Source organism: Carassius gibelio, chromosome B3 (assembly GCF_023724105.1).
Source record: "Carassius gibelio isolate Cgi1373 ecotype wild population from Czech Republic chromosome B3, carGib1.2-hapl.c, whole genome shotgun sequence".
Taxonomy (NCBI): domain Eukaryota; kingdom Metazoa; phylum Chordata; class Actinopteri; order Cypriniformes; family Cyprinidae; genus Carassius; species Carassius gibelio.
Genome location: NC_068398.1, coordinates 47429308 through 47501396, shown reverse-complemented (window position 1 = coordinate 47501396; position 72089 = coordinate 47429308). Strand labels below are relative to the sequence as shown.

Below are 72089 nucleotides of genomic sequence, written 5' to 3'. Positions count from 1 at the left end.
AGCATCTGCTTTTTGTTAGCACCACAGGCGAAGCATCCCTAAGTCCAACCTAAAAGAAGTGCAAGATGCAGAATAAAAATATTTTTAAGGTTTTGCATGAGCAGCCGTATGCTGTAACCAACAAAAATTAGCTGTTTAACAGTGTTCGTCATGATTTATTGCACGAGAAAACAAATATGTTTTAGGTGCTTAATGGAAACGGTGTCATTTTGCAATAGTTTTTTGCCGACGTTTATAAAACATAGAAAAAGTTTTGCACAAATCTGCAATGGAAACACATCTTCTCTTCTCTTTTCTGTTTTTTGCTGAAAGAGTTGCTGGTGCTTTGATCTTTTTTTTTTATCCTTCTGTAGGATAACATGGATTTATTATTGTAGTGTTATTTTTTTTGAATTTCTTGAAAATGATAATACCCCCATGGATTACATGCTTTGCTGGAAAGAAATGTGCACACAAACCACCAGCAAATAATCCACTTTACACAACCTGACAGAGAGCATTTGACCAGAATTAAAAACGGACAGATGTTCTGTCTGTCCTGATTTCTTACACTTACAGATGAGCTGTGCTCCCTTCTCTGCTCTACTTCACCTGCACAGCAGTAGATTTCATTGTACGGGTGTTATGCTGTTTATAACAAGGGTTGGGTTGGGTTAAGAAGGTTTATTACTGTCTTATATACAGCAGTGTGGTGTGTACTGCTTGTCTCTTCACCTCAGCTGACTTGGGATCTCACGTACTCTCTTCAAATGCACCTGGAGAAAATATTAAAATATATAATCCGTCAAAAGTCAAAAACATCACACTGAAAAGCCTAAAAACACACTAATTCTATTTTTATCAATGAACCCCAATTTCCGACATTTATGTCTACATAGACTATTGAAACCACATAACCCATGAAAGTTGAGTGATTGACTTTACATTAGTCTATCAGCTGATCCATACATCACATGAAAAACACCATGTAAAAATCAACTGCAAATCATTATAATTCACTAATTTGATCTCTATATACAATTTTTGGATGTGTTTTATGATATCAGTACTAATCATATCAGTGTGTTTGCAGTGTTGCCCATCCACATGCTCGTTGCTCATGTATCTAGATTTCTGATTTCCCCACCTCTGTATGTCTCAATAATGTCTGAGCTGCAGTCTTGCATCTATCCCTGTTTAACTTCATTTGAAGTTCTACACATTCTACACATGCCATTTCTCTTTTCACTGTCCTGAGCCAGGGGGTGGACCTTACAATAGCATTACAAATAATCTGGATGATCCTCTTAAACAGGCAAGAACTTTTTCTTTCAGTGCTTTGAACAGCTTAAACATCGCATAAGTTTAATGGGTGAATTCGTTAAGGAAAGTATTAAAGACATTAAAATTTACAATTTCACCAATTTCTTTTGTCATCCGATTTTCTTTCTTCTAATATTGTTTACCCCTATGAATTACCCCTGAGATTTTACAATGAATATTCTAATAATGAGGTATATTTGTAAGTGCACGGTTCTCTGACGTTGACTATGGTCACATGACATGCAAGTTAACTTTTTTTTCACACATTTTTTTCAGTGTTGTATTTTGATTATAGTTATGTGTATTATAGTATGTTGTTACCACATTTCAACAAGTTGCTCCTCCATCACCAAAGTCCAACGGATCAATGCTGCAGGTTTCACAGTCACCAATTTAAAACGTCCGTCACTTCTGTCTTCTAATAGACTTGTTTCTTATTGGCTCTTTTGAAAGTACTGTAATCATCATAAAAGTCTTAAAAATATCAAACATGTTGAGAGGCATCCAGCTGCAGCCCCACAGACTCACTTCTTGCTAGATACCAGTGGATGGACAGCAGACGTCATTTCCGTATCGTCATTCACTTTTCAAATGGACGCCATTTCCGTATCGTCATTCACTTTTCAAATTGACGCCATTTCCATATCGTCATTCACTTTTCAAATTGACGCCATTTCCGTATCGTCATTCACTTTTCAAATTGACGCCATTTCCGTATCGTCATTCACTTTTCAAATTGACGCCATTTCCGTATCGTCATTCACTTTTCAAATTGACGCCATTTCCGTATCGTCATTCACTTTTCAAATTGACGTAATTTCCATATCGTCATTCACTTTTCAATTTTGACGCGCCATGCAGATGTCTGCGGTAAGAAAAAATAATAAACTATCGATGATTTATAGGTCATGTCAGAATTCAAATGCACAAACTAGCTAGTTGAAAAAAAATCATCTTGTTTTTAAGGTACTGTGTCGTGTTTTTAAAAGGTATTAGTGAACTCTGGTGTGCCTCAATTCTAGAGCTAACGTTAGGTTGCTACAATAGATTTTCCAATTAAATCGTTCTTTGAGTGGCATGATTTAATATTGTAAATACATTTTTTTTTTCACTTGGATGTGTGAAGATTGTACCCAGTTAATGAGATCTCATAGAACAGTCTTGGTAGAGAATAGTCTAAAATGTTAGGTTGTCTATGCACACGACAGTTTGCTAGCTAGCTATGTTTTTTTGTTTTTTGTTGAAGTAGTACTTTTCCCTATGCAGTAGTAAATGCCTGATGTTTAATATGTTTATGATGATGATTAAAGCGCTTTGGTGGCCATGGGTCTGTTTACAGTATGTGGTTTTATTAACAAAGTTCGGGAGAAGCACGATCAGATAATCATCCAATTTGGTACAGGTGCATCTCGTTTAGCTAATCATCTTATAGCACGCACGCGTATATATATCCAGTCTTCCTACCTCCTGTCCCACGACAGTTTTTCGGCATAGACCGTCTGTCAGCATTCGGTTCGCTCTGTCAGCATTCGGTTCGCGCTGTCCGTCTTCTTATCACAGGCCCAATCTTCCTTCCGACGAAGATATCTATCCGCCGAACACCAACAAGCGTCATCGGTCAGCTGCTCTTCTCGCCAAGCCACACGTTGTGGCCAAAAGCTCGTGCAAATCCTTGAGCTCGCCTCACTCGGCAACACGATTTTCTCGCCAGGACCGGGCTCCATTATAATGCTGGATCGCAGCCGTGCTCCAGTTCTCCCCGCAGTAAACCTCTCTCGCTTTTTCAGCCGTGTCGCAGTTCGATGCTGCCTCCACTAGCGGCGAAGACCGTGCGTTGTTGTAGTGGCATGTCGTTCGTGAAAGAATGGTTTTTTCGAATGAATCTTCTAGGCGAACGAATCGTTCTCGGTTTACACTCATTCATGAAGAATTTTTCAGAGTTGTCATCCACAATGAGCGAGTTTCATATGAGTCTCAGAGATCGAGAGCTCTCATTCGTGAACGAAAGGACTAAACCGGTAACGTTATACATGTCGAGTTGATTAAACGGATACATGTCGTTCGTAAACGCAAGGAACTCTTATCAATTTTGTTAAGATGAGAGTAAACCGGGTCAGTTAGCCATTTAGCATGTCAATCTTGCAAAATGCAAAGCGCAGTTATAGGTACTGTGCACATATTGATTACATATTTAGCATACAAAAGATAAATTCCACGTTTAATCCCCGATTTATGAACGTGAATATATAGATCAATATATGCACCGTCTGACCAAACAATTAAAATGCTAATCATGCAAGAAAACCTCGTGATTTGCTCATCTGAACAATTTAAATAGACGTTATATATAGAATGCGCTTATGAAGACGCCAAAATTTGTTAAACGGCGTTATGACTTAACTCTGTCCGATGACGATGCCACTTTTTAACCACGAAGCAAAGGCTTTTTGCAGAGTTGTCATCCACACCGAAATGTCTAAAGACATTACATTTGCTCATACCTGTCAAGTTTTGGATTTGAAAATAAGGGAAATTTTCCGGCACCCACCGCGAGTAGTCCCACCACCCCAACAAAGCTCCAGTATCCCTTACATTTTAAGACAGGTGTTATAGCACAAACTGGTATATATGAAGAGCATTTATTTAAAGGCTTATTTGCATATTTTCTGTTAATTTAACATTGCTTGTCTTTACATTTACATTTTATTTTCATTCCACACATTCTTTTCATTTCGTAGGCTACTGCTTTTCTTTTACAGCTTTTCTTTTCATACCTTTTCTTTTACTCTTTTAGTGAGTTGTTGTACAAATTTGTTGAAGACTTTGCATTCTTTAAAAAAGTAAATTCGCTGTCCCATTTATCACGATATTTACACATGGGTTTTGTTTTTTTGGCAGGTGTGCTTTCACTCTCTATCGTAGCATCCATCATCCGTCTGTTTTTTCTTTTGTTGTTGTTTTCCCCGCGTTATAACTCATGTCATCTGACCTCACACACCCCTCGGGACAGGCTACTACAGGTGCCAGTTATCGCGAGACTAGTGACAGAGCTCAGATTGGGAATGGGTTTTTTATTATTATTTGATTAATAACGAAGGTTAAAATTAAAAAATTAAAATACGGGAGATTTACGGGAAAATACTAATACGGGAGGACGGCGGGAAAGAAGGGTAAAATACGTGACTTTCCCGGCCAAAACGGGATACTTGACAGGTATGCATTTGCTTTACTGTGCATGTTTAAACCTCACTGAGATGATACAGACATAAGTTTCATGCAATTATTCCGGCAGGATCAATTATTTAGGGACATATTTCACCATTTACTGGCATGATTATTCAGAATTTTTCACGCTACTGCCTCGTGTTTGGCTGCAGAACAACAAGTGTGAGTAAATTTTCTATCGTCTTTTTAGGACTGTTATATGAAAAGCATGCAAAGTAAATGTCTTTAGAAACGGCTTGAATTTGAATTACTGCAATTAACGTTACTGCTATAGACATGTCTATTGGTACAATGGTTTATAAAACTAAACATGCTACATTGTTTCAAAGCCTCTATTTTCACAGTCCATACTACAACAGGAAAACAGCATCCCAAATTTATCTGCTCCGGAGGCTGTTTAAAAGGGCCCGAAGGCCAAAACAAGAGGAAAAGATGCTTTTCCAACAGGACTGTATTAATTCAGACAAGGTTTGAGCAATTGTCAAATCAGCCAACAACTACAGCAGCCAAAGCAAGCATGAAGCTACTTTTACTTGCAACACGGGCCTGCACATCTCAGTATTTCCATCCTGTTACTTCTGCTAGCAGTGCAGGCTACACAGGTTCTTCAAGACATCACACACCCCAGCCCCTTCCCACGACCCACAGCTACAGCAGCTGAAGCAAACGTGAGGCCGCCTCCATTCGTAAACGCGCCCTCAACTCTTCCGCTCCCTCATGCTACTAACCATTTTTCTGTTCAGTGGCCTCCAGCTCCAGATTTGCCAGAAGGCAGAGGGTACCAAGACCTATTATTGGTCAGGCCGATTATTTTATTTATTTATATATCTATCTCGAACCCTCTTCAGCCAACCCCTCTAACGCCAGCTCATCCCCTTTCACTAAAACTCCTAATCTACCATAGCTAACTCTCCTAACATGCCCTATCTATCTGTAATGGTCAATCCTCACTTCAGCCATCCTTCCGCAGGAGCTTTCTCTGTATCTCCCCACCGCCGCTGCATTGTCCGCTCCCGCAGGAGCCTTCTCTATATCTCCCCACCGCCGCAGTATTGTCCGCTCCTGCAGGAGCCTTTTCTGTTTTTTCCTCACTGCCGCAGCAGTCTCCGCTTCCGCAGGAGCCTCTACCTATATTTCACCACTGCCGCAGCAGTGTCTTCTCCCGCAGGAGCCTCTACCTATATTTCACCACTGCCATAGCAGTGTCTGCTCCCGCAGGAGCCCTTTCCATCCTTCCCTACTGCCGCAATTCTCGCTGCCGCAAGAGCCTAAAAAATAAATAAATAAATAAATAAATAAATAAAAATATATATTTTATGTCCATTCTCCAATTCAACCTCATCAGGCTCGCTTTTGTCTAACTCCGGAACGCCCAATCTAAATTCACGATGGACCCTCATTTCATCAACGACTCTGGTTTAAAAAAAAAAAAAAAAAAAAAAAAAAAAAAAAAAAATTAATCGAGTAACAAAATGTGTTGTTGCTTAATTATACTGATGTGCGCATGCACAGTAAATCTGATGGGTAGGATAAAATGTCAGGACCCCGGACCTTTATTTAGTCGGGTTGACGTACCTTTTCAGTTCTGTGTATGTGATGTGACGCTAGTTTTACTTAAAGTCAAATGCTCATGAACTGACTGTCAGAGCAGTTCTGGAGATGTTGTTCATGTGTTCAAGTCCTCATTTAGCGAGACAGCAGACGCAGAAATTACCGTGAGAGTAATGCGCGCTTCAGTGTGTGTGTGAAAAAGGAAGTCGCGCTCCTGCTCCATTCATTAACAGAGACACACAGAACATGCAGGATTTACATTTAAACACTGTTCCGTCTTAATATTTAGAGATATTAATTCGTGAATCGGATGTAAGTGCAATTACCTATTTTGATTAATTCATTCAAAAAAAAAAAAAAAAAAAAAAAAATTCATTGCGAAAGAACCCGACGTGAGATTTAGAATAAATTAAAAGAGGCTTCGAAGCAGAGGAATTTGCCTACATCATTTTTGTAATCGCGTTACTCGAGGAATCGTTTCAGCCCTAATCTTAAGCAGCTCAAAAGGGGCCTCTCACATAATCCGATAGATGCCCTCGGTTGTTGTTCATCAGACATTTAAAAAAAAAAAAAAAAAAAAAAAAAAAATTTATATATTCCTCCTTAAATCATGTTGTGTACTTGAATAATAGAAGCCTCTCAGTTATCGTTTCTTCGGCCAAAGTAAGGGCCCTCCAGCCATCGTTACAATCTCCTTGCCTATTTCAGCATCGGACAGGGCTCTCCCTTCCGGTGCAGCTGGGCAGTGGCTCCCTTCGGTCGCAGTGTGAGCCTTTCATCTGTCATTGAGTTGCGCTGCGCGCTCAGCGGCAGATGGGGGTATCCCTCCCGGTGCAGCAGAGCCACAGGCCCCCTTCGGTCGTTGTGACAGCCCTCCATCCGATGCATCAAATTAAGCCGCTTATACAGTCGCAAGGGGGACTCTCCCTTCCGGTGCAGCAGAGCCGCAGCTCCCTTCGGACGCAGCGAGAGTCCCTCCATCAGTCGCGTTTTCTTGCCTACTCCGTATCGGACGGGGCTCCCCTACCGGTGCAGCAGACCCACGGCTCCCTTCGGTCGCAGGGTGAACCCCCCGTCTGAGTTATGTTGCATGCTCAAGGGCGGACCGGGATCTCCCTCCCGGGGGAACACAGCCGCTGGCTCCCTTCGGTCGCAGCAGGAGCCCTCCATCCGATGCATCAAACCGTTCCTCGAATCTTCTTGCCTATTCTGCATCTGATGGGGCTCTCCCTTCTGGTGCAGCAGACCCACGGCTCCCTTCGGTCGCAGGGTGAACCCCCCGTCTGAGTTATGTTGCATGCTCAAGGGCGGATAGGGTTCTCCCTCCCGGGGGAATAGAGCTGCTGGCTCCCTTCGGTCGCAGTGAGAGCCCTCCATCAGACGCATCAAGCCATGCCTCGCATCGCAAGGGGGACTCGCCTTTCCGGTGCAGCAGAGCCGCAGCTCCCTCCGGACGCAGCAAAAGTCCCTCCAACAGTCGTATTCTAGTTAGCGTCAATCAGGGCTCTCCCCTCCGGGGCAGCACTCCTGCTGCAGAGTTGCGAACCCCCTACGGAGGCTGGGAGAACCCTCAGAGGCAAAAAACCGTGCCTCCATAAACCCGCAATGGGGGACTCCCCCTTCCGGTGCAGCAGAGCCGCAGCTCCCTTCGGATGCAGCGGGAGTCCCTCCAACAGTCGCGTCTCTTTGCCTTCTCAGCATCGGACTAGGGCTCCTCTTCCGGTGCAGCAGACCCACAGCTCCCTTCGGTCGCAGTGTGAACCCCCCATCTGAGTTATGTTGCATGCTCCACGATGGCTAGGGATCTCCCTCCCGATGGGGTACAGCCGCTGGCTCCCTTCGGTTGCATTAGGAGCCCTTCATCCGACGCGCCAAACCGCGGCTCGAATCTCATTGCCTATTTAGCATCTGACGGGGCTCTCCCTTCTGGTGCAGCAGACCCACGGCTCCCTTCGGTCGCAGTGTGAACCCCCCGTCCGAGTTATGTTGCATACTCTATGGCGGCCAGGGATCTCCCTCCCGATGGGATACAGTCGCTGGCTCCCTTCAGTCGCAGTGAGAGCCCTCCATCAGATGCAACAAACCGCGCCTCGTACTCAGCCGCAAGAGGGACTCTCCCTTCCGGTGCAGCAGAGCCGCAGCTCCCTTCGGAGGCAGCAAGAGTCCCTCATTTCTTGATATCTGGCATTGTGCTCCTCCCATAAGCGGCATGGAGGGCTCGCTGGTAAGACGTTGCGAGCCGCAGCTCTCGTCGAACACTGCACGGGCTCTCCCGGTCGCTCTGCATTTTCTTCCCAACACGCATATTTTGGGGGGCAACTAAATTTTATCTCTCTGGCTGCTGTCCTATGGCTTTAAGCTTCTTTTGGGGAGTTATTTGGGTTCGGGCTATGCTCCGGGCCCGGACCCCTCCCCCAGGACAGCACGCCAAAATATGCCTACTATTTGCCTTCAGATTAGATGTAAGGGTGAACTCGTGAAATGTGGTTTTATTAACAAAGTTCGGGAGAAGCACGATCAGATAATCATCCAATTTGGTACAGGTGCATCTCGTTTAGCTAATCATCTTATAGCACGCACGCGTATATATATCCAGTCTTCCTACCTCCTGTCCCACGACAGTTTTTCGGCAACCCTCCTCCACCCCAACTCCTCACCTCTAATCTATTTATCCCAAATTGGGATAGGGGGAGTTATTTGGGTTCGGGCTATGCTCCGGGCCCGGACCCCTCCCCCAGGACAGCACGCCAAAATATGCCTACTATTTGCCTTCAGATTAGATGTAAGGGTGAACTCGTGAACCATCTAACACACACAACTTTTCACCTACATTTGTTCAATTCCTTTTTTTTTTGGAAAGTTATTAATTGGATTTTTGTAAACTCTTATGATTTATAAGGTAGTACCGGTATTTCATATGTGTCACTATACTTATTACGTAAACAATCTATTAATACTATCCTCTTCTTTTAGGCAAATCACATTAGTGTGCGTAAAGGGATGGAGCTACCACCAATACAAAAATGCACAGAGTGCTGCAGCCGGTATCACTGCCCGCTGTGCAATTCAAACAATGTAGGGTACTGTGGAAACGGAAGACGTGGAGACCTGCGAGGGTTTTATACAGACCCTGAATTTCCTGAGCATTGCCCAGACTGCCAGTTTTAGGGGGCAGGAATAAGGTGTGGTGTGCACAGTGTGCAATAGTTTATTTGGAACCGTTCATGTTTTATTTTCTTTTGAAATAGGGACTTCCCCCACAACCTTACGGGCCTGACTGTGGCATCTTCATTCTGATCGTCAGATTTGACACATTTTACTAATTAGATTGTGTAATTTCCAATAAATCTTGCAAAACCATGAAGTGTTAATTTGATCTGGATTGTTTGGTAAATTGTCTGATCATGTGAATCTACGTATATTTTAAAAACAGAAGTGGTTACATTTACAAAAAAACAAAAAAAGATTTGAATATCCAAATGGGCAAGGCAAAAAACTGTGGTCCATTAACATGTACAAGTCTGTTGTATTGACAAAACGTTATAGTCCATTGATCTAGGCTGAATTTAAGTCACAAATATGATATGATCTGAACAATATATATTTTCAAGGTGGTTGTTGTGAATGCAGTTTGCATGAATTATTGATGTTATAATATTAAGTATATTATTGAGAACCGTTTTATATAAAGAGATATGATAAAGATAATATTTCAATTTGCACACTTATTAGTTGCACACAATTAAGCCTGCAAAGAATGCTGTCTATCCACTGGTGAAAACAGAAAATAAATATGCTGTCTATCCATAGGAGAAAATATAAAATAAATAAATGTCAATCCAGAGGTGAGAACTAAATATGCTTTCTATCCAGAGGTGAAAATATAAAATAAATGTCTATCCATAGGTGAAAATATGAAATAAATATACTGTCCATCCAGAGGTGAGAACTAAATATATGTATATCCAGAAGTGAAAATATAAAATAAATATCTCAATCCAGAGGTGAAAACAGGAAATAAAATTGCTGTCCATCCAGCGGTGAAAATGGAAATTAGCGGCGAAACAGAAATGACAGAGAAAATGGAAATGACGTAGGCTGTCTATCCACTGGTGTCCAGCCAGTGGTGTCTAGCCGGAGCTGAGTCTGCGGGGCTGCAGCTGGATGCTATTGAACATGCTTGATATGATTGGGGCACCCAGGGAGGTGCAAGATTCGATCTTTCAATGCCTCACATCACCAGATAATCCGTGGCGAACATTGAAATCGATGGAGGTCCATGACAAGATTTCTCAGATTCTCAGAATGGGAAAATTGCACATAAATTGGTCTAAAAGGCTAGTGTGAGACTGGTATAATGGAGCAGATCTGCTAGAGATTTCACATGCATGTTGGTCAAGAAAACATTAGAGAATATATTATTTTAACAATTACTATAAATAACGCTTTCACACTGATGCAGCGTTTTCTCAAAGTCCCTTTTAAACTAGGGCTGGGTATCATTTGAATTTGATCAATTCCGATTCTGCTTATCGATTCCCAGTTCTGATTCCAATGGGATTAAAGAATGACGTCAAACATTTATCCCATGTCTCTCTTTTTTTTTTTTTTACTTTTTGGACTTTTTAAGAGCTGTTTGTGTGCAAAATAGAGTTGCATGATTTTTTTTTTCCTAATGGAAGTTATTTCATGATTCTGAAGAAAAAACATTAGACAACCAAACAAAATCACATTCAATTTATGATTGAATGCTTCAATGATTCACTCAAGATGTATGTGTTTCATTACTGGATGAATCAGCATTTTTTTTTTATTTTTACTATTGGATTACTCAAAGACCAATACATTTTAACAGCCCCTTTTCGCCACCTACTGGCATAACAGTGTCCAAACTATAAACTTTTATCCCAGTACTTCTATGATTTGAATATCTGTAACACAGAAATAATCATACTTTGTGGCTGAAAAGACTGTGAAGCTGTTTCATTCATACACATGATAGCTTTTCTCTTCAGGTCAGTGGCAGCGTGAACGCACTGATGTGATCATACGCTGCACGGACGAACCAACTGATCAACAAATTTAATCTCATATTATGATGACTTTAATCTCAAAATGGTTTTATTATTGCGTGGCCCTAATCCTCTTCCGTAGTTATCAGTCAAGCAGTCATCCTGCATCTTTGTTTATTGTCAACAGCTGCTAAATAAATACAAGTTTGGACTAACTATAAGACACATTCTGAGTAATTGGAAAATGTTTTGTTTGTATTTCTTGTCTCCTTTTGTCGCTAGTTACCACACTCAATGTTTTTTTTTTTTCAACACAATCTAATAATTTTTTAAATAACGGCCTCTACCAAATGGTTGATATGTCACTTTAAGGTAAAAGTACTGGAACTCATACACATACTATGAAGAACATATTATCAGAAAATATGAACTATAATACTAATTTATTTTAAAACAATTAAAATAGTTTTGTATACTAAATCTTTTCTTATTTATTGAAGTATGCCATAAAATATGGAACACAGGAAATTATATGTTTTCTTATTTTTAACAATAAACAAAAATAAATAACTAACAGTAACAAAACCAAAGGCATTACATTCTTTCTGCATTCAAAAACGTAATAAAATAATAATAATAAAATAGCAAAAGATAGTAATTTAATTGTATTTTAAGCTTTTCTTTCTTTTTGCAGATAAATGAATATTTCTTTGTAAACCAGCAATGCTGTGTAGTGTAAGCCTTGAGCAAGGGGCATCCTCTCAGAAATTGATCAGAAGTTTATATTTCTCAGCAAAATCGAGAATCGCGTTAGTTCAGTCAGGCCATGTTAGTCACGCTTGCATCAGCTGACAGTCAGCTGTTCCTGACGTGTACCAATCCAGTCTTGACACCTATCACCTGCGGTCTATTTAAATTCCCATTATTCAGTGTCTCTCCATCGCATTGCTGCTTGCAATTAACTCCCTCCTCCAACCCCAACTCCACCAACTGAACCTGTAATCCGATCTAGGCAAGATTTAAATGTGACTAGTGTTTTAGCACATCTGATCTCTTCTGGAAGCTGATTCCAACTGCGGGCAGCATAGTAACTAAATGAGGACTCCCCTTGTTTTGTGTGAACCCTTGGTATTTCTAACTGACTTGATCCTAGTGATCTGAGTGCTCTGTTAGGTTTATATTCAGTGAACATATCTGCAATATATTTCGGTCCTAGGTCATTTAGTGACTTATATACGAGAAATATACTTTAAAATCAATCCTAAATGTAACTGGAAGCCAGTGTAAGGACCTGAGGACTGGTGTGATATGCTCAGATTTTCTGGTTCTAGTCAGAATCCTGGCAGCAGCGTTCTGGATGAGCTGCAGCTGTCTAATGGTCTTTTTGGGAAGGCCGGTGAGGAGCCCATTACAATAGTCCACCCTGCTGGTGATAAAGGCATGGACAAGTCCCTCCAAGTCTTGGATGGAAACAAAACATCTAATTCTTGCAATGTTTTTTAAATGATAGTATGCTGATTTAGTTACTGCTTTGACATGACTACTGAAACTAAGGTCTGTCTCCAGAATCACACCAAGATTCCTGACTTGATTTTTAGTTGTTTGACCCCTAGAGTCAAGGTATGCATTCACCTTGAACTCTTCATCTTGGTTTCCAAATGCAATGACTTCTGTTTTTTTCCTTGTTTAACTGAAGAAAGTTCTGGCACATCCAACTATTAATTTCATCAATGCATTGGCAGAGGAAGTCGATGGGGCTGTAGTCATTTGGAGATAAGGCTAGGTAAATCTGGGTATCATCAGCCTAGCTGTGATAGGCAATTTGGTTCTTTCTCATTATTTGACTTAGTGGAAGCATATACAGGCTAAACAAGAGCGGTGCAAGAATTGAGCCTTGTGGGACTCCGCATGTCATGGACGTCCACTTAGACTTATGCTCTCCTATACTCACATAATAGCCTCTCCCTTCTAAGTATGATCTGAACCATTTGAGTACCATCACAGAAAGCCTGACCCAGTTTTCCAGTCTCTGTAGAAGTATGTTATGATCAACAGTGTCAAACGCAGCACTGAGTTCTAGCAATACCAGCACCGATATTTTGCCAGAGTCACAATTTAAGCGAATATCATTTATTATCTTAATGAGTGCTGTCTCTGTGCTGTGATGCGGCCGAAAACCAGATTGAAAATTGTCCAGGTATCCATTTGAGTTTAAGTATTTGTTCAGCTGATTAAAAACTGCCTTTTCTATAATTTAGCCTATAAAAGGAAGATTAGAAATTAGTCTAAAATTGCTCAAAATTGTGTTATCAAGATTGCTCTTTTTCAGGAGGGGCTTAACAACTGCAGTTTTTAGTGAGTTTGGAAATGTCCCAGAAAGAAGTGAGGCATTCACCACTTCTAAGAGATCTGCTTCTAAGCAGTTAAGCACACTTTTGAAAAAAGATGTGGGAAGTGTGTCAAGACAACAGGTTGATGATTTTAGTTGCTGCACTATGTCTTCCAGAATTTTGCTATCAATTGTTTCAAAAATAGACATAGTATCTTTTTGATATTGTGGCCTAATCTGTCTGACCTCTGCATTACTTGGGGATGTGCTGATCGCCTTCCTGATATTTATGATCTTCTCAGAAAAGAAAGAAGCAAACTCATTTCATTTGCTGTCTGAGAGCATTTCACTGGGAATCTGACTTGGGGGATTTGTCAGTCTCTCAACAGTGGCAAAAAGAGTACGAGTGTTATTTAAGTTACTGTTTTTAAGGTTAGAGAAGAAGTTCTGTCTAGCTGTGGCTAGTTTCACATTAAAAGCATGAAGGCTGTCTTTATAGATGCTATAGTGAATTTCAAGTTTCGTCTTCCTCCACATCCGCTCTGCTTTTCTGCATTGTCTTTTCATAGTCTGAACTGCTGTTGATCTTCTCCAAACTGATTTCTGTCTATTTGTTTTCTTTCTGACTATTATTGGAGCAATATCATCAATAACATTCTTAACTTTTGAGTAGAAGGAATCAAGGAGAATATCAACTGAGTCTGCAGAAATGCTTGGTGTTACAGATATAGCCTCCATAAACAGTAAACTTCTTGTTTATGCATCTCCTTCTGACAGAGACAGATCTAGATTCAGTGGTAGCAGAGATCAATATATCAAAGAAAATACAGAAGTGATCAGATAGTGCCATGTCCTTAATAACAATGGATGAAATGTTTAGACCCCTACTGATGATTAGATCCAGAGTGTGTCCACCTTTGTGTGTGGGTCCATGCACATGCTGAGTCAAGTCAAAAGTGTTTATAACCGTTATCATTTCTTTTGTAGTTCTGTTTTCTGCATTATCTATGTAAATGTTAAAATCCCCTGCAATTACAAAACAGTAAAACTCTGAGGAAATTATTGATAACATTTCTGTGACCTCTTCAACAAAGGCATTTTGGAGACCTGTAAATAATAATAAACAGATCTAACTTGTTCTTTCTTTACAGTGTCTTCATTGGAAGCAGTCTCTATCACATTTTGTTTACAACTCATGTAATTGTGAATTGTAATTATGTATGCTTATAATTGGTCCTGTTCTGTACCCCAGGGGGGATTTGTCTTGCTGCTCTCCAAGCATGGCTGCATGGACAGGCGTGTGGAGTGTTGCCCAGAACATAACCATACTGCCAACACTAACTGTATGCAATTATAATTTTCATAAATATACTTGACGGGAGTGGTCCTGATTGTGGACTGTGGAAGACTGGGTCACAGAAATGTTCCTGAATGAAAGGCGGAGGATAACAATTGTAACTTTTACAAGAACCCATGATGTGTGACAAGCAAACCAGCAGAGCGGATGTACTTTTGGTGTTATTGTAATTGTAATATTGGTAATAAAAAAAAAATATATATAAAAATACCTAGTCACTAAATTTTACAATTGATTTGTAACCTGTTAACTAATTTGGGGGAAGTCGTGGCCTAATGGTTAGAGGGTTGGACTCCCAATTGAAGGGTTGTGGGTTCTAGTCTCGGGCCGGACGGAATTGTGGGTGGGTGTAGTGCATGAACAGCTCTCTCTCCACCTTCAATACCATGACTTAGGTGCCCTTGAGCAAGGCATCGAACCCCCAACTGCTCCCCGGGCGAAGCAGCATAAATGGCTGCCCACTGCTCCGGGTGTGTGCTCACAGTGTGTGTGTGTGTGTGTGTGTTCACTGCTCTGTGTGTGTGCATTTCGGATGGGTTAAATGCAGAGCACAAATTCTGAGTATGGGTCACCATACTTGGCTGAATGTCACTTCACTTTCACTAATTAACATACCACATTTACTATTCCAATTTGCATTTATTTAAAGTAGGCTTGATGGATTTTAATAAGTGCAACTTACAAATCCTTCATTCTCTTCTCCCATTTTGATCTTCAGAGAAGGAAACAGTGTTACCACACTTTCTGCCAACATCCGTTTCTCTTCATTACAAGGGTAACTATAAGCAAAACATAGACAAAACATGGACGAATGTCACGGGGTGACAAAAGAGAAGCGGAACTAAGTCCCGCCGGAATTTTGTGTTCCCCTCGGGACGGTGTCGCGGTAACACCGGTCCACTTCCGGGTTGCGCCCGATGTCATAATAACAACGCTAATGACAGATTGACATCTGGTGTGGGGAGTTTGATGTGGCGATCTGTGAGAGGATTATGGAGGCGGAGTAACCACATAAAAAGAGAAGTGCAGAGACCATGGGGGGGTTGATTCTATTTGGTCGTTCGTTTTCCCGGCTATTCTTCCGGGTTGGCTTGCCCCCGTGTGTGGTTCTTCTCTTTGGATGTGTTCCCCTAGGAGAGGTGAATTCCTGGGACGTTTGGGCTGGCGTGTGGAGGTATTTGAGGACTATTGTGGGGTTTCGGCTATCTGGCTGTGCAACAGATTTATCAGCGATCGAGTGGAGATATTCAGGACAGAAAGAGTGTGAGTTCTGGAAAGCAAGTGAAGACCAGACCGCGCCATCGCTATCGGAGGGAAGTTAAGAGACCTGATCTGGGACTTCGATCAATTGCATACATCTGGACTGGGAGTGATAACGTTGTGAAGTGGACGGAGTCATCGTTGGGTGAGTGCTGGCTCTATTTGAAGAGTGGGTGTGCCGTGTCTGAAGTGGTGTGTTTGCACAATAAATCGTTTGAAGTGAAGTTACAGAGTGTGGGGAAGATGTATAGAGTTAATGCCGGACGCTCACCACCCCGAGAGCCCACCACCGTCACCGTAATCCACACCCAGGCACTCGACTGAAGTATCCCCCAGCCGTAAGCCCCATTTCTTATTCAAGAACACATACATGCTGTTGATTACTTACCCCGCTGTGTAGATCGCAGGTTCCTCTGGGCCGAACGCCGCATGTGATGTCCCTATGAAAGGAGGTGGACACGAGAATTATTCCTTTCCCGGTCACAACCGAAGCATCTCCCAGCCGTAAGCCCCATTACTTATTCAAGAACACATACTTACTGTTGATTACTTACTCTGCTGTGCAGATCGCAGGATCCTCTGGGCCGAACGCCGCATGTGATGTCCCTATGAAAGGAGGTGGACACGAGAATTATTCCTTTCCCGGTCACAACCGAAGCCTCTCCCAGCCGTAAGCCCCATTACTTATTCAAGAACACATACTTGCTGTTGATTACTTACTCTGCTGTGCAGATCACAGGATCCTCTGGGCCGAACGCCGCATGTGATGTCCCTATGAAAAGAGGTGGACACAAGAATTATTCCTTTCCCGGTCACAACCGAAGCATCTCCCAGCCGTAAGCCCCATTACTTATGCAAGAACACATACTTACTGTTGATTACTTACTCTGCTGTGCAGATCGCAGGATCCTCTGGGCCGAACGTCGCATGTGATGTCCCTATGAAAAGAGGTGGACACACGAATTATTCCTTTCCCGGTCACAACCGAAGCATCTCCCAGCCGTAAGCCCCATTACTTATGCGAGAACACATACTTGCTGTTGATTACTTACTCTGCTGTGCAGATCGCAGGATCCTCTGGGCCGAATGCTGTATGTGATGTCCCTGTAGAAAGAGGTGGACACACGAATTATTCCTTTCCCGGTCTTAACCGAAGCATCTCCCAGTCGTAAGCCCCATTACTTATTCAAGGACACATACTTATTGTTGATTACTTACCCCGCTGTGCAGATCACAGGATTCTCTGGGCCGAACGCCGTATGTGATGTCCCTGTAGAAGGAGGTGGACACGAGAATTATTCCTTTCCCCGGTCTCGACCGAAATATCCACGAGCTCTACTTACCTGGATACCCCCCCTCACTCCGGGACGGGTGACAGACTATCCTGGCTCTTGCTGGCCCCGTACAGGCACGAACTGCTGACGACTCCATGCCTTCCCGGCGTCCGAGGTCTGGCTACGTTCTGGTCGGGAGACACGGAAGGAACACTGAACTTTTAAATTGCTTTTAATCAAATAAAACCTTGTTCATTTTTTATACTCTCGTCCGTCTGGTTCTTCTGGTCCGCTCTCCGAGGTGATTCTGGGTTTCAGGGGTGGGTGCAGTCTGGCTTGGCCCCCCGACCTGTGACACGAACTACCAAATTCGACTCCAGCATAATACATAAAAATAAAATACAGGAACCAAATTCAGTTCAAATTATTAAAAATAAGTGTGTTTTCAAAGTATTTAACATCTTTATACGTTATCACATTCACAGTTGTTTTAGTTCTCAACTGTAAACTTACAATCCACTTTGTTCCACCAAAGCACGGACTCCTATCTTGACAAGGAGCTTTCTTGATGTCTCTGAAAGCATTCCTGAAGCTTCATAATCCTTATATATACTCAAACCTTTGCTTTCAATTAGTGCTCGCATTGTGTCCACATCAATTAATTACGTTGATGCTGGAAATATAAAAAAGCACAAAGTACGCTAGTTCTTATTAGATGAGTTAGTGATTCAGTTACTCAAAGTCACTCACTTATATTGCTCCAGAATGAATCACCAGTTTTGAAAAGAACTGATGAATGATTCACACACTCAAAGACTCACTCACACCTTTTTTTTTTTAAAGGTGTTAAAAAAAGGTTCTGTGCCCTAAACATATTACATTTTATCGAAATATGTTGATATTTATTGAATTCATTTATTGAAAACAAGTGTACAGACTATTAGTTTCTGTGGAATGTGCAAACAAATTAAAACAGAGTGATAAAAATATTGAAAAGAGTGCTGTTATTTCAGCACTCAGTTTTATAAGCAAACCTTCTGATGACTACTTGGACCAGCTTCATGTGTGTTCTTTGGTGCAGCCCTCGAGAAAAAAAAAAAAAAGCCAGTTAAAATATGTTCATTTTCAATTACTTCATATTGCTTTTACTATTTCTGCTGTATATTATGGTAAAACATATTACAAGTAGTGTGGTAGTACGCGGTTCCGAATTCTGAATCGGTTCGCCTTGTATTATAAAATTACTCTCAAATTGTTTTTTTCTTTTAAAGAGAAGTGCCAAAATCCCGGGGGAGAACCTAAGGCTAAAATAGGCCGTTTTCACTCATTTTGTTTTTTTGAGTATAAAATTATAACACAATGTGGTATATTCAAGTGTAAGGTGTCATTTTTTTCAGAAAATAATTGGCTTTCAGGATATTACAGTTATTGTACATTATTGTGTGTGGTGAGATGGCAAATAGAATTTAAATAGCAAAAAAAAAAAACGATTTTACTGCTTTTCATTAAAAAAAAAAATCTGAAAACTCATGAGCGAAAGAAGCTAATGCCTCAATCTTGAAAAAGGAACTATAATACATATATACAAGTCTTTTTGGGACACTGGATTGCAAAGTGTTCACTCAGGAGCCATTTGTTTTACCCCAGTTCTACATGCGTTTTTTTTTGGATCCTTCAATTCAGTCTTTTAAATATGATGCTCTCTGAAGCAGTTCCTGTCTAACTGCAAGCATAGTCCCACATCACATTCCTGGCACTTCCATGGGGTGCTCCTTTTGCATCATATGCAACGACGCCGACCCATGCTGGCCCTTTGTGAAAGGCCCTGAGTGTCACTCACAGGAACAGGCAGATGATCGCATCTCTCTCTTGGGCTGCCATCCAGGGGAACACCTGTGAGCTGAGCACCAAGCAACTCTTGAAAGTTTTGCCATGTCATGTGTTTGTAATGGTGAATGGCACACAGCTCTTTGTGCAAAATAAAGCAATGTCCAGTAAGTGCTGAAAAATGGTCATGTACCACTTCCGTGTTTTACAGTGCATCAAATTTGTTCCTAGCATCTGGTCAGAGGTGTCAACTCCTCCCATGTACTTATTGTACTGCTGAACTGCTGTTGCCCATCCTCTGTTGTTATCCATCTTAGCACAGTTTCTCCACTGTACACTGTGTGGATAGTTGTGCACATGGAGACCTCCCTTGTGTCCATCCACTTCACAAACAAAAGAACATCATCTCTGATCCAACGAATGGAGCCTCTTGGTGATCTTTTGTTCAGGGCATTGTTTTTGGTTGAGGGAACACCAACTCTTCTCAGCTGATGCAGATGTCGAAAGAGGAGAGGGCTTGTGTAGAAATTGTCACAGTAAATCACATAGTCTGACCCCAGGTAGTCTCGATTCACCAGCGATGTGACAACATCAAAAGACAGGCCTTTTCCAGATGCAAATTTTGACTTCCCAGTGTAAATTTTGAAGTCAGTGGTGTAGCCGTTGACATCAGCTAATACAAAAAGTTTTATGCCCCACTTAGTAGGCTTGGCCTTCATATATTGCTTGAAGGATATCCTGGCTTTGGTTGCAATCATCCTCTCATCAACAGAAATGTGCTGTCTAGGGTGGTAAATAGACATGCACCTGTTCCTCATAATGTCCAATAGTGGTTGGACTCTGTGGAGACAGTCATATTCCTCTGTGCCTCTTTTCTTGTCATTCTCTGCATCTTCCATTGGATCACTGATGTGCGGATTGCAGGAGATTGCTAAGAAACGATCCCTGGACATCACAGTAGCAGGAAAATGAACATGAAGCAAAGTCTTATTCCTCCAGAAGTCCCTCACTTTTGGCAGATCCATCACACCCATGTAGAGAAGCAGACCTATGTACTTACTATGTACCTATGTTCATTTCTTCAGGGTATACATCAGCCCATGAGAATTTCATACCCCTCTCAGATTTCTCACTGCATTCTTGTTTGTGTTTGCACACAAGATGTTTATGACCTCTTCGTCAAAATATTGACTGAAAATATCAAGTGGAGACATTTTTCCAAATGTGAGTGGAGGCTAACACTCCAGGTATTATTTTAGGAGTAAACCCTGTAATATTGGGCACTAGTGTTGTCAAAAGACCTGGTACTTCGGTACCAAGTCGGTACTAAAAAAAATGTAAATGTGACGGTACCAGGTTTCTTTAAGTACCGGTAGTACAGAGGTCCGGTTCAAACCCGGTTCTTGACGCATACAGCGCTATGATTTCCGCGAAGCAGAAAACGAGGATAGAATCTCAAAATCCAGTCTTGAAAATAAAACTATGAAAATATGGACAGTCAAGGAATTTGTCAAAGTTAGCATAAATTAATCAAATCATATCTCCATATGGACCAATATCGGTAAATGTTAAGCCGCAAAAGTTTTTTGAAATATGAATCCTGCATGTTCTGTGCGTCTCTGTGTGAATGATCGAATGGCAGAGACGTGCAGGTTTGTTTACTACATAGACTGAAGCGCATGACGCTTGCATTAATTTCAGCATCTGAGCTTCAGAGTTCTCTCTCCATCAAGCAATCTGAACTTTTCAGTTCATCTCAATGGATGCACAGCGCACTTGTATTTGATGCTCTGTAAACTCTTCGTGAAAGCGCACGACTCACCTTCGCTTTACTGATAGCCAGGGGCGCAACTATCCAGTGTTAGAGGGGTATGCAGCAAAACATGTTGGCGCCCCCCCCCCCCTCCCCCCCACTTCTAAATAAATAATTGTGCCGGACATCATCATGTATGGGCTTTTAAATGATAAAGGTTTATTTTAAAGTATATCAGACAGCCACTGTAAGCCTACCATAATTATATGGTATATATGTACACACACACAGACACATATATATATTAATTTCTATATTATTATAATTATTATTTATTATTGGGGTGGCACAGTTCAAATTTTCACAGTTCGGTTTGTTTCATGGTTCAAGAGTCACATTTCAGTACAGTTCGGTATGTGCTATGTTTATGGAGAAACTATAATTTAAAAAATAACTACGAACAACAGCAAAAATAAATACAATAGAGTAAAGAGGTCTAGTATTAGTTTTTAGGTACAGAAATTGAATAAACGAATCACATATTTGGCTATAAATTAAAGATTTTTTTTCATTAAAGTTACAAAAGCTATATATATATATATATATATATATATATATATATATATATATATTCTTTTTATTAAACATTTTAATTATTACAAACAAAAACATATTAAAACAAAAACAAAGCACAGGAAATAATTTACATATTCATGAACATGTGGACAATTTACATACAGAATTTCATCATGTGATTGTACCTAAATTTTATCCAGTTTTTGTTTATGACCGTTTAATCTCTAGACACTTAAAAATATTCTCTCATTTTTTAAACAGGTGCTATTTACCATTGCGACAATACCTCAATCTTTCTAGAGTTACAACTTCAGATATCATAGATTTCCACATCTGAGTAGAGGGGGCATCACTACCAACCCTCTTGACCATTATAGCCTTTCGAGCCAACATTAGGAAAAAATAAACAATATGTTACTGTGATATCGTCCATATAAATCACCACCACATGTATTGAGTTGAAGTTAATACTTTACTTTCTGTTTGCAGCAGTTACAGCAACATACATCAAACACTGCTTCCACCTGGCACCTCTTCTTCCACCCCATTCGTGCCACGATAGAACCCAACAACTTAGATATACAGATGACACCTAGTGGTTACTCCAGGATACTACATCCCCTCCTCCTTAAGCTATCAATTGTCAATTGTTATTATTATTTTTTTTTTCAATACTATTACCACCAATATCACCAACTAAATACTAATAACATTATTTACAAATATAACACTCTATACACGTATATTCTCCTTTTATACGCTGTAAGAGCACTGCACCAACCCCATAGGGTGAAGCATCACAAGCCAAAGTTAGTTCTGAATCTGATGAATAATGAGCTAGCACCTCTGCTGATTTTAGTAGAGCTTTAGATTTTATAAAAGCTTCTTGCTGTTGCTTTTTCCACATCCACTGAACATCTTTTCTCAGCAGCAGATGTAGGGGGGCCAGCAGCGTTGCCAGATTTGGCAGGAACTTGTTATAATAGTTAAGCAGTCCCAGGTATGCTTTAAGCTCTGTGACATTCCTTGGTTCTGGTGCTTCTTCAATGGCTTTCACTTTACTTCCCAAAGGATGTAGACCCTGTGCATCTACTCTGTGGCCTAAATATTCCACCTCATCTGCCAGGAACACACATTTTACTCTTTTCAGTCGCAAACCAGCTTCTTCCAGTCTCGACAGCACTTCATCCAGTGTCTTCAAGTGACTTTCTTGGTTTACGCCCGTCACCAATATATCATCCAGATAAAGAACTAATCCAGGAATACCTTGCAACAATCCCTCCATTGTTCTCTGGAAGATAGCAGGAGCTGAAGCCACTCCAAAGGGTAAACGATTATATGTGAATAACCCTTTCTGTGTATTCACTGTCAAGTATTTCTTGGAGCTTTCATCCATGATAATTTGTTGGTATGCATGACTCATGTCCAATTTTGTGAACTGCTTTCCTCCATCCAATAGAGCAAAAAGATCTTCCACCCTAGGTATTGGATACTGTTCCAATGTTGACACTCTATTGACTGAGTTTGTAGTCACCGCATAATCTTATACTGCCATCTGATTTCAAGATAGGAACAACAGGAGCTGCCCACTCTGAATACTTAACAGGTGATATGATCTCGTCCCGTAGCAGTCGATTAATCTCTTCCTCCACCCTTGTTTGCAGGGCATAAGGCACAGATCTAGGTCTAAAGAACCGTGGTGTGGCATCAGTCGGCACGTGAAGAGTAGCTGCAGTACCCCTTAATGTCCCAAGCTCCTCTTTGAATACTTCCTCATGCTTGGATAGCACCTGTTGTAATGTCATCACCTCTGACTGTATCAGCTTTATCTCACTCCATGGCAGTTGAATTTCTTCAAGCCAGGCTCTGCCTAGTAAGCATGGTCCTGTTCCTTTCACTATGATAAGTGGCATTTTCTTTTCCTGCTGCTGGTATTTTACTTGTACATCAGCCACACCCACTATCTCTACTTGCTCTCCTGTATAAGTTCTCAACTTGATTTTTGTACGTCTCAGTTTGGGAGCTTCTGAATGTTTCCAGATATCCTTGTACATTCCCTCATTCATAAGACTGACACTACACCCTGTATCAATCTCAAAGTTTACCAGTCTGCCATTAACATGCAACTCCGCATTGATGGGTTTCACTTTCTTCAATGCATCAGTTTTTACACATGCCAAAGTGAATGTTTCTTCAGATTCATCACTCTCATTATTTTCACTTACATTGAATGCCCGATACGGACGCACACCTTTTCCCCCTTTTTCCGTTGTCGCGTGTCCACTCTGTTGGCTTTTGTTGCGACAGGCTCTGGCGATATGTCCAATTTTCCTGCACACATAACATTTATCCTTCTTAAATCTACATTCGTTAGCTTGGTGGTTTTTTCCGCAGCATCTGTGACACTCTCTACTTTCTTTTTGTTCACCAGATTCCCCTCTTTTCCAGTGATCCGGTTTCCTTTCTTTAAACATGATGCTGTTACATGCCTGTACCCCGGATTTATTTTGTAAATCGAGCACATTTTTGCTTGCGGCTTCAGTAGCTACTGCAATTTTAAAAGCAGTCTCAAATGTCAGATTTGCTTCTGAAAGCAACCGTCTCTGAATCCGATCATCATCTATGCCACAAACAAGACGATCCCTCAGCATTTGATCTAAAGTTGCTCCGTAATTACAATCTTGTGCTAAACAACGCAACTCAGCTACATACTCTGTCACAGTCTCTGTCGCCTTCTTCGTTCTTGAATCAAATTTAAATCTCTGTACAATCTCACTTGGCTTAGAATTGAAATGATTTTTTAACATCGTTATCAGTTGCTGATAAGTCTTTTCACTTGGTTTCGTAGGGCTCAGAAGATTTCGCATCACACTGTACGTTTGTGGTCCCACAACACTTATGAGAATAGCTCTTTGCTTACCCTCATCTTCGATTCCATTAGCCACGAAAAATTGCTCCACTATTTCCGAATACTCTTCCCGAATACTCTCACACATGCAAAGAGAGAGAGAGCGAGAGTCTTACCACGCTGAATCGACAAGCTACTTGTAAACTATATTCTTTGTTGTCTTCTCCTGTCAAAATAATGGAGTTCATTTAGAATTATTCATATTTTTCAAACAAGAAGAAGATATGCTGGTTTTTCCAGCATTGGGCGGAGCTAATGCGCAAATGGCAATTTCATTGGCTGGCGTTCACTATTAACGTCCCTGTTTTGATTTCAGCAAATCAGTTTGACCGAACGCATACAACGTGATTAATATTCATGAACCCAGCAGCTCATCAATCCATAGTGCATTGTATATTGTTAGTATGGTAGTAGAATTAGTAGCAGTATTATATTTAAAAAATAATTCATATGATCTATTACAATTTTTTTTACAATTTTTACAGAAACCCTCAATGACCAAAAATATCTTAAGCATCACCGTCAGTCTTAAGTTCAGTTAAAATGACAAATATGTATTCATTAAAAGTTCATTTTTACATAAAGGCATTGTGCTACTAAATATTACTATTATTTAGTCAAATGTATGTGATACTGCTACTTCTGTTGAAAAAAATTAATAAAACTTTATTTTTTAAAGAAATAAATCACAAAATATTTCTTCCATGTTTTAATTTTAGTAGCAAATCCCCTTTATTTACCAAAAATAAAATGTGTTTGAAATTTCATAAATTAAAAGACATTTAAATTTGGGTGAAACTTGTTTACTGTTTTTCATAATTATATAACTTGTAGAAAAACTTTAAACACAAGTAAATAAGTATAAAGTATGGCATTGGTTTTATTTTTAGTGATACATTTTTTTTTAAATTTTAATTATTATTTTTTAATTAGCATATTTTTGTGTTTTGCTTTGGTACCGAAATTGGTACCAAGAACCGTGGATTTTCACTGGTATCAGTACCAAATACTGAAATTTTGGTACCGTGACAACACTATTGGGCACTATATTAGGATCTGCCTCAGTGTTCCATCTTCCATCTTCCATCATGTGATACCGGTGAGAGGCTGTGAGATTCCTCACGGCCATGAATGCGTCCACGGCTACAGCTGCGAACACGGCTATTGTTGCGACCACGGCTATGGCTGTGATCACGGCTACAGCTGCGGCCCTGGCCACGGCCCCTTAGGTGGTGTTGTAATCGATGTGGATGGCACATTTGCTTCTTCGTAGGAAACTGTAGAAGCCACACTGGAAAAAAAAATATAAAAGCATGTTACAAACGAACTATATATATTCATAAAAATACTTTTCATAATAAAGCAATTTATTAATAAGAGCAAAATAAAAACTAACGTAACAATAATAATAACAAATATAGCTGCAAGCAGCAATTACGGGGCCAAGCACTCCAACGGCAAATTTAGGAGGTAAGCATGGCATGGAGGACCTCATCAAATGCAACAGAGAGCAGTTACAGCAGTTTTAGGATGATTGTAATTGAAATGGCTGAAAAAGCATAAATACAACCACTAGTTAATAAGATCAAATGGCCTATCATTTTTGGCCAACAGGTGGCGCTGTTATCAAATCAATTTGGTGTACTCAGGGGGGCTTTTCAATGACACACACAAAGTTTGGTGTTAATATGCCAAAGCATTCCAGAGATACAGCCTCAAGTGTAATTTTGTCATTGTGCCTCAAATTCGTCGCTGTGGTATGCAAAAACGGTTTTGTCTATCGACACAAAATCCAAAAGTTTGTGTCAGCATAGTCTGAAGATCATCTGATTTGAATTTGGTGAAAATCGGACATACGGTTGATGAGGAGTTCAAAAAAGTAGGTTTTCAACATAAATCAAAATGGCGGACCGGAAGTTCAGCTTACTCTGGCATATTTGGTATCTATGTTATCGGCATAAGCCAGGGAATATTTTGAGCCCAATCAAATAGGCTAATGCAATAAAAAATTATTAGTATTTTTAAAAGTGTAATTATTCATGGTTAATGAATGGTTTATTACTCTTGACCAATAGGTGGCGCTGTTACCAAATTTATGTGGCATGGTCAGTGTGAGGTGTTGATGACACATACAAAGTTTTGTGCAAATATATCAAAGCGTTGTAAAGATACAGCCTCAAATGCATTTTGGCACCCTTCCAGCAAATTCGTTGATGCGCTAAATGAGAACCGTTTCGTATATCGACACGAAATCCATAACTTTTTGCCAGCATAGTCTGAAGATGATTCACGTCAAATTTGGTGAAAATCGAACTAAATGTAGACTCAAAATGGCGGACAGGAAGTATGGCCAATTTTTGCATAATTGGTATCAATGCTCTCGGCATGACCCACAGAATATAGGGTGACCATTTTAATTTTAATAGTCTAATTGGTGAAAATCGGACTAAATGTAGACTCAAAATGGCGGACAGGAAGTATGGCCAATTTTCGCATAATTGGTATCAATGCTCTCGGCATGACCCACAGAATATAGGGTGACCATTTTAATTTTAATAGTCTAATTTATTCAAAAGTTATTAGCATTTATTTGATATTTCATTATAACTATTGGCCACAAGGTGGCGCTGCCACCAAACTTTTTGAGTACCTTCAGGGCATGGAGCCGAATATTTTTGTAATTATTTTGGTAACAATATGATGCTGCGTTCAAAAAATACAGCATTTTAAAACATAATTCAAAATGGCCGACACGGGAAAATTGGATATCATTCGACTTAACATGACTCACTGAATCTAAAGAGACCAGTTGTGTGATTTTTGGCCAAACCATTCAGAAGTTATAAGGCAAAATATGAATTTTTCATATCTCCTGACCACTAGGTGGCGATGCGTCGAAACACTGCAGTTAGTCTCAGGTCATGCTTATTATAACACACACCAAGTTTGGTGTCAATATGCCAAACCAATGCGGAGATATAGCCTCACATGTATTTTTGCATGCTTTTCGTCATATTTTTTCACATGTCATTCGAGAACGGTTGAAGAATCAACTTGAATTCCATAACTTTTTGCCAGCATGGTCTGAAGATGATCTGAGCCAATTTTCGTGAAAATCGTACAAATCGTCTAGGACGAGTTCGAAAAAATTTAAAATAGAAAAAAAACTAAACCTTGCGATTTTCAAATTTTGGAGTTCATTCAACTTGGCATGAGCCATGGATTCAGAGAAAAAAAGAATTTCCATTTTCCACCTTCGGTGCTTAGCCCCTAATAATAATACAATAACATTGAAACAAAAATAAAGTCTGCAGTTGCTTACACGCATGCACAAACATACATATACCCACATACACACCTATACAAAAACATGCAGATATACACATGCATGCATGTACACACACCTACATAAACATCTTGTGTGCAAACAAACAAGAATGTGGTGAGAAATATGGAGAGGGGTAGGAAATCCACATGGGCTGATGTATAGAGAAATAAGTACGTAGGTCTGCTTCTCTAAATGGGTGTGATGGATCTGCTAAAAGTGAGGGACAATTTTCCTGCACTTCCTGGACTATGCAGCGACATACAGGTTCATTTTACACAAAGACATGCATGGACACATTCATACACACATACATGCATGTACAAACATACTGATTTACACATAAATGCATGCATGTGCGCGTGTGCATGCATGCATTTATGTGTAAATCAGTATGTTTGTACATGCATGTATGTGTTTTGTACACACACATTCTCATGCACACATTTGCATACACACTCGCACACATACACACACACGCATATAATATATATATATATATATATAGATATATATATATATCTATATATATATATAGATATATATATATATACACACACACACACACACACATTCATAAGCTTTACATTCATATGCTTACATTCATAAGCATCACTTACCAATCCACATATGGGTCAATGCCAGCAGCATATGCCTCCTCAACATTCAAATAACTTCCAAAGAGTCATGCTCAGCCTCCACCCAGGTGTCACCAAAGATCAAATGTATCGCCTCCTCCCTTGTAAATCCTTTCTTCACCATGTTTTTGTCCGTTTTTTAATTATATTTTGCACTCTCAAACTTTCCAACCTGCTGCGCTCCGTATCTCCCGCTTCAAATCCTCCCTTCCCTCTCTCCCAGCTGTGATTTGCTGCTGGAAAGCATGCAATTCCTGTAATAAGCCACATATTGTCATATTGTCTACTATCAGGAGCAATTTGATTTTTTTTCATAGTGTAGACGGTTGGTGAGTTATGATAACATGAACATAGCATGGTAAATTGTGTCGGCGCCGACACGTTCGGTTTTAAAGGGCACCTATTATGCAAAATTCACTTTTACATGGTGTTTGACCATACATGTGTGTTGGCAGTGTGTGAGCAAAACCACCCTAGAATGATAAAAATCCACCTAGTGTTTTTTTTACAATCTCAATAATTCATGAGCACTGTCTCAAAACGCCCTGTTCTAAGACTGCTCTCACTGTGACGTAGAATTGAGCTAAGCCCCACCGACGTGGTTTGATTGACAATCTGGTTTTGGCATAGAGCCCGCCCTCCGTGATCTGTACACCATCCTCCATTGTTTCAACGACAGCCGGTAATGTCTCCTAAGAAACATAAGTGTTCTGTTGTGGGATGTAATAATGAACATAGTAGTTTTCACTTACTTCCGACATCAGAGCCACTGAAAACGCAGTGGATGGATTTTATTTATGAAGGAAAGGCGCCACTCAAAATTCCAAAATACGTTTATGTTTGCGCGAATCATTTTTTGACTGACTGTTTTGAGAACGAGGGTCAATTCAAAGCAGGTCTTGCTTCAAAGTTAATCCTCAAGTCTGGATCGTTGCCTACTGTTCGCGATGCAACGTCACCTTCAGAAGAAGTAAGTGTATTTCATGTTTTTTTAGAAAATAGTCATTTCAGTCGATGTCAGCCAGTTCAATAACAAATGCGTCTAAAGTTGTTGTCGTCGTCGTAGAAAATCTGACTGTGTATATAATGTAAACCTTGTTTGTAAAGTGTGTATCCAGACGTATATAATTTTTTAAAGATATTGTATTAAAAACCGTGTATGTTTTCTGTAAAGACAAGAAATTTTTTGAAAGAAAAGAAAAAATTGCTATGTTTATACAAAGGCCAGCACATCGACACGAAGCTGTAGAACGAGGGATATTGGCGTGCAGACAGAAACATCAAAGCTATGCAGTGTTGGTACACAACTGTCAATGAGGACGCTTCAAACACACCACAGGAGTATGAGTATGTTTATGTTTTTAACTATATTTATATTATATAGTATACAATATAATATTATATAATTGTATTAGCTAATTGTATTTTTATATGCACATTTCGAAATTCATTTTCTGTAAAGTTGCTTTAAAACAATGTATTGTGAAAAGTACTATACAAATAAATTTGAATTGAATTGAATAGCCACGATAGAGAAAGTGAATCTTTGCTGAAACTTTGCTGAATTATATATTCCAGGTGTCCAGACAGAGACAACATTGTCAAGTTTTGATGTTAGCACAAAATTAGTTTCTCATACAGCTGTTGCGTCTTCCACGCCCCTCAAGACTTCATCAAAAAGACCTTGTCTGGACCTTGAGGAAGATGAAGATATCCTGCAGGAATGCTCTTCAATACTAACATCACAAGAGACTGATGTCACATTTAATCCTGCAGAGGCAGACACATCATTAACAGAGCCAAAAGACTTGTCGTACGTTTATATTATATTTTAGAATAATGTTTGTTTTAATTATAGCATATCTAATTTTTCTGTAGTGCTTATGTAAATTAATGTTTTTTTTTTTTTTCAGAGCTCAAGAATCCAGCCCTATTCAAAACATTTGTAAATATATTGTCTATGAGACCTACATCATGGAACTGTTTGATGTGTGCCCGGTATGTCATAGAAGCTGTCATATATGATCACAAAGGATTGGAACATTTCTTCGTGTTGAACAACTCTGCCACCATTGTCAGTTCTCACGGAAATGGAACAGTCAGCCGATTTTGGGCAGTACTCCAGCTGGAAACCTTCACCTTTCTGCTGCTGTGTATCTCAGTGGTGCTTCATTTTTCACAATTGAAAAGGTATTTGTAAATGAAATAATCAATAGCTTTGCAGTTACATGAGACTAAAAATGTGTAATGTAAAAAAAATTATGTTTATTCATTTATTAATTTACTGCTTACCAACTCTTCTCTATGTGTTGTCAGATATTTGCAGCTATGAAGTTACATCTTTTCAAGTACGACACCTTTCGTCGTCATGCACGAATGTGCATTGAGCCTGCTATTGTTTACAAATGGAGAAACTGGCAGGATGAGATGCTACAGCTGTTGGCTCAAAGGGAAAAGGTCATTGTTGGAGGAGATATGAGGGCTGACTCACCAGGTACATTGTGGGACAAATTTACATTGTTTTTTTATAAAGAAAAAAATATATAGAATTTTATCTTATAGACAGGGCACATTGTGTAATAAGAGATTATGTATTTTTGTTTTTGAAGGGCACTCTGCCAAATATGGCAGTTACACAATGATGGACCTGGAGACAAACACCGTTGTTGATGTACAACTCGTCCAGGTAAATGAGCAGAAACCTTTGATTCAATGTCCTGGAAAACTTGAATATTTTATTTTAAACGCAAAAAAATAATTATATTTTAATCAATTTTCAGAGTAATGAAGTGGGAGGAAGTTACTACATGGAAAAGGAAGGTTTGAAGAGAGGTCTTGACTTTTTGGATGCTCATGGAGTGACTCTGGACTGCATTGTGACTGACCGACATCCGCAAATACAAAAATTCCTCAGGGAACGCAATGTCAACCAATTCTATGATGTCTGGCACATAGAGAAAGGTAAATAACCTTACTACCATCATATCATTTTCTAAATTTTTACAAACTAATAATTGCGCTGAAACTGTTTTAGCAGATCATTATGTGTTAGCGGATTATTTATATATATACTGTGTGTGTGTGTGTGTGTATATATATATATATATATATATATATATATATATATATATAAAACACCACCATTACATTATATGTAATGACACATTGCTCTACTTATTGTGTGTTGTCATGTTTGTATTTAATTGAAATCTCCAGGAATTTCAAAGCAGCTGGAAAAAGTGTGCAAGCTAAAGGGTTGTGAGAAAATACGTAAATGGTTGCATAGTATAAAAAACCACATCTATTGGACTGCTGCATCATCAAGCAGTGGACCTGAAAGAGTGGCTAAATGGATGTCTATGCTAAACCACATGCAAAATAAGCACACACATGAAGACAGCAATTTTCCAGCATGTCTACATGGAACAAGGAGAAGTCGAGACACAAAAAAGTGGCTAGCTGCTGGTATGTAGGCTAAAGAAGCAATAGTTACTTTTAAAAAATGTATACAGATCATATAGCTTGCCTTTTTTTATTTAAAATTACATATCATACTATAGTAACACTTCCAATAATTTAGGAACACTGCCATATCTCAAGTTGGAGAAAGTTCTCTCCAACAAGAGAATTGTGAAGGATGTTGCCAAGCTAAGTCCACACTATCAGACTTCTTCTATCGAGGTTTTCCACAGTGTAATACTACGGTTTTCACCAAAAAATGTGGTTTTTCCATTTCTGGGAATGTTGTGCAGGTAATGTTATTGTTGTAAAAATAAATTTACTTTTACATACACTGTAGACATTGAATGTTGGAAATGTATTTATTGCTTACAGACTATACCTGGCTGCACTACATTACAATGAGAATGCCGGGCGTCCTCAAGACACGACAGCAGCTGGTCGACCGGTGTTCAAAGTGACCTTTCCAAAGGCCAAGAAGGGAGAATACCGGGTCAGAGAAGTAAAGACACAAGCAACATTCAGTATTTATAAAATGAGTTTACTTAACAAATTTACTACAAATGTACATATCTTTTTTGCATAATTTCTTACAAGCTATTAGAAAACTCAATATTTGACTAATTTAAAATAAAATAAAATGTTATATTGCACAGAATATGTGGATGACCTGCTGGACCTCATATTTGATAAAGTCTTTGTGGATCCTGCACCATATGTGGATGATGTTTTGAGGATACCAATACCACCAGCATTGTGCGCAGAGTATGACCGGCCAGAGAAGGAGGAGGCCATCTCTAGTAGGGTATCTCGGTTTAATCAATAGGTGGTCGAAAACCTACATAACTACCCTGGGCATCAGGAAACTCTCTTCGAATCCTCAGGACCACACAGGATGGAATCACAACTCGAACTTTTCGTCCAAGGAAACCCCAGCACCAGCTCACAAAACTCCGATAAGCTAAAAATCTGTAACGACTAAGGCACACACACACATAGCCACGTTCTCAAAACAGGGTTCAAGGATTTTTCTGTGTTTTTTTTCTTTCAAATATCTATCATTTGTTGTCTGGAGTTGAAATATTTGATATTTAATTGATCATGGTTCAATTTTTTTTGGAGGAATGTCCTTTTATTAAAATTATTTAATTTCTAAACTTATTTGTACAGTTCAGTGTCTTTATACATAATGTAAATAAAAAAATGTATATGCAAGGTGTTGTGAAATTATTTAAAGCTATAATATGTTTTGTTTTCACTATAATTTCCTTATAACCCGGGAAAATATTAAGACTAAAAATTAATTCATCAAAAATTCATAAAAACATTTGTAATATTTAGAAGAAATTGACATTTTTTCTTAAATGTGCTAATCATTAACACTCACTGTTGTACTCCACGAAGTCGCAGGGGACCATAGTCAGCCCTGTAAATGTTAAAAGCGTTTTGTAACGAAAACACATTTAAACAAACTGGATCCATTCCGGGATGGTCTACCATACATGATGGAGTGACTTGAAGTTGTTGCATCCGTCTTGTAACCTTTGATACAACAAATAGCGTATGACAGTTTTATGTCACTTATTATTTTTTGCAACAATTACAAATGTAAATAAATTAATACCTGTTCTATCTCCCTGCAGCATATATTTTCTGGTTCTGTAGCCATCTTCTCACATTTGCCACATAAACACCTGTACGACAAGTAATGTCAACATGACGCAATCGTTCCCTCACATAAATATAATTTCGTTTGTACTTAGCAAACGTTATCACAGTATTTGTGTTTGTAGTTTAAAAAAATTGCGCGAACGTTATCACAGTGCATGTTGCACATCCATAATTGCAAAGGGGACGCGATTAAAATATAAGTACATAAATGTATCAAACAACCATTCAGAGACGTCCTGCTCCATTCTCATTTGTGTTTCTTCTGCCGGAGTCTCTTCATCATCTGGGTCTGATTCTGGTTCAAACATATACGGCTGAATGCCATACAAAACAGCGGGTCTCCCACTCTCAGCCATTCTGCTTCTACCGATACCGATCGCTCATTGTAATAGGTGTGCCAGTTACGCCCTCATCCAAAGGCAGGGCGGGGATATGCAGCTCATTTATATTTAAGGTGGTACACACCAAAACAGCTCTTTTTAAAACAGGCCCCAAAAATGACATTTTCAAATGGTTATAATAAATTAACTGTGGGGTATTTTGTGCTGAAACTTCACAAATACATTCTGGGGACACCCAAGACCATTATTATATCTTGTAAAAAGGGGCATAATAGGTGCCCTTTAAAGGATTATTTGAGTCTTAAATGCATAATGTAGACAGAGTAGGCTATATAAGCTTATGTTGGCATTATTCTTTAATTATGTCAGCTGCTATGGTGAAGCAAATCCGGAAGAGCATTTATCTTAATTAATTTCGTTATTGCCAAATACTCATCTTAATTTAGAAATTATCTCAATTTTTTTACGAAAGACTTTTTTTTATTGGTGCGTTGGCCTATTTATATGTTAAATGAGCCTATACCTAGGGCTATTTATAGAGTGCCTAGATATTATGATGTTAGAGAGGACTTTTTATTTCTTTGTTCAAACTTCAAAGTGGCCTATTACGTTAGTCATGTATAAATGACTCATTCCTGACAAAAGGTGTGTGCGTACATTTGAATAATGTCAGGCTGTAAACAGGTTCGGGCTTAACTTTTAAGGCCCGATTACAGCTCTAATAGAAAATCGAATCGAGAATCAAAATCGAATCAAGAATCGAAATCGAATCGATTTGAGAGCTTGTGAATCTAAATCGAATTGATTTGAGAGCTTGTGAATCGAAATCGAATCGATCTGAAACATCTGAATCGATACCCAGCCCTAAGGAGAAGTGCTCACTAACACAGATTTAGACAGGTTTGTGAACCATATTTGAGAGAAATAGGCCTTTTATGTACATAGAAAAAGTCTTAGATCTTTGAGTTCAGTTCGTGAAAAATGGGGGCAAAAACAAAAGTGTCGCATTAGTAATTATGTTCAGTGTATGTTGATGTATTTGAAAATGTCTTAAATAAAATAAGCCAATTTTCCTATATTTCTTTCTTTTTGGCATTATCACTTGTGTGGACACATTTCTTTATAGCAAGTTTAATTCTCTTAATTATAACAATTGAAGTGTTGTTTTTAAACTTGCAGTCAAGTTATAGGGGAAGAGTGGGGGAAAACGCCCCCCATTAAGGAATGTAAAAAAAAACTTTTTCTGTAAAACAAAGGTAAATGTGTTCAGAAAAGTTGTCATAGTTTTAGTGACACTAACATAAATAATAAAACCAAGTATGAAAAATGTACAGTTTTCATCTTATTAGATTTCTAATAAAAATGACATTTGTACCAAGATATCCTTTTACCCCACCTCTGAGTACATGCAGCTTTAGCTTAAATTAAAAAGAAAAAGAATATAATCAATTATGGATTACAAAATTATAATAGCCTATTTGAAAAAAAAAAACTGTTGGCTAGCTAACTAGCTACCTGAGGCCTGAGGCTAACTTAAGGTAATGTTTTAAAACATAAATTCCAAATATTTAGATTTTTCCAACTAGATAGAAACTTTTGTTTGAGAAATCAAGGATTTAATTCAGAACATCACTACAAAGTAATTGCTCATTGCTAGCTGGAGGCATTTTACCCCACTGACAATGTTTGAGAAAACATTTTCTAAAGAAGATTTTTTTTTTAACTTGAATTAAATAACACATACTCCCTATCTACATCTATCTTCATATCATATATAACTGATATGAAAATGGCATATAACTGTGATGTTCCACGAAAAAAGCTTTAAACGTGCTGTATGTTGGACTGACACAGAGTGGTTGAACAAGGTATTGAAGTCTAAATTCAAAATATTGGAGATATCTCCTGTATCAGCATTTATGATACAACAATGCACATTTTCAAATGAGAATAACTGACTGCATTGTTTTGCATAGCATTTATCAGATAAACAAGTATGTTAACTTAAACATATCAAACATATTATAGTATTTTTGTGCTTTAGTAGAGTGAAAATCTTACATACGGCACGTTTAAAACCCTTTTTTCTTCTTCAGTATATCAACAATTTAAGCTTCATTGTGAAAACTACATCACTCTCGTCAACAAGTCCATAGTTTCAATAAAAAATTATCTTGACTTGATCTTGTGGTTATTTTGGGAAAAAAACAGTAGGGGGACGTTTCCCCCCAGTGTAACCTAATGTATTTGATATTTATCATGTGTAATGTGATTGGTTTGCTTGGCCAGTCTGTGCTATGATTGGTTAGCTGGGCCAGTGTGTGTTGTGATTGGTTAGCTGGGCCAGGGTGTGCTGTGATTGGTTAGCTGGGCCAGTGTGTGCTTTGATTGGTTAGCTGGGCCAGTGTGTGCTGTGATTGGTTTGCTGGGTCAGTGTGAATTGTGATTGGTTAGCTGGGCCAGTGTGTGCTGTGATTGGTTTGCTGGGTCAGTGTGAATTGTGATTGGTTAGCTGGGCCAGTGTGTGCTGTGATTGGTTTGCTGGGTCAGTGTGAATTGTGATTGGTTAGCTGGGCCAGTGCGTGCTGTGATTGGTTAGCTGGGCCAGTGTGTGCTGTGATTGGTTAGCTGGGCCAGTGTGTGCTGTGATTGGTTTGCTGGGTCAGTGTGAATTGTGATTGGTTAGCTGGGCCAGTGTGTGCTGTGATTGGTTTGCTGGGTCAGTGTGAATTGTGATTGGTTAGCTGGGCCAGTGCGTGCTGTGATTGGTTAGCTGGGCCAGTGTGTGCTGTGATTGGTTTGCTGGGCCAGTGTGTGCTGTGATTAGTTAGCTGGGCCAGTGTGTGCTTTGATTGGTTAGCTGGGCCAGTGTGTGCTGTGATTGGTTTGCTGGGTCAGTGTGAATTGTGATTGGTTAGCTGGGCCAGTGTGTGCTGTGATTGGTTTGCTGGGTCAGTGTGAATTGTGATTGGTTAGCTGGGCCAGTGCGTGCTGTGATTGGTTAGCTGGGCCAGTGTGTGCTGTGATTGGTTTGCTGGGCCAGTGCGTGCTGTGATTAGTTAGCTGGGCCAGTGTGTGCTGTGATTAGTTAGCTGGGCCAGTGTGTGCTGTGATTGGTTTGCTGGGCCAGTGTGCGCTGAGATTGGATAGCTGGGTCAGTGTGTGCTGTGATTGGTTTGCTGGGCCAGTGTGTGCTGTGATTGGTTTGCTGGGCCAGTGTACGCTGAGATTGGATAGCTGGGTCAGTGTGTGCTGTGATTGGTTTGCTGGGCCAGTGTGTGCTGTGATTGGTTTGTTGGGTCAGTGTGTGCTGTGATTGGTTTGCTGTGCCAGTGTGTGCTGTGATTGGTTAGCTGGGTCAGTGTGTGCTGTGATTGGTTTGCTGGGCCAGTGTGTGCTGTGATTGGTTAGCTGGGCCAGTGTGTGATGTGATTGGCAGCACTCTGTGCCTGGTCAGGAAATGTCATGCCTCTTACCATAGTCGCCTGCTGCCAGCTTTAGTTTAAATATTGCTTCAAAATCGGAATAAATTTTAGCGTGATTTAAACATGGATGATTGTAACCACTCTAAGTTTGTGTGCCTTGGGAACACTAGCATGTCTCAGACATAGTGATAACACTCGTTGCCTTCTCTAGTGCAGCTCAACCAGGTCTTTTCCCATTCATTGATAGGTTGTGATATCACAAATCCTGGAAAATATGTGTTGTAGTCCAAATGAATTGTTCTTTATAGTTTTTGAAAAGCGATTTCTGTTAAATAAAATATCTCCTTTTGAATCTGACTCTGAGCTTTGTAACTATGCATATCTTTTTAGACTCAAACAGCAACATTACAGACTAACTAAAGTCTCAAATGACTATTATGATGACTTTTGTTCCACCCGCTTATATGATAAAAGAATTTGCGCTGTAAAATCTATTAAGACTGTGTCTGTTCCCCGAATAGTGAGGTCAAAATATATATTTAATGTAGGATCTAGAAAAAATCTTATCGTGATTAAACCAGAAACATGAAAAGTAAATGAACAAAAACTATTTTTAAAGTTTGGGCACATAAATATTAGATCACTCACACCCAAAGCAGTTATTGTAAATGAAATGATCACAGATAATAGTTTTGATGTACTCTGCTTGACTGAAACATGGCTAAAACCAAATAACACAAATATCGCAAATAACCTGCCTGATCTATCTCAACTGCTATTTGTACCCAAAAATACACATGAATTAGACGAAATGACTAACAAAATGGGAACTATTTTCTCTAATACATTAGAAGCTGTTGCCCCCATCAAATTGAAAAAGGCTAGAGAAAACGTACTGTGCCATGGTATAACAGTAATACTCACTCTCTCAAGAAAGTAACTCGTAGTCTTGAACATGAAAACCAGTATGTCCAGCTATAGACAGGCTTTTGGGAAGTCGTGGCCTAATGGTTAGAGAGATGGACTCCCAATCGAAAGGTTGTGAGTTCAAGTCTCGGGCCGGCAGGAATTGTGGGTGGGGGGAGTGCATGTACAGTTCTCTCTCCACCCTCAATACCATGACTTAGGTGCCCTTGAGCAAGGCTTTGAACCCCCAACTGCTCCCCGGGCGCCGCAGCATAAATGCCTGCCCAGTGCTCCGGGTGTGTGTTCACAGTGTGTGTGTTCACTGCTCTGTGTGTGTGCGCACTTCGGATGGGTTAAATGCAGAGCACAAATTCTGAGTATGGGTCACCATACTTGGCTGAATGTCACGTCACTTTAAAAACTGCTAGGGCAGAGCATTTACACAAACTCATAGAAAATAACCAAAACAATCCAAGGTTTTTATTTAGCACAGTGGCTAAATTAACAAATTACCAGAAGCCACCTGATACAAATATTCCACCAACGTTAAATAGTAATGACTTTATGAATTTCTTCACTGATAAAATAGATAACATTAGAAATACAATAGCGAATGTAGATTCTACAGCATCTAACACTTCAGTTTCATCCATCGCACCCAAAGATAAACTGCAGTGCTTTACAAATATAGGACAGGAAGAGCTAAATAAACGTATCACTGTATCTAAACCAACAACATGTTTATTAGATCCTGTACCCACTAAATTACTGAAAGAGCTGTTACCTGTAGCCGAAGAACCGCTTCTCAATATCATAAACTCGTCGTTATCTTTAGGACACGTCCCAAAACCATTCAAGCTGGCGGTTATCAAGCCTCTTATTAAGAAACCAAAACTAGATCCTAGTATACTGGCAAATTATAGATTATTTAAAATCTTCCATTTATGTCTAAAATTTTAGAAAAAGTTGTGTCTGCTCAATTGAGCTCCTTCCTGCATAAAAATGATCTGTATGAAGAATTTCAGTCAGGTTTCAGGCCCCACTAAACACTACACAGACTCTTGTAGATTACAATCTGCAACTAGACGGATTATTACTATTAAGTTCCGTATCAGTTACAAATTATCATTACTTACCTATAAGTCCTTAAATGGTTTAGCTCCTGCGAACCTAACTAGCCTTCTACCACGTTACAAACCATCACGCACCCTAAGGTCACAAAACGCTGGACTTTTGGTCGTTCCTAGGATAGCAAAGTCCACTAAAGGAGGTAGAGCTTTCTCACATTTGGCTCCCAAACTCTGGAATAGCTTTCCTGATAATGTTCGGGGTTCAGACACACTCTCTCAGTTTTAAATCTAGATTAAAAACACATCTCTTTCACCAAGCATACAAATAATGTATCTCTTAAATTGTGAGTGTAGTTGCATCTGATCAAATGCACATTCTTATTCTTTAGCTTGGGTTAAACTAATTAATTTTACTTTGTTGGATCAGCAGCTATGCTAATGATGTCTCTATGTTGTTTCTATGATTTGCCACGGTAGGATTTACACAAGCTCCAGTCTGGATCCAGAACACCTGAGAAGAGATGATGCTGACCCTCAGAGGACCTCAGATGGTGCTAACCCTGAATCAACAAACAGAACTAACAAATATTGCTACAAGTGTGACTGCATCATATAATAATTATTAATTATTAATAATATTAATAATGTTCATCATCTGGCTGACTACGTCTTGTATTAATTTTTTCTAAAAATCCTGTCATACGTGCACAAACTGACAGTCACCACTTACAAGCTACTACTAAATATTGTAGAAACATAATTATCTGTAAAGTTGCTTTATAACAATTTTTGTAAAAAGCGCTTTAGAAAAATAATCTTACATTGAATTGAATTGAACTTAAGTTTAAAAAGTGAAAAGCGCTTTGTGTGTGTGATGTGCGCAGCACCGAATACAGTACAGAAATGAGTTCTAGTTCATCTTCTTGCAGTTGAATCTTTTGAAATCACAATACATGTTTATACAGGAACCAAGAAGCAGAATCGTAATTCAAATTGGTATAGTTTTCAGATTCCCAAACCTCTAAAATTATTTAATTCTTGCATGCAAAAAGACCTGCATGGTGACTATGGGGCTATGTAAAATATTTTTTCAACTTACTAGGTTTGTCGATAATTGTCTTTTATCTGTTGACATCCATATCGAGATATTTACGAGACATTGTCAATATATATGATAATATCATCATATCGCCCAGACCTAGTGCTATTAATTCATCCTGGTTAAATATGCACATTATTTATAAACATGTATTTTACATGCATTTTCATTCAGGTTAAATGTTGCTCCACACAAAATTTATATACATGCGCTGAAACCGTCTCTATCTCCATCTCTGCATTTGCTGAGAGTCTGCACCAGAATAAAATACAAAACAATGAGTAAAAATAACTATGGCTTTTATTTGTTGAACTTGTCAAAGAAGAAAAAAGTTGATACTCCTGAAATGCTGAGAGCTCTTTTCAAAATGAGGCCAAGGTTCAATCAAACACACAGTCAAGAACACTACAAAGAATACAGGGCTAGATAAAAGTCACATGATAAAACTTTCTCCATAATAAATGCATTAATTTTATTTATTTTTAATGTCACTCTCATGCTGTCTGTAGGACAGGCCATGATTGTCTGAGCTAACTAACTCCTCTGTTGTTGTCTGGACAGGCTTTATCTCAGCGGTCAGCTCTGCAGATGTGAAGCTGATCTCCTGCAGACTATCCTCCTCTGTCAGACATCTGGGTCGAGCATTTTATAAATGTGTCCTCACCTGTGTGTGCTGCGTTTAGGTCTCTATATCCAGGGTGCGATTTGCCTCTGCCTCTGCTGAAAAATCCCGCGAACCCGCTCTGACGTCCCGAGCTGAATCAAATGATTCGTGATTCGCGATCCGATTGGAGCGCTTCGAAACTGTGAATCATTTTGCGACGCAATGGTTTCACTGATAGCCTACTCGGAGTTTCAAAAAGCTTGTTGTGTTCTTTGCTCGCTTTCTCTATACTCTATATGTTTACTCTGTGCAGAGATCGGAAATTGCAGAGCATCTACGGAAATACACGAGACGTTCTCCATTAACTTTAACCAATTATAAATTCTAATTAAAATATTCTGCATCGTGTCACACCGTAATACACACAAATCCCATCTGAATCCATCTTATGTGTGGATTGGTTTTATTTTAAAAAAAACTGAAGCTTGTTGAATGAACTTTCAACAGATCTGAAAAAACAACAAATGCTTCTGCCAATTGTTAACGTTATTATAAGATGCACACACACAACAGGTAAAATACATAGTTTAAATATAGAAAATATAGTTTCTGAAGGACGACCTTTACACATTTTATGGATGGAATTTAATTAATTAATTAATTGTATTAATTTTTATGACTGCGGATGTCCAACAACTTGACTACACACCTCATAAATAGACCACTTAATTATGGAGTAAGATTTATGCCAAAACCTCACACACACACACAATGTGTTTTACTCACACCCAACGATTCACAAACAAACTCAGTGTGGTTTGCAAATACAAAACATCACTCACAAACTAATGCATTTTGTTCTGCAAATAAAAAACGTAGCTATCAAACAAATACAGTACGTTTTACATATACAAAGAAACGTACGTCTTCAATGACAAAAATATCTTCCAAGTACAAACTTAAATCTTTCAAGTACAAAACAAAATCCTTCAAATACAAAACAAAATCCTTCAAGTACAAAACTAAATCCTTCAAGTACAAAACAAAATCCTTCAAGTACAAAACAAAATTCTACAAGTACGAAAAACAGTCACGTGACTTTTGGCACAAATTTTCCGCCTTGCTGATCCGCACGCAAATGCCTTCAGATCCACACACATGCTAGTAAACTGTCATGTAATTCGCACTCCACAACAGCGGGTGGCGCTGTTAGCGACTTGCTTGGCGCCGCCACCGACATGGAAACAGGAGAGAACAAGAAACGCTAGCGTGAGGGACGTTTTGAAACACGATGAGCGGCCAACAGGTGAGTTTCCAGTCATTGCTGGTGAAAAATCAGCCTGAAGGGGTTGTTATTCGCTATAACAACCGCCTCGCTATACACGATCCCACTTATTACATTGCTACCTACAAAATAAATAAATAATTTGACAAAATTTATTGATTTTAACCCCTTTGCGTGCAAACATCGCTGACGGCCCCAGTTTATTATTGTTTCACTTTCACAGCACATTAAACATCACTGTCTTACTTCATCTGGACAAACTGTGCATCAATGGAAAGTTTAAAGACTCAAGCTTCGATATTTGACCAATATTTTGATAAAACATTGTTGCAGTGACAGATATTTAGTGATTTATGTCAGGAGTGCAAAATAATAAATCCGTATTATGCCACATTTTGAATAGAAATTCACAACTCACTCATATAAAGTCACGTCAAGAGCGGTTTATTTGTGTTCACATAGACTCACTGAACAGCGTCAATAAGGATTTACAGACCAAAGATGCATATCTGCGGAGATATATGGATATATTTACTGATGTTTACTTCATATTTCTTCAGACAGAATCGTCATTTCTATTCATTTTCCACGGATTTACGCGATCAGATGATAAACAGCCTCTCCCAGCGATCTCTGTGTGCGTGCAGTAGTCACAGTTCGTGCGGTGTGTGACTCAGACTCTGATTGGGTCTTTCAAACATCAATCTTAGAGTTTCATATCTGGACACCGCCCCATCGTGTCACATGCTTCCTGCACACTTCCTGGTAGTTATCTGGCCAAAACAACACTGAAACACCTCTGTACACACAAAATATCCGAATAATAAAGCCGCGATTACGATAGTAAAGCTTGGTATGAGAATTTCTTGAGATCTGGGGCGTTTTTATAAAAAAAATCGAAAATGTACATCGGAAATGCTAACTTGTGCAGCGATGAAAAAGGCTACAAATAACATATTTTTACAACAGTAAACGACCAAATTCCACCCCTGATCGCTAAAGGAAGTTATTATAAACACTCGATCGGGGTTTAAAGTGAGTTTTGAGTAAAAGTGTACTAATAATTTCATAAATTGTCAGATGTAGCTTGATGCTAACGTTAGCACCAATGCTACTAATAGCAGGTGCTTTTCTTCTTCATAATGCATTTTTGTCTCAATAATTCACGTAAGGTCGTAAGAAAATGTTTTGTTGTATTTTTATAGTAAGACTTTTGATAAATAAGGGCTAAATACAAAGAGAGACTGAAGTGAGATCGCTGCTTTGTTGCTTTGTAAAGCCTGAAAAACCACAATCAAGGCTAATAAAGGTGGAATAAAAACAAAAGAATAATGATAAAAGAATAATGCGGATAATGTGTCATACTTGGCGGAGGTGTGAAAGAACCGTTTGGTGAGAACAATACAATCATGATTCGGGCAGTTTTCAACAGTGAAACATACACAAAGAGCACAGGAAAGTTTACATGTGAGATCTTACAGAGATGACAAGGGCCATAAATCAATCTGATTAGCCTTCTCTAAAAACACACATGACATGGCCTTAGAAAATATTTCATAAAATTCACAGTTTTACAGATTCGATTATGAAATTTTTTATGAAGTCTTGGAAGACTTGTGGCCTTAGCTACACTGTGTTTTCAAACTCATTTCCTACATCAACATTTTTTTAAATACATTTAAAACATATGTTTTTAATATTTTTATTTTTGTTTTTATGTTTGAGCTTATATATCTCTATTATCATAACAGTCTGAGTGATTCTGATTCCTGAACAGTAAACTTTAAAGTGTCAGCTTTGTGAACAAAGGTTGATTATTTATCTAGTCAGAAAGAATCATGAGCAGAAACCTTTTTATTTTGGGTATGTAATTTCGGTCTCCATGCCAAAAAAGGGGGGTTACTAGTAAGGGGTTAAAAACGATTGTATTGCTTCCGCTAAAGAAAATAGTCCGTTCCGCGTCCATATCAACGGTCTGTTTTTCATGGCAAGGGTGTGTTTAGACCTCCAAATCAACCCTGGTCTTCTCCTGCTAGTTTCTAATAGAATATAGAGGCTTACTGAGTGATGAACAAATGGCAGCACTAAGGGCAGCCATAAATCCCCTGGGACACTCCCAATCACATGGCTCAGACATCTACTGACTTACTGTGGAGTATGTCCAGCACTTACTAGGCTTACCGTAAAATGTACTCAGCAAAGGACCTGATTCAATGATAATGCAGCACAAATACAAAAAGAACACTTATTTACAGAACAGTGCCCCTGCTAATAACTGGTTTGTAAGATGTTACAGTTACACAAATAAATATTTCTGAATCAGTGAGGTGGTCTAATGTTTGATTTTTCTGTTTAATCAAATCAGACCAGCAGACATGCCCCATGTTAGGACTGCCAGCGGCAGCAGGAAGAATTGCTTTCCTCAAGCAGTGCTAGCAGCGGACTTTAAGACTTTCAGCTCTCTTAATGTTGTAATGAATGTTCAAACCAAACACATGTAGATTGTATTTTTTTTTAATTGTAGTGTGAATACAATCTTAAAACATCTGGGGGGTTGGAACAACCAAAAAAAAATAAAAAATCTTTCTCTTTTTTTTTTTTTTTACTATGGGGACCTGATTTTCTCTTTCTTATAGGGCGGTCACACTGCACTTTTCTCTCCATTGACTTCCATTCATACGCATGCGAATGCGTCAGACCGGAAATGCAAGCTCATGCGAAAAATTCCGCATTTTGCTGCATTCCAAAGTTCAAGTTTGGTGAACTCTGACCTACGAATTCGCATCACGTGAAGATGTGGGACCAGTAGAAGATCGTTACGTCACTGCGTGACCTCTCTGTACAGAAATTTAAAAATGAAGGAAGCGCTATATAACTTTAGTTGTAGCGCAGCGTCCTATTTTATATAATACAGATTTAAAAGATTATAAAAAATAAAATAAAGTATCTGCATGGTTTGTAGTGTCAACAGGAACAGATGATACATTTGAATGTGGATGTTTTATAATTTTTTTATTGCTTAGGGTGTATATATTTATAAAGAGAGAGAGAGAGATGGGGAGTACAATATAATAAGACGCTTTCGACGCCGTCGCAAAAGACACAGTACAAGCACATATTAATCCATGTTGTGATAATTGAGGAAAGACCGTTTTATTGCTCCCGCCCATATTCGCAGCAGTGTCCGAAATATTTTCGCACGTTTAAAGTCTAGTGTGACCGCGCCTTTAACCAACTTGTGCAGCTCTGTGAGTGCATTTAAAATGCCTTTTGGGATGAGAACCTGGTTAGAGGCAGCACTAAATAGAACAGCCTCCTGAAAACACTTCATTCAAGGTAATCCAGGTCAAGGGGTTGCTGACAGACAATATGCTGGAGCCGTGTGTGGATTCTCTCTGACATTGTTTGTGCAAGCAGTTCCTAGAGAGAGGGAAAAAGAGGAAAAATGGATGAGGTCAAAAACACTGGTTTAACTGAACATGACCAGTAAAATAACCAAAAACTACACTTTGGTTCATTCTTAATATCTTCATGACCATTAAATTTAAATTAAATTAAAATTTAATTTAAATTAAATTCATGCATTTAGCAGACACTTTTATCCAAAGCGACTTACAGTGCAATCAGGCTATCAAGTATTACATATCATTAGTGATAGAGACCTCAAATAATGACGCATGATTATGATTACGATTAAGAAAATGTAATGATTGATATCATATGGATGCAGAAAATGAGTTTATAATACCCTCAGTATCAGGGGTTTAGCCATTTACCCCAGTCTAGGGCCTTGTAGAATCTCAATAAACATGCAGTACAAACTTTGGTTCAGTTATACTAAGAACATGTTTGTCTTCCATCCTGCAAAGTTTGGTGAGGCTATGAATAACACTTTAAGATATTAATGCCCAAACATGGTTCTCTGATAGTGTTTTTGATGCTATAAAAATGACAATCTCAAGGACTGACAAAAAATATGAATATTTTTACAGGCCTTGGTTTTGGGACCCAAAGATAATATAGAAAAACTCTTCATCTGAGATGTTGCTGCAACCACTTTCCTGGATTCTGACTGATTTGACATGGAATAAAGCCTCTATATTCTATTAGAAACTAGCAGGAGAAGACCAGGGTTGATTTGGAGGTCTAAACACACCCTTGCCATGATAAACAGACCGTTGATATGGACGCGGAACGGACTATTTTCTTTAGCGGAAGCAATACAATCGTTTTTAAAATCAATAAATTTTGTCAAATTATTTATTTATTTTGTAGGTAGCAATGTAATAAGTGGGATCGTGTATAGCGAGGCGGTTGTTATAGCGAATAACAACCCCTTCAGGCTGATTTTTCACCAGCAATGACTGGAAACTCACCTGTTGGCCGCTCATCGTGTTTCAAAACGTCCCTCACGCTAGCGTTTCTTGTTCTCTCCTGTTTCCATGTCGGTGGCGGCGCCAAGCAAGTCGCTAACAGCGCCACCCGCTGTTGTGGAGTGCGAATTACATGACAGTTTACTAGCATGTGTGTGGATCTGAAGGCATTTGCGTGCGGATCAGCAAGGCGGAAAATTTGTGCCAAAAGTCACGTGACTGTTTTTCGTACTTGTAGAATTTTGTTTTGTACTTGAAGGATTTTGTTTTGTACTTGAAGGATTTTGTTTTGTACTTGAATGATTTTGTTTTGTACTTGAAGGATTTTGTTTTGTACTTGAAAGATTTAAGTTTGTACTTGGAAGATATTTTTGTCATTGAAGACATACGTTTCTTTGTATATGTAAAACGTACTGTATTTGTTTGATAGCTACGTTTTTTATTTGCAGAACAAAATGCATTAGTTTGTGAGTGATGTTTTGTATTTGCAAACCACACTGAGTTTGTTTGTGAATCGTTGGTTGTGAGTAAAACACATTTTGTGTGTGTGTGAGGTTTTGGCATAAATCTCACTCGATACTTAATCTCTTACATTCTGGCCTTGAATAAACAAGCATATGTTTAGGTTTGAGTTGTACGATTTTTAAGTTGTTGAAAAACTTGCTCACGTTTTTAAAAAATGCGCTCGAGACTCGCGCTCTGCTGCGTTCTATTTTGGAACGTTCGTGCATTGTGACATCACTCGACAGTCCCTTATAACCGCGCGCTCGCAGACTGTCTTCAGTCAGAGACAGTGAGAATCTGAGCGAGTTTGAGTGCTAGAGAAGATCTACATACGAAAGTCTGCAGACACAACACACACAGTGTACAGACTAAAGTCTACTAAACACTCGAGAGTTTGTCCACTCACTCTCAGCGTCACGATGTGTTCAGCATCTGAGTCCGTGTGTAATGAGACAGAAGCGGCTGCGTGGCTGGATAACATCAGCTTCTGCAGCGGCTTCTGTCAGTGGATCGACGAAGAGTTGATCGATTCACTGCCAGCTGACTCCCAGCAGCCTGTCGAGTCAACAAGGGCTTCAGAAGCAGAAGCAGTGAGTGCACAGCCTTCTGCTGAGAAAAGCCCGACAGGTCAGATTATTCGAATAAATAAACCCTTTCATCTCATTATAACATAACAGACATTATAATCAGCAAATACTTTCATAACTTTTTTTGTGAGAAATATTGTAGTTAAAAATTAGCCTCACAGTTTTTATTAATGGTTTTTGTAAGGGGACGTTCACAGAGAAATAGTGTTTGAAATCCACTGCTCTACTTTTTCATTATTTTCTAAGCAAACATGCGCTACACAAACATTTTTAATAATCATTGATGTTTAATTTGTGATCAGACATGTTTCTAATATGTTTCTTGTTGTTTTTCTTCAATGAAGAGATTCGTACTGGAGGCAACAGGAGGAGCAGAATCCATGCGTTCTTCAAGAGAGCCTGGAAGGCCGTGAAGAAGCCGTTCCTCCGCTGCAGACGGACACGAGTGGAGTCTGATCCTGAACCGGCGTCTGTCCCGGGACCCTCTGAGCTCCAGAACGAGCCTGACACCGAGCGCACATCTGCTCCAGATCTCCCCGACTGGAGGCCAACTACCAGTGAGTCTGCTGTCAGATGCACACTTACTTTATCAGTTTTGAAGTGTTCTTACTTTGTCATCCTAGTATCACCTACTTTAACACACTTATAAACCTTTGCTTGTTTAACAAATATTAATAACATATTTCATTTTTAAAGAAACATTTGTCACATGGATCTTATTTAGTCTGTTTCTGATAAAGACAGCAGTACTATTATATCAGACATGTAATTTAATATAAAATAACTGAGCATATTCTGTAACCTCTTGTGTTTTTCAGAATCTTTGCACAAATTGTACACAATGCAAGATTTGATAGGAACAGGAAGCTTCGGCAAGGTGTATAAGGCAATCCGAAAATCTGACGGTCGAGAGGTAACGCTTTTACTGAACATTTGGCTCCTTGTGTAGAGATCCATGTCCACTTGATCTGAACATGTGTTTAAAATAAAAGACAGATTGCATAATGTGAGAAATAATAATAACGTATTTTTGTCTCTCTTTGCAGGTTGCCATTAAAACAACACGGAAATGGAACAACAGCTGTTCTCTTCAAATAGTGAGTTGTCAGAGAGTAAAGAACACATGTTTAGTTGTTGAAAGCTCTCTAACGGTTGGTGGTCTTGTGCTGTTCTCTAGCCTGGTTGTTCCAGACGTCTGGCTACAGAAGTGGGGCTGATGCTGATGTTGAGACGTCCTCCAGTGTGCCCCTACATCATAGAAATGTACGAGTGGTTCGATCGGCCCCTGGTCTTCTCGCTCGTTCTGGAGTTCCCTCAACCCTGCGTGACCTTGCGAGAGTTCATCATGGATTCGTCAGGACTGAGTGAAGCGGTCGCGCGTGGCTTCATGCGTCAGTTAGTCCTGGCGGTGCAGCACTGCATAAACCACGGCGTGTTTCATAATGACGTCCATGCTGACAACGTCCTGGTGAACACCGACACTCTGGAGCTGAAGCTGATTGACTTCGGCTCCGGTCACCTGCTTGACAGCGCTGGCTATGACAGCCTCAAATATATAGGTGAACTGCCTTTTCTATTGCACTGTGATTTACTTTGTTTTCTGAAAAATATTAATCGTATGATGTCTTTCTTACAGGAGCATTCCTGTTCTGCCCACCAGAGGTCTTCTCCAAACCCAAATACTACGCCGTCCCAACAAACGTCTGGACTCTAGGTGTGACGCTGTACATGATGGTCAACATAAAGCTGCCTTTTTCAAGTGTCAAGCAAATATTGAAAGCCTGTCCTTTCCCTTGGAAAGCTGACCTATCCAGCGGTGAGAAAACTGATAAACATTTACCTCTCACTCTAGCTTTTATCAGATATTTGAGAAGGTGTTTTCACACGTCAGCTCTGGTGTGTTACGTGCTCTTGACTGACCGTCTCTCTCCTCCAAACTTTTACAGCATGCAGTGATCTGATCCACCAGTGTCTGGAGCGCAGTCCAGCGAAGCGGCCCACGTTAGAGCAGATCTTACAGCACCAATGGTTTGAAAGTCAGCTCTAGGATGAAGGCAGGCGTGGATCCTTCTGTCCTCTGGGTCAGACGAAAAGAAGATCTGAAATTGTTCTCATTAGAGGTCAAGTACTGTTGTATTTTTCATTTCTGAATTATGATCAGAAAACGAAGCAGTTATTGAACAGTACTGAACTGACTGGAGGACATTTTAATGTTCTTTGCCCGGTTGCATGAAACTCCTTAAGTGAGGGTTTCCCTGAGGGGGAAAAAATCCCGGAGGTAAGGGATTTCATTAAGATCACTGCAAGAAACCTCTTAACTGTCACCCTTACCTAAGTGTTTATACGAAGCGTTTCACAGCAGTTTCTGACAACATACGGCAAAGATCGCCGCGGTTGCTATAGTTACTACCTCTAACAGTAAACAGAACATAACGAACCATAAAGCCAAACCCTTGCTAAAATCACACTTGTATTAATATATTAGTGCTATGGAGAGTACAAACATAACAGAAAACAAAAAACGTAAACCAAACTGGACAGAGGACGAAAAGGCCATTCTTGTAGAAGTATTCACAAAAAGAAAAAACATTCTCCAAAGCCGCTATAACCCATCAGTCACTCATTCACACAAATCGAAAGCCTGGCAGGAGATAACAGAAAAAATTAATTCAAGAAATCTTGCTGTCAAGCGAAGAGTAGAAGAAGTTATGAAAAAGTATGAAAATATAGTGGTGAGTTCAAGAAAAGAAATAGCAAACAATAAAAAAGAATCCAGAGAGACCGGTGAGTAACGTTCATGCTCGTGCCTGATAAATTGTATCAAAAAGGTATCGCACTTGGTATGGAACAATGTTATTGTTTGGTTGTGTAGAGGAGGAGGGCCACCGCCACAAGACCTATCCGACACAGCGAAATTGGTACAAAATATATTAGGGAAGGATTCTCCTTCTCTAGTCGGTATTCCAGGCGTTCCTCAAAGCAGTTCGGGAAGCAGGTAAAATAATGCAAATGAGCGCTACAACCTAAATTACATATACATATATATGTATAAACTGCATTTTTTTGCATGCAGTTTGTAAAACATATTTTGTTTTCGTGAGTGGTTATGATATAATAATAATTTTCAGCCTACCTACTCATAACTGGGAAGATGTTCGAGTGACAAGCCCCACTCCCAGCAATACAGCCCAAAGGTATAGTGACATCTAGGTTATTTTACATATATGTGTGTGTGTGTGTGTGTGTGTACTATTGTATAACTGTTCGTTCAATACTAAAGTAACTGTGAGGTAACTAACTGGTTAATTGTTTTGTTTTCAGACGTTTGTTTGAGGAAAGAGGATTGGAAACAACCAAGGCTACATCAGGGCTGGCTGAACTTCAACGCGAAGTTCTTTTGCTGCAGAAGAGAAAGGCAGAATTGGAGATTTCTAAAATAGAAATGGAAAAGGAAAACTTGAATATGCAGAATATAGTTCTGCAATACAAAATTAACAAACTTGCTCGAGATGGATTAATAACTATACAACCAGTAGGGGAAGAGTAACACAAACTTTGATCTGTTGATATGGTGTTTATTATTCAAATGATTTGTACACATTTTTAACAACTATATAACAATACTATACAATAATAAAATAAATAATAAATACCTAATGTGATTTGCTTACTGTAAATGTTTTATGGCTGTTTTATGTATATATTAGAGTCCTGAGTAAAGAATAAAGTATATAGAATAAAGTTTTGATTTGACTTATTTTTAATTATAAATGCACTGCTTTATACAGTATCTAAACACTATTATAGCCTACAGTTTAACATATTCTAGCTCACATTAGGAAAAAAAATGTTGCACAAGCACATCTCGGATAGCATGTCCCTCTGTTGTCACATCCTCCAGGATATGATTGGGCTGCACTACGCCTTCAGGTTCAGTGTAGTCATCCATGAGCACACCTAAGTCTTTGGATATGTTAAATAGGATGACGCATGCAATGATGACTCTCCCTGCTCTTGCTGGTTCTTGACGTAACTCCCCATGAAATCTCCTTTTAAGCTGCCCAATCGTTCTTTCAATGATTACTCTAGTTTTTGTTAGAGCAGTGTTGTATCTTTCCTGCAATAGAAAAAATATTCAGTTTTACTTTTACTAATTGTATGCTTATTTATTTATCCATAAACAACTTAACTGAAGTAAATACATTTTGCCTGTGCATCTCCTACTGGATTCCTGAAAGGTGTCATCAGCCATGAACGACAGGGATAACCACTGTCTCCCAAAAGTAAGCCCCTGTGTGATCCATTCTCACTGCGATAAATGTTACTCTCTGATAACACGCATGCGTCATGGGTACTCCCAGGCCACTCAGCGGTAACATTTCTTATTCTGCAGTCTGGATCACATATTAGCTGGACATTTATGGAATGGAAGTTTTTGCGGTTAACAAATTGATCTTCATATTGGTGAAGGGCCTGAATTCGGACGTGTGTTCCATCTACTACTCCGCAAATGCGTGGGAATCCAGCGACTGCAAAACAACGCTCCGCTATTGCATCCTCCTCGTCTTTGGAAGGAAATTGTATGTATTTGTCAATTTGGCGACACAGAGCTAAGGCCACTCGATGTACAGTTCTGCAGACAGTAGATTTGTGTACTTTAAAGATGTCAGCGATGACAGAATGAAAAGTACCGCAAGCAAAAAACCGCAAGGCGATTAAAACTTGAAGAAGTGCTGGAATTGCGTAACTTTGCCGGGTTTGGTGCTCAATGTCATGTTCAAGTGTTACGGTGAGACGAAGGATTGACTGGCAGTCAAACCGATACTCTCTCAATAACTGCATATTATTCATCGTCTCCAAGGGATTATTACGATCTTTAAAAACACGCCTTGGTATTTCCTCCTCTTCAATTAACACTAAATCAGCCATCGTATTTAGAGTTAAAGTTGATTTAAGGGAGCTGTTTTGGTCCCTTAAATTTATTAAGCTGAAATGGTTACTAAGGACTTTGTAGCAACGCTTAAGGAAACACTTAGATAATTAAGGGAAAAAACTTAACAACAGCCTTAAGTTCCTTAAGGAAACCCTTAGGGTTTTTTTCTTGCAACCCAAGTTTCACTAAGGGTACCCTTAACCTTATATCTAAGGGATTTCTTAGCTTAAGGAGTTTCATGCAACCGGGCACTGGTCCTTTTCTAAATAACATGATCAGATGATGAAACAGAGACTGGATGAAGACAGAGTCAAGAATACTGTTCCTCAGAGGACACACAACATCCAGTCGGCTGAAGAACCCAGGACTAGACAGAAAACACAAAGCAGAGACGGAAACAATGTCTCATTCTCTGGAGATCATGAGCCATAGACCTCTGATTTCACATGAATGCAGTGCTTCCCGGTGTTTTTGATGATACTCTTAACCAGCGCTGCAGCTCTAATGATCGGTTCAGCTTTATAAAATATAATGCGTAATAATTCATTATTATAGGTTTATTATTAACAATTTAAAATTAAATTTGTTAAATCAAAGTGATTTCTTTTGGAATAATTAAAAGTAGGCTCTTTTTAATCTTGTGACAAGTTGTTAAATACACAGTATTTAAAACAATGCTTCTAAATCCTGAATAAACAAAAACAAAAAAAACTGACTTTCAAAGTAAAAGTCAGCTCTAGGATGAAGGCAGGCGTGGCAACCTTCTGTCCTCTGGGTCAGACGAAGGGTAGATTTTTTTCAGTTTGGCATTAGAGCTCCATACTGCCTGCTGAACCAACAAGTGCCTGTCCTCAGGTTGTACCTGGATGGGAGAAGGGACCTGAGGCCAGACTTTCGGCTTAACAGGCAAACACTGACCTACCTCATTAACATCCTCCGTGAGGATCGTGACCATGGTTGGCAAGTGCTACTTCTTACCGGGTTGTTTGCAGAGCATTTGATATGCACCGTTCAACAGTCCACATGATTGTCTACAAAGTCTCGAAAATGCTTCTCCGTATCAAACGCAAAGTGATCCACTTCCCATCTTTACAAGAGCTTGAGGAAATCTGCACAGGCTTTTCAAACCTGGCTGGCAATCCTGTCTTTAATTCAATTGCTGGTAGCATTGATGGCTGTCACATAAGAATCAAGCCTCCATCTACTTAAATAGAAAGTTATTTTATTCCATCCAGCTACAAGCACTCTGTGACCACCAAGGTAAATAGCTGGACATTTTTTTCCAGAGTGCTCAGGAACAGCCCAATCTACCTGAAAGCACTGTACCCACCAGACCGATACCACATTTTAAGAGATGGAGGTTTCCCCTGTCTTAGCCATCCAGTCTCTCTTAACACTCCATATAGAGAGCCACTACACAATGGAAGTCAACATCGTTTCAACTTCCACCATGCAATAGCTCGGTGCATTATTGAGAGATCTTTTGGCTGTTTGAAAACGCGATGGCGGTCACTCTTCTTCAAGGCCCTTGAATTCAATCCAGACTTTGTCGTAGAGGTCATCACTTGTTGTACTATACTGCACAACATCTGCATCACAAATGGTGACATCGTGGAGCGTGAAGAAGGACAACTGGATGGCGATGATCTTGATGACCTGCAAGTGAGAGATCCGCAGAGTGGAGAACACACCAGTGATCGACTGGCTGCAGCTCTTTCTGTTTCAAATTACGACAATCTTCCTCCAGCCCTAAGACACCATGATTATTTATAAAATGTTAAAAAGCCCAGCTACTTGTATGCTATAGTTTGATATATTTTACCAATGTGTGGTTAGAATGAAATGAACGTAAGTAAATGCTTACAAATCTAATGTAACTTACAGTTAACATAAAACATGTATTGCAGTTCAAAATAAGAAGTACCACTTCCTTTTCCTGTAATCTAATTTGTTTGAATATTTTGATGAAAATTATATAATTAATTGTTAAAACTGTGTACATTCTCTTAGGATAAATATTCCTGCTAAAAATAGTAATAAAAAAAGCTCATGTGTCAATTATAATTATTTATTTAAAATAAAATTTGAATGAAATTTTTTCAACTATTATTTCAAGAATATACAGAAGTCTCTCCTCTCTCAGCTTCCCTCTCTAAAAATTCCAGCACTGGATCTTTCCTCTGCCTCTTTGCTGGCCCTGGCTCTCCACTCTCTGTCCTGTCTCTTCAGGGACTGAATCAGGAGAACTCACTGCAGGAACGATGGAGTCTTCCTCTGATGAGGCAATTAGGATTGGGGGCTGAATGGAGGGCCTCCCACCTATTGCCTCATCCATGAGGTTGTACCATTTCCATGTTCCTGCAGTGGATTCTCCCGATTCAGTCCCAGTCCCAGTTGGTGGCTTCCTTAGCTCCTAAACATAATTTTATAAACAAATTATATGCAACCCAACATAAATGAACTGAATCTGGCAATTTAAAGCATGATGGTGAGTAAGAGTTGTATTATAATTATAGAACAACACAAATCCATCTGTTTTAGTCTCATGAATGTTTCTAATAACCATCTGCCCCTTTTCTGACCATCAGTGGGGCAAAGTTATGACACACATGAACAGATATGGCAAAAAAAAAAAAAAAAAAACACATTTCCCTGGATTTTATCCATATCATGTATTAGACAATATTTCTGCAGATCTCTAGCTAGCTATAGACAATATATTATGCAATTAATCATGATTAATTACAGAAAAATGTGTGTATATATTTTTTTTCTTTTTTAAATCGACTGAGAGACAGCACTAATTTTTGTTAGATTTGCAGAAAGAAATGCATTTCTTTACAAATCCATCTTTCTTTACAGAGAGCTCCACCATACGGAAATGGATAGTGGACTGGTGGTGAATGAGGAGATAGCGCTTGTATAGCGCTTTGAGTGCTTAGAAAAGCCCTGGATAAATGTAAGGAATTATTATTATTATCTTACCTTTTATTTTTTTTAATTCTCCCATTTTTTTGGCGGCTCTGGCAGGGGATACCACCCCAAGCAAGCCGATGTCCTTCAGCACTGTCCTGTATTAAAAATAACGTAATGTATACACAATCAAACAAATTAAACCTCAACTGTATTAATTTACAAGAAAAAAATATACTTGAAACTCACTCCCATCCATGCTTAGCAGCGATTCTCCGGCCAGAAAAAGAGATGGCCGTGAACATTTCTTTATAGGATAAGACTGCTAACATCCTCATCTGTCCCTAAAGCAAATACAAATTAATTAATAATTTTTTTTAAGACGTAACGTTAGACAAAACTCTACATATATGCGTTCACTTACATAACTGAAAAATTGACCAAATTAACATCTGTTGTATACAGTACAGTGTTGTAAATTTAAAAGTTACCACACTAAAAATGTATTACTTTGGCAACAAATCACCCCCGTCTAATTTCGATTCAGAATCTCTTTATAAAGACTTACTTTAAACAATAAAAAGTTGCTTACATTTGTAAAAGTTGCCACCTCCAGCGTTGCCGTCCGCCATTTTCCATTTTCTATCGCCGCCTCGCATTGGATTGTGGGAAATAGTGCTTCAGCGAGTGTACATCGGTTGTACACTCAAAATCAGAATGCATTGTGGGTTAAAAGTAGTGGACGAATGTAGGGAATGAAGTAGTTCACTCAGAATTCGGACAGCACTACAAAATGGCTGACACCCGATATAGTGCACTATATAGTGGATAGGGAGTATATTTGGACACAGCATGTGTATGCTCTCCTGTATCAGCCGTGCCACAATGATGCGCTGTTTTCTCTTACAAATCAAAGCTAAATACACGTAGAAACAGCGCATTCTTGTGGCGTGGATGACAGGATAGCACATTCTGTAAGGGAAACACAAATAATATCATGATATTATCTATTATAAACGTTATCACAAATGGTAACATTTAACACTAGTACACAGATCTGTACAACAAGTAGGTTACAGAACGAAATACACAAACACTAGCCATGAAATAGCCATTTTATTCAGTAGTCATTACATTTTCATAAAGTCATGCTAAACACATCCATAAGAGCTCTAGACAGTTATCATAGAGCAATGATTATTAATGAAAACTATAGTAACATGGATTATTGCATCCATAACTGGTAAAATTATCCACCCCTAATCTATAGTTAAAATTAACAATGCTATAAACAGATTAAGGTGTAATTTTACAGTGTTTTATCCTTTTAAAACAGAAAACATCTTTCACAAACATCTTCATCTCTGTCTCAACTCACTAATTTTCAAACCCTGGCTACGGCCATGATAGTAAGTTTTGAATTGCAACCAAATGAGCATCCTCTGATGATTGGTCACATGTGTGCTAAGTAGACCAAACAGTTATCTCTTATTTCATGCTAAATAAAGTCATTGACACAGACTGCTATGATGTTGAGCCACCCAATAAAACACTCAAATCTGCAAAGCAAGCCACATCACAGAACAGTGAATGCTGTTGAGCGCTGTTGGGGATGGCACTACCTCACTGAAATTAGTTTTTGAAGGTTGGGATGTCTGAGTTTATTATAGTAAAAAAATAGAAAAGAAAGGTCTCATTACAATACAGTCATCTATGCAACACAAGTCTATCTAAATTACCAGTTTAACAAACTCTTCAGATTGCCATGCAATTTTCTAGTGCTGCTTAATATTTGACACTTCATAAGCTCTAACATCCTTTTCTTTAATAATACATTTGATGTAAAACCTTAGCTCCACTAGATTATGACCAGACATAACCCTTTTCTCCATCATATGATTAATTACTGATAGTACACAAACATGGCAGAATCAGAAACACAAAATTGACTTTTCTTTTGTTTTGAAAATAAATAAACCTCAATTTGTCTTAAAATGAAGAGTGTTTGCGATGTAAAGATTGATTTTGTTTAAATACACTGTAGTGCAGTGCTCTTCATTTAGCAGCGGGTTAAACTGAGCCGCAGGTGTACATTGAATGAGATTCAGGCTTTTGAGCTGAAATACAGCACTCTACAGTAGTGCAGCTGTTGTGTGGATTCACTACAGAGTGTTCATCTGGATTGTGTTTCGAACTCTGACATCTACAACAGCAGTGAACAGACTTCATTAAATCACCAACATCAGGCCTCATCAACAGGTACAGAATACAGTCAGCAAGAGGATTCACAAAAACGAACAATACTGACAAGTTTAAAAATGTCCTAAGTGAATGAATGAAACTGGGAAAAAAGAAAATAATAAATACCATAATCACAGCAGGGAGAATGAGAAATGTGTAAGTCAACAGCACCAGGAACAAACTGCCCAAAATTAATTTGCGCTTGAGAGCAGTCAGTGATATTGAGTGAGAAAGACCTCGCCAAGTGCCAACAAAACAGAGAATGATTATGATATAGAGAATTAAACATGTTATACACAGGGGTAGAATTTTTAAATTCATATGAGGGGGATCTATTTTTGCACAGATCAGAGGCACAAACCAGATGATCACAGAAATAAAACAGGAGAGTTTGAGTGAATGGTGGGATTTGTACCAGATAGGATGAGAAACCAGAAGATATCGTTCAAAAGCTACACATGCCATAAAATACAGACTCACAATCAGAGAATAGAAATATGCACAATACAGTGTATGTGTCCATGAGGTTGCTGTTCCTATTAACATACAAATAACCTGTAAGAGATCTGAGAGTATCAACTGACTAACAAAAACTGAAGCAGCAGGTCGAGATTTGAGGAGGAAACACAAGGCAATCAGAGTTAAGATCATGATTGGGATCTCAACGACTGAAAGGACACTGACAAATACTAAGTATGCATAATCTTCTTTCTTTTGACGGTTCTCATTAGAGAATACATCAGAATCTGCTCCAGTTGAGTCATTGATGCTGATGTTATGTTGTGCCATTGTTTCTCAATCTCCTGAGAGGAAGCACTAAATAACAAACCAGCCGTTAGTTTTATGTAAGAAATTCTTTAATTGAACTCAACGTAAAAAGTTCATATTTGTAAAAACAGATATCCTAACATGTTTCTTCTGTCTAAATGTTTTCATTCAATGGGTGATGTGTAATGTTTAGGTCTGTCACTTTTGTGAAAAAATCATTTTCGATTTTTAAGACGTAAGTGTTCATTGAATCGATTGTAAAATCGATTTTCCATGTCTAAAAAAAAAAGTTAGCTTTTTCAAAGCCAAATAATGGACGAATTTTTCTGCTTGTTTGTGAGTTGTTTTACATCTGTATTTTTTTATTCTTTTAAAATTAATAGTGTACATATTTGGTTAAAATCGATTCCTTATTTTCATTTTCAAAACTTTTTTTGGTTGGTCTGATCGACTGTGCAATCAATTTTCGAACTAAAAGTGACAGCCCTAGTAATGTTACTGGGATAGTTCACACAAAAATTAACATTGTGTTATTTCATCACTCTCATGTCTTCCCAAACTGAAAATCATTCATCTTCTGAACACAAATGCAGATATTTTAATGAATTCTGAGATATTTCTGTCCCTCCACTAACACTGAGTGGTTCAGTCAAAATTTCTGAAGTGATCACTTTTTCTTATAAACAGATTTAATTGAGGCTTTTGTTCAAATATTTACACTGATCAGCAAACATAAACATTTACATTTATTCATTTAGCAGATGCTTTTATCCAAAGCGACTTACAGATGAAGACAGTGGAAGCAATCAAACACAACAAAAAAAGCAATGATATGTAAGTGCTATAACAAGTCTCAGTTAGGTTAACACCGTACACGTAGCATGGGATTTTAAATAATATAATAAATAAAAAGAAAACAGATAGAAATATAGCTGCAAGCAGCAATCACGGGGCCAAGCATTTCAGCGGCAACATCAGGAGCTAAGCATATGTAGCATCAGACCAAATGCAACAATGAATAATGAAATTAATAATTGCATGATTGTAATTGAAATGGCTGAAAATCGTTAATAAAAGTTCCACAGCGAGGAGCTAAGCATGGCATGGAGCATCAGACCAAATGCAACGAGTAAGAAAAGCAATTATTGGAAGAGTGTAATTGAAACAGCCAGTAAAACTCCAGTAAAATGATGCATTATCATTTTTGGAAAATAGGTGGCGCTGTAATCAAATCGCTTTGTTGTGTTCTGTGGGAGGTGACAATGTTGTGGGCAATTTCTTTCAAAATACTTACAGACCTTTAGGGCAATGAGTCGAACATGCCCACCGAGTTTCGTTCCGATCGACTTCCATTAACCTTGTCAAATAGGTGCTTAAAGTTGTTTGGCCAATGGCGGCCATGTTTTTTAAGATAAGTGAAATTCCTCATAGAGCACTTGTGCCACATTGGGCCATATCAATTTTCAAGTTGATTGGATCAACGGTTGCTTAGTTATAGCCATTTGATTTTTTTTCATCCTGTAGCGCCACTAAGTGGCAGATATGGAAAAAAAAAAATAATTTGACTAAAGTTTTTGTTCATGCATATGAGTTCTGAGTTTGGTGAAGATATCTCATTTTGTTCCCGAGTTATAGCCTTTTTCATAAAATTGGTCCACGAATTTGAATGTTTTGGGTCACCTGGTTTTTTGTTCAGTCTTGATCAAACCACTGCAATAATATTCTCTGGACTCTCTAGATCAATAATTTTCAAAAATATGTTGCATTTTGTCCTTTGGTTAGCTATAAGAGGTCATTTAGGAAAGGGCCGTGGCCACATGTAACCTAAAGCCTATAAAACTGAAACAAAAACTCAAAACTTTATGAAACTTGGTTATAACATGTGAAAGATGACCCACCAAGCATGCAAAGTTTCATTAAGATCAGAAAATAGCTGGTGCTATAACAGTTAAAATGGCCTAAAAAACAAAAGATTTCTGTTGTGAATGGCATTAAACTGGAAAAAAAAAAAGGGGTAATATAATCACACATGCATTAGATCTGTATTTTTTCTAAACAATCATGCAAAATTTAACAGAGATTAGGTAAAAAAGAACACTGTAATATTTATAAAGCTTCAAAACCCAGTGTTGAATAAAAAATTGCAATTATAACCACTAGATGTCACCGGAAGACCACTAATGAGCTCACTAAAGACTAAAACATTACAGTTTATGGGCTTGTTGAGGGATTCATCTAGAAAAAATGTATATTACTATTATTTAATATTACTGTTCAAGCATTTCAGATCACATTGAGTCAAAGTTTACCAATTTATTCATACAGATATATCTAATGTTTATAATTATGCCAGATTATGATTGCAATGAAACCTGAAAAATGACATAGAAGCCCATAAAAACAGAAGACTTGCAATAGGTTTTATCACCCATCATTTATTTTAATTATCTATATATATAACAAAATGTGTGCATCTGTGTGTGGGTTTAAGCATGCTTATTGAGTATTAATATAGTAGTTTAAACATTTCATGTTTGTGTGTGTCTGTAATTCTGTTCTATTCTTTTACTGTCAGCCATATCTAGGTTATTTAAAATCAGTGCAGTACTATTATCTAGACTGTGAAATTATACATAAATTGCGTATGCTTCTTTGGAATGAAATTAAGACAACATATAACAGTTATAAAGGTTAAAGAGACAGTGTTGTATGATAAATTGCATTTACGACCACTAGATGTCACTGGAGTTGTGTGTCACCTATAATTTATTTCAAATATCTACATACAACAAAATGTGTGGGTATGTACTTCTCTCTCTGTGTGTGTGTGTGTGTGTGTAATCATGCTTATTGATTATTCATATAATATTTGAACCATTTCATTTCTGTGTGTGAGTGTCTGTGAGCCTATTCTCCATGTTAGACAATGGCACTCACAAGTTTGGCTTAATTACAACAAAGCTTTGCAGAGATATAGCCTCAGACTCATTTTGTGAAGATGCCTGACATCTGAAGCAGCGCTGTACAAAAACGGTTTCGTCTATTGACACGAAATCCATAACTTTTTGTCAGCACGGTCTGAAGATGATCTGATTCAATTTTGGTGAAAATCAGACAAACGGTTGAGGATGAGTTTTAAAAAAAAGGTTTTCAACATGAATCAAAATTGCGGACAGGAAGTTTTGCTTAATATGAGATAATTGGTATGTATGTTGTCGGCATGTCCCAAGGAACATTTTGAGACATGTTTCATGATAATAGGCTAATGCAATCAAAAGTTATTAGCATTATTGGAAATGTAATAATTAGCGGTTATTGATTGGTTTATTACTCTTGACCAATAGGTGGCGCTGTGACCAAAATGATGTGGCGTGGTCAATGTGATGTGACAATGTCACATATTAAGTTTTGTGTAAATATCTCCAACCTTTGCAGAGATACAGCCTCAGATGCAGTTTGGCATCTTTCCAGCAAATTCGTTGGTACGCTAATTGAAAACGGTTACGTGTATCGACACAAATTCCATAACTTTTTGAAAGCATGGTCTGAAGATGATCCAAATCAATTTTGGTGAAAATCTGAGCAACGGTCTAGGAGGAGTTCGAAAAAGTAGGTTTTCAACATGAATCAAAATGGCGGACAGGAAATTTTGCCAAAATTGACAAATGGGGTATCGGTGTTCTCGGCATGACCCAAGGAATCTATCAACATCAGTTTTGTTACAATAGGCTAATGTATGCAAAAGTTATTAGCATTTTTCGAAAAATCGTTATAACTATTGACCACAAGGTGGCGCTGCCCCCAATTTTTTTGTGTACATTCAGGGCATGGAGCCGGACATTTTTGTAATTATTTGCGAAACGATACGGAACTTCATTCTTAAGATACAGTAATTTACAACTAAATTCAAAATGGCCGACGCCCAAAATGGCCCAATTGGGAAAATTCGGTATCATTCGACTCGGAATGATGCACTGAATCTAAAGACACCACTTTTGTGATTTTTGACAAAACCGTTCAGAAGTTATGAGCAAAAACATGCATTTTTCATATCTCCTGACCACTAGGGGGCACAGCGCCGAAACACTGCAGGTAGTCCCAGGGAATGGTTGTTATAAGACCCACCAAGATTGGTCTCAATAGGCCAAACCGTTGCGGAGATATAGCCTCACGTTCACGTTTGCGTGCTTTTCGAAGAATTCGTTCATGAGCTATTCGGAAACGGTTTGAGAAATCAACTTGAATTCCATAACTTTTTGCCAGCATGGTCTGAAGATTATCTGATTCAATTTTCGTGACAATCGGTGCAACGGCCTAGGACGAGTTCGAAAAAGTAGGTTTTACGAACAATTGACGATAGCGAAAAAACTAAGCCTTGCGATTTTTGAATTTCGGTGTCCATTCGACTCGGCATGAGCCAAGGAATCACAGGAATTTTCATTTTGTGGCTTACGGTTCAAGAGTTATTAGCATCAAGTTTTTGAAAGTTTAGACAATTGGTGGCGCTAGAGAGTTTGAGTTAGAGACTTCAAATTTGCTACGGTTAATGTTCAGACAGTCCTCTATTAGTGTGCCAAATTATACAACTTTCCTGCAATCGGTTCTATGGGCTACCATAGACTTGGGGTGGAAGAAGAAGAAGAATAATAACGCCAACAAACACAATAGGTGCCTTCGCACCTTCGGTGCTTGGCCCCTAATAAGAACGCCAACAAAAAACAATAGGGTCCTACGCACCTTCGGTGCTTGGCCCCTAATAACGCCAACAAACACAATAGGTGCCTTCGCACCTTCGGTGCTTGGCCCCTAATAACGCCAACGAAAACAATAGGTGCCTACGCACCTTCGGTGCTTGGCCCCTAATAAGAACGCCAACAAAAACAAGAGGGTCCTACGCACCTTCGGTGCTTGGACCCTAATAACGCCAACAAACACAATAGGTGCCTTCGCACCTTCGGTGCTTGGCCCCTAATAAAAAAAGAATAGAGCAAGTTGGTGTTAGAGGTCTTTACACATGCACACACACACATACATACACAACTGCATAATAAATGAAAAGAAAATAGAATACAAAAAGATTAGAAAGGTAGTTAGACTTTTTTAAGAATAGAATTAGAATAGTGAGTTTTAAAGTTAGAGGGTCAAATAAAGATGGAAGAGATGTGTTTTAAGCCGATTCTTGAAGATGGCCAAGGACTCAGCTGCTCGGATTGAGTTGGGGAGTTCATTCCAGAGATTCCAAACATGTCTGTGATTGGCTACAATGCTCAATGCTGCAAAAGCACGTCGTGAGTACCTTTTAATGCAAAGGGAATATATTATATATATATATATATATATATATATATGCTTTTCATGATTAGGTAATCGTGGCAGCTGTAGTCTTATTCACATTTGTTTTTCTGGTTAATTGTTTTGCTCTATGAGAAAGACAATGTAACAAAATATTCAATGTTTTACTATAAACATTCGGGGCTTAAGCCCCCTTAGCCCAGCCCTAGCGCCGCCCCTGCAAGAAACAGTTTTTTTTGACGGCCTACTAGCGGATCGTTAGGAAAGATTAGATGAATGTGATCATTTATGTTTGTGCCTTTTTTGTGCCTGAAATCGCTGATACAACCTTTAATGACTACTTTAGCTATTATTACATTAGCTAACTATCAACTAACCAGATAACATTTACAAATTGACAAGCACTTACTGGGCAGAATGGCTCTTCAGATGACAGACGTAATTGGAGGTTGTCGTCTGGCTGTCCGAGATTTGTATGTTTCATGTCTTGCAAAGCGCTGTTCTTCTTTTGCCATCTTGCAAAAAATTCTTGAAGCCAAAAGCGATCCCTCGGTACCCCTCCGGCTGATGTGATGTGATATCTGATCTAAGTGGGCGCAGTGTGCGTAAGGTACGAGAGGACATGACTGATGATAGTGTCGTGATCCAGTCATGACGCTATTCTCAGCCTGCGCTCCAGCTGAGTAATCAACTTTATTTTTTAAAATAATTCATATATTTTATATTCAAACTGAAAACATGATGTGATTAACACTCAAGTCATTCAAGTCATCATGTCTCAAGACAAGTCCAGAGTCTTTGACTTCCAAATCCGAGTCAAGTCTCAAGTTTCCCAAGTTTTTTATAATAAATAAAAAGAAAACAAAATAAAAGAAAATAAGAGCAAGCTGGTGTTAGAGACCGTTTTTTGCTTTTGTTAATTGTATAATAAATAAAAGGGGGTTGCTGAACCAAATTTAATAATAACAGTAATGGTATTAGTTAGATGCCACATATATAAGATTAATGTTATACAACATTTTTAATACAGAAATATGAACAAAATGAAATGATTTGAAATGAAATGAAATAGAAATGAAAATTGAATTATGAAAGTAATTTCACCACTAGGTATTTTATTGCATTAATAAAAGAGCCTTTTATTCAATCTATTTGTTCAAACTGCTTCATTCTTTAATTCAGGAATAAAATCAAGTGGCTGTCTATAGTAATTGGTCATTGAATTGTTGTCTATAATAATGGGTCTTTTAAAGACTGATTCTTTAAGGAACGATACACCACTCTTTGCCCCTACTGTGAGTCACACAGCGGTTCTGTGACGTGGGTTTGGTTTTTATATTTTTTAGCTGGCCATTGACAGATACCAACCCCCCTTTGAAGAATATTTACTACATTACTTATTTTATTCATTTTATTTGTTCAATCATTTAATTTAGATGTATTTCTATTTTTCTGCCCTATTTAATTATTTCATTTATATATAATCATTATATTATAATCTCTTTGCACTTTAATCAAGTTAAAGGTGTAATCTGCCAATTGTCCTGCAGGTGAAAGTAATTTCACCACTATATGGCGGGATTTTATTGCATTAATAAAAGAGCCTTTTATTCAATCTATTCTTTCCAATACTCCAGAGCACCCGTAGATCTACAATGATTTTCAAGTGCTACTTAAGTTATGATACTTTTGGGAAACAGACCATAATATAAAATCAGTCGCACGATCGTTTTTATTAACTTATTAAGACATACGAAGCTTTTGGGAAATGCATCTCTCACTGTTTAATGAAACAGTGCAAATTGATAAACAGAGGTGTGACGTGTATTCTTTTCGGTTCATTAAAAATTAATCTTGCTGCCGCGTTCTGAATTAATTGTAAAGGTTTGATAGAATTGGCTGGAAGACCTGCCAAGAGAGCATTACAATAGTCCAGCCTGGACAGAACAAGAGCTTGAACAAGGAGTTGTGCAGCATGTTCCCAAAGAAAGGGCTTGATCTTCTTGATGTTGAATAAAGCAAATCTGCAGGATCGGACAGTTTTAGCAATGTGGTGTGAGAAAGTCAGCTGATCATCAATCATAACTCCAAGGTTTCTAGCTGTTTTTGAAGGAGTTATGATTCATCATATAAAGCAATCGAGTCTCTTCAGAAGATGCAGACTGAACCGCCCAATTCATCTGGGTTCCTTTATGACCTGTTAGTTGTGTTGACTCACAGTGGAGGGACAGAAATCTCTCAACTGTTAATGGAGATGATGATTTTGCAATTATACTGTCTTGATTAATGCTTAATTTGCTATAAACAGATGTACTGTAACCTAAGTAGTAATAATGCTTTTGCTTAAGTACAAAGATGTAACCCTGTGATTAATGCTATATGGAAAATGTATTGTGTAACTTCACTAACATTAAGAAAACTGCTTACGTGCATGAAATGTATGTAGTGACTGATTTAGAGTAGAAACACTTATGTATTAGAAATAGTTTTTATGATAAATGGACAATATAGTAGTTAAGGTGTATTTCACAGACGGTTAAGAGGAAAAAGAAGAGGAAAAGGGCTAAAGCAATGTGACGTAAACAACTGAAAGCCTCGGCAGAGGAGTTGGCAGCACTCCAGGTGATGACATCAGAAGAACCAGCGTTCGACGTCTGGGTATAAAAGACTGAGAGAGAGACTCGACCGACGGATACTGAACAAGCACAGTATCTCTCGACGCCTGATACCAGCTGATTATACCTTGATTTTTAACTTTACTAATGTACTTTGATATAACTTTTGTTAACTTTGATAAAACTTATATTTTATTATTGACAAGTTATGGTCTGCAAGAGTAGTAATTTAAGAGCCGTAAGCAAGAACTGACCACAGGGAAGTCTACTGAGCAAGTTGTAAGTTTTTTTGAAATGCTTATAGTTTTGTCCAGGGTCGACTTTACTTACCTACCTGAGAATAATAAATAAACAGGTAAAAGGTGTATAGAAAAAGGAGACACTATAAAACACAACTTAAATTATCTTCATCTGTGTTCTGAATGTGAACCAAAGTCTTGAGAGTTTGGAAAAACATGAGCTTGAGTGAATGACAAATTACATTTTTGGGTGAAATATCCCTGTAAAATGCTTAAAGTACATTATACATCAAAAAAATCACATACATTAAAAAGAATAAAGTTTAACTTGAAATAAACTTTAAAATCCCTCTGTCCAAACAATATTTTTTTTAAACAATATTGTAAGAATGTTGTTCTGAATATTCAGTTTCACAGCTGCTAGTGTACTATTGCTTCAATAAAATAGTTAAGTAAAAAAGAAATAAATATTGAACTACTTACATTTATGACAGAACTTGGCCAGTTCAGTTGGTTTGGGTTTCTTCTTCCAGAGAGAAGTCAAAGGAGAACTTTTAGCATCACATTTCCACTTCCATGTTGTTGGTCTGATGGAGAACATAGTTGAGATGCAAACAAAAGTGAATAAACTTTTAGTCCATGTAGGCAAGTTTAACTCTAACATTTCTAATTGAGATCATGAGATCTTACTGTCAGGTAAGGATCAAGATGACCGGGGAAACTGCAGTGAATGATTTTTACTGAGCAACAGTTATAACATCTACTGAAATAAGACGAGAGAGTGGTGAACAACACACAATAACAGATGAGAAATAAAATAAACTGACTTTTCATGCAGGAATCCACACAAGCAGATGAAGAGATCATGTGATGTAATTAAACACACAGTCAATGACTTATAATGACTGTTAAACTGTAATTAAAGCTGAAAAATGGTAGAGAAAATCTTTAACAAATATATTTTGCTTCTACCTGAGTAGACTAAAAATGCTTTCTAGTTTATTTTTACAGTCTTTTCATTTCCTCGGTCAGTGATCTGCGAACACTAAGAGAAAGCACAAATGCTCTGACGTCTCTTGCTGCTTTGTGAACTCAATGTTTTCTTCAGGAAACAGAAATATGTGTAGCTATTAGATGTTTATGAGCTGATCGCCTCATTATGGAACACAACCCCTAAAATGAGAAGCTATATTAAACAATATTCAAGACGATATGAGACAACACTTGATCTTACCTGGATCAGACTGTGTCTTGAAGATGTTCATCAGTAGATGATGGTGTCTGTGAGCTGATGGCTGTTCTTTTATAGTCTGAATTCACTCCAGAAACAGCAGTTAATGGAGAGTGATTCTGTCAGATAATGAGCTGAAAGAAAGAGCATAATGAATTCTTAATGCACATGCAACCACAACTTTAATAATGTAAAACCATTACATTTGTGATACATTACATGACCATTACATGAAATCTAAAAAAACAACGCTGTTTCATTGCAGACAGTGATATTTGTGAAGCACTACCTCAGTCTGCTTCAGCTTTGGTTTTAGTCAGACTCTGATTAATCGTGCAGTCCTGCTCTTCAATGATGTTCTTCTACCATGCTAAGAAACATGCTAAGTTCACATTAGGGCTGTTATGTTCACAAAATTCACGGTTTGGTTTGATATGATACAAAGTATTCCAGCTGATGTTGCATAGTGTCAAGTTTAAATTGATTTGAACCTTTTATCGGCACGTTTTACCTTAATAAAGCCTTGTTGTTGTTGTTTTTTTTAAGTGTTTATCACCCTTTGAGTCTTTTAATTTTTTTAATTAAAAACCTGTCACGGTTCATGGGTCAGTGCGCTCATCTTGCGTCTCTGTCTGATTGTGTGCGTCTGTTAACTAGCAGCAGCTGCGTTAATGAGCAACAGCTGCAACTCATTTGTGCTGCCTTTAAGTTTGGCTGGATTCCTGTTTGTGTTGTTGGTTCGTTCTCGGCTGTCTCTCTTGTGTCCCAGACAGCAGACGACTCCGATCATTGTCCCAGACAGCAGACGACTCCGATCATTGTCCCAGACAGCAGACGACTCTGATCCGGATCCGGATACGGTTTCAAACCGGCAAATCTGCGTTACAGTCACATCCTTTTCAGGGCTGTAACACGGATCCAGCCCAGGTGCGGTTTCATTGGGCGGGAACTACAGTGGCAGAGCGGATCCAGGCCGCGTCCGTGGAAACGAGCGCGCGGTTTTTTTTTTTCTTCCGTTTTTTTTTTTTTTCTGAAGTTCAGAACAGGAGAAGATGTCAAGACGGTCGAGGAAAATACAGACTGCTCGCTGTTATCCTCAAAAACCTCACCAAGGTATGACACACCATGCGAACAAACTAAATCAATGTCTTATGCTGTGTAACTTACTCGATAACTTAAAGGTTTGGTGTTTTTATTGATTCTTAGATCTGTCAGACTACTGTTGACGAACACGAAGGCCTATGTTATCAGAGAACTTGCTAACATGAAGAAAACGTACAGAGGTCTGCAATTATCCCACCCAGCAAAAACTCGTTGAAAAGACGTCGAAAAGACGTCATTGGCAGTCGTCTAAACAACGTTAAAATTTAGTTGAAAGGTGAAACGACGTCTTTTTCATGTCGTCAAAAAGACGTCTATAAAAAGACGTCCAAATTACGTTTAAATGTGGGTGAAAGGTGAAAAGACGTCTTTTCCAGACCTAATTACAACCATGAATTATTTGTCATATTCCTAATTAGTGAAAATAAGACAATTCAAAGTATATTGACACATTTATTGACCCATTACATTTTTCATGTAAAATCGTGATCACATCTTAAGCTTCCTTTGATTAAACAGACCGTAAAAACAGCAATATTGTGAAATATAACTACAGAAATAATTGTTTTCTATGTGGATGCATTGTAGAATGTAATTTATGCCTGTAAACTGAAGTTTTTAACACAATTACTCCAGTCTTCAGTGTTACATGATCTTCAGAAATCATTGTAATATACTGATTTGCTGCTCAAGAAACATTTCTGATTATTATCAATGTTTTTGTGGAAACCATTACATTTGTCAGTATTTTTTTTAATAGACCTTGCAAAAGAGTAGTATTTATTTAGATTTTTTTTTTTATCAATTTAAAAGTCTTTACTATAAACTTATCAAATTAATCCATCTTTCTGTATTAAAATAATCTTTCAAGACTATAACCTATGACCAATTATAACTTTAGAACAACCAAAATGTAAATTCTGTCATTAATTACTTACCCTCATGTTGCCCCAAACCATGTTGCAGAACACAAATTAAGATATGTTTTTAACAGATTCCTTGTGTACGCAAAACAACAACAGCAAAAATTATCTTTTCAGAAATTGACTCCCCAATGGATTTTCACAAAAGCACCAAAAGCGCCAGCTCTCATGCCAGTGCAACACTGATGCATCATGGTGCTTGTGTGAATGCGTTATTTTATATTTAAAAGAATTCTCAGATTTCATTAAAAAGTTCTGCATTTATGTTTCAAAGTTGACCAAAAGTCTGGCTTGGAACAATATGAAGATAAGTGAGGAAAATCTTTGGTTTAAAAAACACAGTAGGTAAATGGGGTTCCCACAGGGACACCAGTAGATCTCTGCCTGATCTCTGATCTGATCTGCTGCTTCTTCTGCTCCTTCCTCCATCCCAATTCTGGATTAATGAGCCACGGCAGATGTTTCCACTTTGAACGCTTTATCCTCACTGATTTTTCTCCAGCATCTAAAGTGAGAAAGAAAACAGTAACTAAAATGTAAATTAATAATACAAAAACAATGGTTGTCCAAAATGTACAAATTAAAGTGTACTCGTTCTTCATGAAGGATTATTAACTAATCAGTATGTCAGGGGTTGTCAGCTCTGGCCCTTAAGGTGAGACTTGGGTTTCTGTAGAGTAAAAGCGGGCGTTTATGACTTAGTGTGTGTTTTCAGACTGCTGGGTTTTTCTAAATCATGCAATCAAAATGATCCCCCTTACCTAACCCCACCCATAAACCTACCGTCACTTCGTCAGCCAATCAGTTATCATGGTCTAAAAACACCCTGATCTGGTAACTCCCATTACTTTCCTGCAGAGACCTATGCTTGGCTTAAGGTCCACTGTCATGCAGAGTTCATGTCTCAATCAGCTTCACAGTTTGCCAAGTTGTGAATATATTGTGTGTACATAAATGTAGGTACTGGTAAGCACTGTGGCACACTATACACTGGTGGCTATTTCTGTCCTCATTGTACAACATCACTACTGACATTTATGCACAACAATAAAACTGATATCTTTCTTTTAATGCTATTTACAGCACATTATGATAATGTGCAAGATTTAATTAATAAATTAATTGGAAATGTTTACTAGACTAGACATTACCTGTCTAGTGATATGTTTATGCTGAAATATATTATTGGTTTGTGTTTTAAAATCTATTACGTGTAATCTTATAGCGAATTATCAGTGCACCGTAAAAAGAAAATTGTGATTGAGGCAACCTTTCACCACTGACTACTGAGCAACGGACCTGAGTGAAACACCCCCAGAGTTTACGTCCACACCTGATCACACTCACCTGTTTGTGACTTCTAGTTAGTAAGACTGAAGACCTTGATTAATGTGTTCATGTGCGCTGCACTAGGTTGGTGTAAAACTCTGCATGTAAGTGGACCTTGAAAGACAATGTTGAGATATCCTGCAATATGTTCTGAACATGCACTATAAAGAGACAGAATGACTTACAACACTGGGGTCCAGTCCTGGGCTGGAGGAGCACCGTTCTGCAGAGTTTCTGCTGATCCTTGATCAGCTGCTCAGGTCTGCTTAACTGGGGTCGGAGCTAAACTCTGAAAAAAGAGAACACTACCAATATTATATAATTATTTATAATGTTAAAAAGTTAAACAAGGTTAAATAATTTGATCCATAAATATGCATAACATCTGAAAATGCACAAAGATGACAAGAAAGAACTTTCAACACACTGAAAAATAAGAAGCAATATTAAGTCACACATGCATTTTCTTTTCTTATTATTCCTCTTGCAGTAAGTTACAATTACCTTGTGGTTTATCAATGATTTTCAGTCTCTGAAATAGAAAAGATCTATCAATGATGAACTATTATTTACCCCGTTAGTGGTGAGCATAAAATATTTATTTTAAATACATTTTTAAATAATATTTTCTATTTCTCTTCCATCTTTATTTGACCCTCTAACTTTAACACTCACTATTCTAATTATATTCTTAAAAAAATAAAATAAAATCGAACTACCTTTCTAATCTTTTTGTATTATATTTTATTTTCATTTACTATGCAATTGTGTGCGTGTGTGTGTATGTGTAAAGACCTCTAACTAGCTTGCTCTATTCTTTTATTTTTTATTCTATCTGTTTTC

General features: G+C 38.4%; 2 protein-coding genes and 1 long non-coding RNA gene across 3 annotated transcripts; all 3 read left to right on the top strand.

The window, feature by feature from the left end:
* The first annotated feature begins 15588 nt into the window (after positions 1 to 15588).
* Positions 15589 to 17367, top strand: LOC127952340 (uncharacterized). Its single transcript, XR_008152919.1, has 3 exons — positions 15589 to 16654; positions 16821 to 17152; positions 17319 to 17367. It is a non-coding gene; the product is annotated as an uncharacterized LOC127952340 (long non-coding RNA).
* Positions 17368 to 30370: 13003 nt separating this feature from the next.
* LOC127952319 (uncharacterized) lies at positions 30371 to 33011 on the top strand. Its single transcript, XM_052550713.1, has 8 exons — positions 30371 to 30527; positions 30654 to 30831; positions 30947 to 31023; positions 31118 to 31298; positions 31554 to 31802; positions 31918 to 32089; positions 32172 to 32320; positions 32453 to 33011. Exons 2-8 carry the CDS (start codon positions 30666 to 30668, stop codon positions 32620 to 32622), a joined length of 1164 nt encoding a protein of 387 aa, XP_052406673.1. The 5' UTR covers positions 30371 to 30527; positions 30654 to 30665; the 3' UTR covers positions 32623 to 33011.
* Positions 33012 to 47493: 14482 nt separating this feature from the next.
* Positions 47494 to 49708, top strand: LOC127953067 (serine/threonine-protein kinase pim-2-like). Its single transcript, XM_052551960.1, has 7 exons — positions 47494 to 47701; positions 48006 to 48218; positions 48480 to 48574; positions 48708 to 48758; positions 48839 to 49220; positions 49298 to 49477; positions 49608 to 49708. The coding sequence occupies exons 1-7, from the start codon at positions 47494 to 47496 to the stop codon at positions 49706 to 49708; spliced, it is 1230 nt and encodes a 409-aa protein (XP_052407920.1).
* The last annotated feature ends 22381 nt before the right edge of the window (positions 49709 to 72089 follow it).

Bases quoted from the DNA above. Each gene is read 5' to 3' on its own strand.
- LOC127952319 (XM_052550713.1), top strand. From the start codon at position 30,666: ATGAAGTTACATCTTTTCAAGTACGACACCTTTCGTCGTCATGCACGA. The intron at 32,090-32,171 runs GTAATGTTATTG...TATTGCTTACAG, and splicing joins TTTCTGGGAATGTTGTGCAG to ACTATACCTGGCTGCACTAC. The intron at 32,321-32,452 runs GTATTTATAAAA...TATATTGCACAG, and splicing joins AAAGACACAAGCAACATTCA to AATATGTGGATGACCTGCTG.
- LOC127953067 (XM_052551960.1), top strand. From the start codon at position 47,494: ATGTGTTCAGCATCTGAGTCCGTGTGTAATGAGACAGAAGCGGCTGCG. The intron at 48,219-48,479 runs GTGAGTCTGCTG...TGTGTTTTTCAG, and splicing joins CGACTGGAGGCCAACTACCA to AATCTTTGCACAAATTGTAC. The intron at 49,478-49,607 runs GTGAGAAAACTG...AAACTTTTACAG, and splicing joins GAAAGCTGACCTATCCAGCG to CATGCAGTGATCTGATCCAC.